Source organism: Schistocerca nitens, chromosome 2 (assembly GCF_023898315.1).
Source record: "Schistocerca nitens isolate TAMUIC-IGC-003100 chromosome 2, iqSchNite1.1, whole genome shotgun sequence".
Taxonomy (NCBI): Eukaryota; Metazoa; Arthropoda; class Insecta; order Orthoptera; family Acrididae; genus Schistocerca; species Schistocerca nitens.
Genome location: NC_064615.1, coordinates 381374487 through 381446575, shown reverse-complemented (window position 1 = coordinate 381446575; position 72089 = coordinate 381374487). Strand labels below are relative to the sequence as shown.

The following is a 72089-nucleotide window of genomic DNA, read 5'->3' as shown; positions in this document are numbered from 1 at the left end:
ACCGGAACTAAACCCTCCCCGTACTATCCTCTTCTCCATGATGATCACCCCTTCCCTAACACCCTTAGTAAGGCCAATCACTTTGCCTCTTACCTCTCCGATGTCTTTTCCATCCCCGACGATCCCCAGTTCGATTACTCCCTCTTCCCGAATGTCCGTGATTGAACTGACACCTCTGTCCCTCCCCTCGCACCTGGTTTCCAGTACTTGGACAACATTGCACACACGGAACTCAATGCCCCTATCATTACACAGGATCTCATTGCTACACTCTGCACGAAACGCAACACTGCTCCTGGTCACGATCGTGTCACCTACCATCACCTTCGTGAAGCTCCTGTCTCTTGCCTCTCCACCCTGGCCAGGCTCTACAATGTAGTCCTGTCCACTGGTTACTACCCCGGCCTGTGGAAAACCTCCCGTATCCTGATGTTCCTTAAATCTGGCAAACCGCTGTCTGCCGTCTCCTCCTACCGTCCCATCAGCCTTACCTCGGTCTTCAGCAAGGTCCTGGAATCTATCCTCACCCGCCGCATCCACCAGCATCTCTGCCAGCACTGCCTCCTTCCCATTACCCAGTGTGGCTTTCGGCCGTCCTTCTCTTCCGACGACCTTCTCCTTCACCTCACTCATCTCCTTTCCAAACAGCTTAATTCCCGTCGCTCCGCAATCTTCCTCTCCCTGGACCTCGAACGTGCTTATGACCGAGATGGCATTCCGGTCTCCTCTTCAAGCTCCAAACCTTCGCCCTTTCCATTAACTACGTTCGTCTGATCGGCTCCTTTCTCTCCCACCGTCCTTCCTACGTCACCATCCATAACACGGATTCCTACACCTTTTTTCCCTCCGCCGGTGTGCCCCAAGCCTCCGTCCTCTCTCCCCTTCTGTACCTTTCATATACGGCGGACATGCCGCCGCCGTCACTCCCCGTCCACCTTCTCCAGTTTGCCGATGACACAGCCTTCCTCACTCTTGCCCCCACCCTGCAGCGCTCCCAACACCTTCTCCAATCCCATCTTGACCGGTTCACCGCTCGGTGGAACCAGTGGTTGCTCAAGGTCAATCCCTCCAAAACCCAGGTGATCATTGTAGGCAAAACCACCCCTTCCTTCCGCCTCCTTGATTTCTATCTCACCATCTATGGCCGTCCTATCGCCCTCACCCCCACCCTTAAGTACCTTGGCATCACCCTCGACCGTCGAATCTCCTGGACCCTCCATCTCCGGACAATCCAAACCAAGACACGCTCCCAACTCCATCTCCTCAAGCTCCTTTCCGGCCGTACATGGGGTCTGGACCCCTCCATCATACTCCACACCTATAAATCCCTCATCCGCCCTATCCTTTGTTATGCCCATCTGGCCTGGATCTCCGCCCCCCCTACCTTTTATAAATCCTTTCAAATCCTTGAACGCCATGCTCTCAGCCTCGCCTATTGCATCTGTCTCCCCTCCCCACGCGGATCCTGTATGATCTCATTCCATTCCCCCACCTCCTCCTTTTCCTTGAAAGGATACAGATCCTGTACACCTCCCGCAAACTCGATCCTCCTCACCCGCTTGTCTCGCCCATCCTCTCCCGCCCCCGCCCGCTGCCGCACCTGTATTCCCACGTCCCACCTGGCCTCCATCTCGCCACCCTCCTTACCCTCTCCCAAGGTGGCTTCCGCCAGCTCCCTCTCCCTGATGATGCCCTCCTCCCCTCCATCTACCCCTCCTACAAACTTTGATCCTCCCTCCCTCTTCCTGTGTTTACTGCTTTGAGCACCCTCCCACCCTTCTCTCCCTCTTCCCTCCCTCCTCCATTTCTTCTCACTCCTGCCCCGGGCTTCCCCTCCCCTGTCCCACTCCTCCTCCCCCCATCTCCTCAGCCATTGGCATCCTTGTTCTCCCCTCTCCCCCACCTCACCCTTCTTCCCCTCTTGGCAGGTCCCCGGACTCGCACACGCTAAGTGGACATTCGCACGCCGGACATCATCGCCATCAGTGTGTCATGTGTGCCGTCGTGTTTAGTGTTCAGTGTTCACCGTCACACTCCATCGTTCACCAGTGCCATCGACATCTTCAGTGTTTGTGCTTCGTGTCAACAGTTTGTAGTGTGGATTGTCATCGAGTGTGAACGGCTTCATGTTTTTTTATGTTCATGTGTCTACTGTTTTTCCCCGCCGTTTTGTTCCAACCCATGTGTCTTCTCTGTTTTATCATTGTACTATCTTTGGCTGAAGAGCGGCGTATTGTGCTGCTGCCAGCCTACCTGTTATACTGGTATTAAAATCACAATAAAGAAAAAAAAGAAAAAGAAAAAAACTCCGCAGTCGGTCAGTCTGTCAAACTGAGTCTAGTCAGTTGGTCAGTCGGCTCAGTGTCGGGCAGTCAGTGTCTGTATGTCTGTCGGTCTGCCGTACGTTAAGGTGGTTAGTCGGAGTCAGTCTGAGTTGGTCAGATGGTAGTCTTTCAGTCTTTGAGAGTCTAGTCAATTGGTCAGCCGAGTCAGTGTGGGGCAGTCAGTGTCTGTCTGTCGTCCAGAGTGCTACTATGTGTTAGGCCGCCAGTATGCTCGAGTTGCTCGGGCAACGGTCATTAGTGGTTGGATCAATAGGTTGGTCGGTCACGCACTGGGACACAAGATGACTTGTCGGTCTTGAGCGTCGGCGCATGTGAGGTCGCCACGTGAGTCCAATGGGCCGCGCCGTATAGCGAGGGATAATGGCTTCGCAGCCGACACGATAGCAACAGGAGTCAGCCCACGACGTCGAGCTGCGACGCCGTGAGAAGGGAGATCGGCGCGCCTTCCTGCGTCCGTTGAAGCGGCTGTCAGCGGACGGTTCGGAAGAGCGTTTTGGGGGTGCTGCGCCAGGTCTTCGCCAGAAATCGTAGTTTTTGGAAGTTAAGTGATTCGTGATATGTTGTATCATATAATTGTTAAATTCTATTTGTTTTCTTGGTCAGTCTCTCGTCCCCATTTGTTAGCCAGTTAGTGTCTGTCTGTCGGTTTGCCGTACGTTAGTAGCTACCTCTGTCATGTTTGTCGGATTTGGTGTTAACGAATCTTTCCTATCATCTTGCGAGGCGGTACATGTATAATGTAGAGCATGTTGTACATTTCATGTAAGTCTGAATTTCATGGTTTTTATTTAAATAGTCATTTTCATAAAGTTGCCACCCTTGCACCGTAAGAGCCCTTTTAAAAACAAATTGCACTTTTGGTGGCAAATAATTTTTTAGTGTGAGTGTTTGTACCATTTCCATCCCTCTTACGGGGTGCATAGTTAATGTGTTTGTGTGAGTTGTTAAAAGTTTTAGTTTAAAGTAATCTGGTGTGTTGCAGATTTGCACCGAATAAAATTCACATTTCTTAAAGGTAATTTTATTTCCATCAGTTTCTTCCTGGCAACTACTTCCACGCTCACCTAGTGTGATTAAATGTGTTAATGTTCTTGGAGAATCACTACTAAATAAAGTATATTCTTTAAGAAAAGATTTTGAAAATAAATTTACGGTTCAAATGTAATAATTTTTATTTTATTGTTATGCGATACAGATTTCGGACTTAGCCCATTTTTAAGTACAAAAACTTATTTGCGTGTCAAATGACATCAGACCTTATCCTTGTCGAAAAAGCATATCTGATCATATAGGCCATATCTGTCACTTTCCAATGAGATACACTAAGTGATCAAAAGTATCCGCACACCTGGCTGAAAATGACGCAAGTGCGTCGCGCCCTCCATCGGTAATGCTGGAATTCAATATGGTGTTGGCCCAACCTTAGCCTTGTCCGCCCCCGGTGGCTGAATGGTCGGCGTGACATATTGTCAATCCTCTGGGCACAGGTTCGATTCCCGGCTCGGTCGGGGAATTTTTGCCGCCCAGGGACTGGGTGTTGTACTGTCCTCACCATCATCCTATCATCCTCATCGACTGCAGGTCGTCGAAGTGGTGTCAAATTGAAAGACCGGCACCCGGCAAACGGTCTGCCCGACGGGGGGCCCTAGCCATACGATTAACTAAATAACCGTTAGCCTTGATGACAGCTTCCACTCTAGCAGGCATACGTTCAGTCAGGTAGTAGAAGGTTTCTTGGAGAATGGCAGCCCATTTTTCATGGAGTGCTGAACTGAGGAGAGGTATCAATGTAGGTCGGTGAGGTCTGGCAAGAAGTCGACGTTCCAAAACATCCCAAAGGTGTTCTATAGTATTCAGGTCAGGACTCTGTGCAGGCCAGTCCATTACATGCATGTTATTGTCGTGTAACCACTCCGGCACAGGCCGTGCATTATGAACAGGTGCTCGATCGTGTTGAAAGGTGCAATCGCCATCCCCGAACTGCTCTTCAAAAGGGGGAAGCAAGAATGTGCTTAAAACATCAATGTAGGCCTGTGCTGTGATAGTGCCACGCAAAACAAGAGGTGCAAGCTCCTACCATAATAAACCCGACCACACCCTACCATCACCTCCTAATTTTACTGTTGGTACTACACATGTTGGTAGATGACGTCCGCCGGGCGCTCGCCATACCCACACCCTACTATCTGATCGCCACGTGTGAACCGTGATTCGTCACACCACACAACGTTTTTCCACTATTCAATCGTCTAATGTTTACGCTCCTTAAACAAAGCGAAGCGTCGTTTGGCACTTACCGGCGTGATGTGTGGCTTACGAGCAGCCGCTCTACCATGAAATCCAAGTTTGCTCACCTGCCGCCAAACCGTCATAGTACTTGCAGTGGATCCTGATGCAGTCTGGAATTCTTGTGTGATGGTCTGGATAGATGTCTGCCTATTACACATTACGACCCTCTTCAACTGTCGGCAGTCTCTGTCAGTCAATAGACGAGGTCGGCCTGTACACTTTTGTGCTGTACGTGTCCCTTCACGTTTCCACTTCACTATCGCATCTGAAACAGTGGACCTAGAGATGTTTAGGAGTGCGGAAGTCTCGCGTACCTACGTATGACACAAGTGACACTCAATCACCTGACCACTTTCGAAGTCCTTGAGATCCGCGGAGCGCCCCATTCTGCTCTCTCACGATGTCTGATGACTACTGAGGTCGCTGATATGGATTACCTGGCATTAGGTGGCAGCACACTACCTAATATGAAAAAAGTATGTTTTTGGGAGCGTCCGGATAGTTTTGATCACATAGTGTATCTGGCCTATATGACTATATATGCCCTTTCGACAAAGACTCGTATTTCATAGTAGTCTGATGTCTTTTTACATATAAATAAGTTCTTGTACTTGAAAATAGCCAAGTCCGAAATCAGGACCGTATAACAATAAAATAAAAATTATTACCGTCAAATGGTGGTAGCTTCATTAAATTTTAAAAACAGTTATATCAAAATACTTTCTGAAGATCTTAAAAGACTAGATGACTGCTTCGATTCCTCTCCAATCTCTTTTCCACGATCTGTCGTAGGGTAGAGATATTATTTACACAAGGCCTGCCCCTTCGAAAGCCCTTTTGGTCTTCCATTTCAGTTATAAGCTTCACTATTCTTCAGTTTAAAACCATCCCGTACAGCCCGCTAACTAACCTTGTGACACTTGCGCCATGACAGTTGATACATACTTTCTTGCTTCCTGTTTTATGTATAAAGCGTAAACACACTAAGTTACGCTCAAGTGGACTTTCCTCCCCAAAATACATACGTTTATTAAATAACGTGCTTAGATATTTATACAGATTACTTGGTCCATGCCTCAATAACCCTCTTAGTACATTTATAGACCCTGGTGATTTCCATATTTTTATTTGTGTACCCTTTGTGTAGCGTTTTGTGCTTTTTCGTGGTCATTTCCTCCATCTCTTCACCACCATGGTTCTCTTTTATCTCCCATTTTATTTTCTTGTACTATATCTTCCCTCTGATATGAGGCCTTTTAATCGCTTCTCCCACTCTTTCAGACTGATAATCGGCAGGATTTCTCTTTCTTCTGCTCTTTCCTCGGCCTTGCAACCATTTTCAATGCCGTCTCCATTTTCGTGCCCCCATAGATCCATCGGCCTCCTCCCACTTATCGTTCCAGGTTTCATTTTTCCTTGTATAGATGTACTCTTTTACTTAGCTGTTCATTCTAACATACAAGGCACTGTCCTGTTTCTCCTTTGTTCTCAATCAGTTTATAAATACCATCTTTTTTAGGTTTACCTTTTCTTCGGTGCATTGAGTCAACCGTTGTGGGCACTCTTTCCTGCTTCTTTTTTCTGCCCCACTGTTTCAAATGCTGTTACATGTACGAACCGTTTAATTCCTTGGTACATATGCTCTGCCGTTCCTTCTTCTAGGCGTCTTTGTTTGTTGGCTAACCGTGAGTTATAAAGAAATTGTACAGATTCTTGTTTCAGTCTGTGTGTTAATGTAGATTTTCCTGGCTAGACTATAGATGCAAAGCTCTCAGGTCTTGAACCAGGTGGCAGTTTTAAAATATCGCGACGTATAGAAGAGTTTTATACCCAACATCTTCTGGCGAAGAGACTTCACTTCGCTAGAAGATGATGAGCATGACATCCTTCGGAATGTCGCCCTGCTGGAAGCCCGAGATCTTTTCATCAACATTATCTATTACTGACCTAAGTTCTGTGGAAGCACTCTTCCACGTATACATGTGGATCTGCCGACCGGGGTGGCCGAGCAGTTCTAGGTGCTACAATCTGGAACCGCGCGACCACTACGGTCGCAGGTTCGAATCCTGCCTCGGGCATGGATGTGTGTGATGTCCTTAGGTTAGTTAGGTTTAAGTAGTTCTACGTTCTAGGGGACTGATGAGCTCAGAAGTTAAGTCCCATAGTGCTCAGAGCCATTTGAACCATTTTTTGAACCATGTGGATATGCTTGTGGGGAAAGAAACCATTTAGAATCTTCAAGGACCATGTCTCACATATAACAGCTAACCTTTCTCCATTGTCCTTTACTGCTTTATCTCCATATTTTTCCACTACTCCACTATCGATGGGCACCCCTACCTTTCCATTAAAGTCTCCCATTAACATTTTTTCTTTACGGACTCTTATGCTCTCTAGCCTCCTTCCTAATTTATCACAAAACTCATCTTTGACTTTAATGTCAGCGTCATTTGTAGGTGCATAAGATCCGACAATGATAATTTCGTGACCATATTTTGAGATTTCTACAGTCACAATCCTCTCATCAATTTCCTCCAAGCATTTACATGCTCCTTATGCACGACTATTGAAATCCTTCTCTTGACCCTTTCCTTCCTTGTAACGCCACAGTGAAAATGACTGTAATGTGATATATTTTCATTTCCCTTCCCTCTGACCTTCGTTCCGCTGAGAACACATTATCTTCAACTTCTCTAGTTCCTGAACACTTACCTTTTCTTTGTGTCCAAAGCCTCCACATTCCACTTTCTATGAAATAATTTCATAAATACTCATAGTAAATAAAACACTCATTTTCATTTGTTTTCAATTTTCACTGATTTGTGTTAATTTATTGTGTTTTCCATTAACAGTTTTTAATGATTTCGTGATTTATTGTATTAACTTTTAATATTTTGCAATATAACTACACAGATCAATAGTTACTGATGTGAGATTTTTCATGTGGAAAACAGCTGCTTCATATGCATCTAATATGTATCAAATGTGGACGGGCGCTGATAACCTCGCTGTTGTGCGCCCTAAAACACTAATAATCATCATCAAATGTGGACTTTTGGCGAAAACAAATATTTTTGTAATTTCATGAATTTACTATTTGCTATTTTTTCTTACAAACTGGCTGTGTATTGTAATATCGAATTATTTACAAGTTTCAAAAAACGTGAGTATGAAAAATCGGCGAAATTTAGGAGTTTTACGAACAGTAAATGAAATGATCGCAATGCATCACTGACCGGGAGACCACGTCTCAGGTTGCCCAACCACCTTGTACAAGTCTTTATATTTGATGCCACTTTGGCGTCAATGAAGCTGAGATGAAATGATTAGGACAACACTAACAAACATCCAGTTCCCGAGCGAAGAAAATCTTTGATATAGCCAAGAATCGGACCTGGGAACTTGCGATCTAGAGATATCAAAGCTAACCACTAGAGCATCACTAGCTGCAGATTTATTCTCTTACTGAGGTATAATCATCATCATCAGTGTTTTGCCAAAAGGCAGGTTTTCACATGGTAGTTCTCCAGGCTGTCCGGCCTTCTGCCACCCTCTTCAGGTCTGCATAATTTTCTCTTCCCTTTATGTCGTCTGTCATCTTGTATCTCGTTCTTCCTCTCAGTGTTCTCCCACAAACCAATCCTTCCAAAGCATCTACTAGCAAGCAGTCCCTTCTCAATGAATGTCCCAACCAGTTCTTTTTCCTTTCTCTTACAACCTTCAGCAGACATCTTCTCTCACCAACCCTTTCCAACACTCTTTCGTTACTCACTCTTTCCATCCAGCTTATTCTCTCTATTCTCCTCCACATCCACACCTCAAATGCCTCTAACCTTCTTTCATCCTCTCGTCTCAGCGTCCATGTTTCTTCCCCATATAGTGCCACACTCCAGACAAAACATTTTCCAAGCGTTTTTCCTTAGTCCTTTATCTAATTTGCCACGTAAGAGTCTCCTTTCTGTTGAATGCCTCCTTCGCTATGGCAATTAGAGTTTTCACCTGCTGGTGACATCTCAGGTCTTCAGTTATTGTGCTTCCAAGATATTTAAATTCACTTACTTGGCAAATGGTAGATTGTCCTATTTTAATATTGGACAGTCTGCGTCTTGTACTGATGACCATACTCTTTTTTTTGCTGTGTTTATTTGCATCCCATAGTCCACACAAGCTTCACTCAGATCTTTCGGCATGTTATTACTGTCCGCTCACTTTCGGCCACTAATACTATGTCATCAGCAAATCTTATACATTCTATTCTCTTTCCACCAATATATATTTCTCTTTTCCCATCTAAGCTTTTCGCAATAATCTCTTTAAGGTATACGTTAAACAACAGTGGGGAGAGGCAACAACCTTGGCTAACACCTCGTCCACTGCTGCTTCATTCTGACATTTCATTTCCAATCTTTATCCTTACTTTCTGGTGTAAATATAGATTCTGTATGTCGTCTCTCTTTCCAATCTACTCCTTTCCTCTTCAAAACATCCATCAGTAAAAGCTGATGGACTGAGGTATAAATAAGTAAAAAATGAAAAAGAACATAGATGAATAGAAAATGGTTTATTTACATGTAAGAATGGACATATGATCAATGGAAACTTTCATGAATTATTCGGCGCAAATTTGGTGAGGTGCAGTTTAGCCAAATATGGCTTTAGTGTATCCCAGACTGCCATAGCCGTATCCACCGTAGGCGAGAGCTGGCGCAGCAATAGCTGCCCTGGCTATGGGGGCTGCAGCAATGGCGGGTGCAGCAATGGCCGCCGCAGCGATGGGAGCGGCCGCGGCGTAGCCGTAGCCAAGCCCGGCGCCATAGGCCAGGGCAGGGGCGGCGGCAATAGCGGGGGCGGCGGCGATAGCGGGGGCGGCGAGCGCCACGGGGGCGGGAGCGGCGGCCACGGCAGGGTGGGCGCCGGCTTCCTTGTGCACGACGGCGTTGAAGCCGTTGACGGGGTCAGCCGTGTAGTCGACGGTGCGGATGGAACCGTCGGGTTCGGCCAGGCTGTAGCTGCCCTGGACGACGTCACCGCTGCGGGTCTCGTGCTGGGCCTTGGAGTCTCCAGTGATGGCGTCGTTTACACTGTAGCTGAAGCTGTACTCGGGGTGTGGGTCGTACTCCGCGGCGACCGCGGCTGGAGCGGCGGCAATAGCTGGCGCATAGGCCCTGGCGATGGGAGCAGCAACAATGGGGGCGGCAGCGATGGCGGGGGCGTACGCCCTGGCGATGGGGACAGCAGCAATGGGGGCGGCAGCTATGGCGGGGGCGTACGCCCTGGCGATGGGGGCTGCTGGAGCGAGTACTGCCGGAGCTCCCAGGTATCCAGCGTTGGCCAGCGACAGTGTCACCACGAAAATGATAACCTGACAACAGAACAAGTCCGAAAACTAAATGTCAACGAAACGAAGTGAGGAAGTATCGAAAAAACGTTTGTAAGAAGGACATCACTATATTTAAAGCTGGAGCAGTAGCTCACATGGGAAAGGATCTGGCAGTGGTTTTGTTCAAACAATCATCAGGTTGAAACTTCCTGGCAGATTAAAACTGTGTGCCAGACCGAGACTCTAACTCGGGACCTTTGCCTTCTGCGGGCAAGTGCTCTGTCAACTGAGCTACCCAAGCACGACTCATGCCCCATCCTCACAGCCTTACTTCTGCCAGTACCTCGTCTCCTACCGTCCAAACTTTACAGAAGCTCTCCTACGAGTAGCGTAATTTACTGTACCCGAAAGGAAAAACGGTTGAGAAACGCGGGTCTAGAATACGGCTTAATGACCACAAAACCAAAGTAGCCAAAGACGTACCTGATAGGAGCTTTGCCCCCCCCCCCCCCCCGCCCCCCAGGGCAAAAGCCTGACTTCGGGTTCCACCAATGTGACCCATAATTTTAGTCTGATAGGATTTTCACAACAAAATACTCTCTGCTGAAGAGATTCATTCTACTAAATTCTGATACATATGGAATCACATGAGGAACGAATTACGGTAGCTACGAATAGGCCTATTTGAACTCTAACTTAAGTGGTCAAGGCTAACAGCCTTGTCGCAGAGGTAACACTGGTTCTCATCAGATCACAGAAGCCGTCCGCTGTCGACGAGCGGTTCTAGGTCTGGAACCGCGCTGCTGCTACGATGACAGGTTCGAATCCTTCCTCGGCCATAGATGTGTGTGATGTCCTTGGGTTAGTTAGGATTAAGTAGTTCTAAGTATAGGGGACTGATGACCTCAGATGTTGGGTCCCATGGTGCTTCGAGCCATTTTTGAAGATCACAGAAGTTAAGCTCTGTCGGTCTTGGCTCGCAGGTAGATGGGTGACCTCCTGGACCTGTCGAGCTCTGTTGGCAAGCTGGTTGCTCTCAGGCCTTGAGAGGCCAGTTGAGGGGCTACGTCGGTCACGAAAACTGTCAACTGCCGGGAGAGTGGTGTGCTGACCATATGCCCCTCCGTATCCGCATCCAGTGATGCTTATTGGTCGAGGATGACGCGGCTGTCGGTCGGTCTGTTGGACCTTCCGGGACCTGTTCGGAGTTACACTACTGGCCATTAAAATTGCTACGCCACGAAGATGACGTGCTACAGACGCGAAATTTAATCGACAGGAAGAAGATGCTGTGATATGCAAATGATTAACTTTTCAGAGCATTCACACAAGGTTGGCGTCGGTGGCGACACCTACAATGTGCTGACATGAGGAAAGTTTCCAACCGATTTCTCACACACAAACAGCAGTGGACCGGCGTTGCCAGGTGATACCTTGTTGTGATGCCTCGTGTAAGGAGGAGAAATGCGTACCATCACGTTTCCGACTTTGAAAGAGTTCGGATTGTAACCTATCGCGATTGCGGTTTATCGTATCGCGACATTGCTGCTCGCGTTGGTCGAGATCCAATGACTGTTAGCAGAATATGGAATCGGTGGGTTCAGGAGGATAATACGGAACGCCGTGCTGGATCCCAACGGCCTCGTATCACTAGCAGTCGAGATGACGGGCATCTTGTCCGCATGGCTGTAACGGATCGTGCAACCACGTCTCGATCCCTGAGTCAACAGATGGGGACGTTTCCAAGACAACAACCATTTGCACGAACAGTTCGACGACGTTTGCAGCAGCATGGACTATCAGCTCGGAGACCATGGCTGCGGTTACCCTTGACGCTGCATCACAGACAGGAGCGCCTGCGACAGTGTACTCAACGACGAACCTGGGTGCGCGAATGGCAAAACGTCATTTTTTCGGATGAATCCACGTTCTGTTTACAGCATCATGATGGTCGCATCCGTGTTTGACGAAATTGCAGAGAACGCACATTGGAAGCATGTATTCGTCATTGCCATACTGGCGCAACACCCGGCGTGATGGTATGGGGTGGCATTGGTTACACGCCTCGGTCATCTCTTGTTCACATTGACGGTACTTTGAACAGTGGACGTTACATTTCAGATGTGTTACGACCCGTGGCTCTACCCTTCATTCAATCCCTGCGAAACCCTACATTTCAGCAGGATAATGCACGACCGCATGTTGCAGGCCTGTACGGGACTTTCTGGATACAGAAAATGTTCGACTGCTGCCCTGGCCAGCACATTCTCGAGATCGCTCACCAATTTCAAACGTCTGGTCAATTGTGGCCGAGCAACTGGCTCGTCACAATACGCCCGTCACTACTCTTGATGAACTGTGGTATCGTGTTGAAGCTGCATGGGCAGGTGTACCTGTACACGCCATCCAAGCTCTGTTTGACTCAATGTCCAGGCGTATCAAGGCCGTTATTACAGCCAGAGATGTTTGTTCCGGGTACTGACTTCTCAGGATCTATGCACCCAAATTGCGTGAAAATGTAATCACATGTCAGTTCTAGTACAATATATTTGTTCAGTGAATACCCGCTTATCATCTGCATTTCTTCTTGGTGTTGCAATTTTAATGGCCAGTAGTGTAGTTACTTGGTCACTTCAGAATTGGATAAAGTGATTCTATCGTCAAGAGTTGGGGAGCAGTTGGCTAAGTACTAGCGGGACCCTACGGAAAAATGTAATAGTCGAGACAACAGAGTTTTCGTAAAGAATATATTTTAATATGAGCGTCGTGTTAGGCAATTATTCTATACATCTTTCTTTCTTTTTTCTGCATTTTTTTGTATCTCTTGTCATCCCCTGTTGCTGTAATTCGTCAATCACAAACACTTTTCATTGCATTATACTTCAGCCAAATTATAGGCATTTGAAAGTGTAACAAGAACGTTTTGTTATAAAAGTTTTTCAATTGTTCTTCCAAATCATTGATGCCAGAAAACTTTAAACGCCGAGAAATAAAAACAGTACTTACTATTTATTTGGAGGGGATGCGACCTGTAATTATAATCGGTTGGGCCAGTTTTAAAATAGGGTTTATTCTATATAGCAACAACAGTCTACACTAAAGTCGTTCCTGGAGTCATACGAGAATAATGATCTGGAAACTCTATTCACAATATCCCAACTTCAAAACGTACAGTTGTAAGAGCTAAATTCTCCAGTAGGCAAATACATACGCAAGTTCTCACCTTTGAAGCCATGTCGTCAGTGGGTGGTTGGTTGCCGTATGCTCCGGACGGCCGGGCTCCCAGCTTATATAGCGACGTCTGGCCGGCATGCCGACAATCCCGTTAGACGGGAAGTGCTCGAGAAGCTCCACGAGTCGTACGCAAACCTGACCACTGGCTTTACGCGTATGCTAATCAGCATTCCGCCCGCCGAATGTTTATGTCACGCACTCACTGCTGCCTGTTGTAACAGGGGCCTGACCTGCTAGTGGGCGCAAGGGAATCCTTGCGTAATCGCAACTGATAGAATAACTTACGTTAGTCAAGCCGTCTGGAATACGGCAATGTCGAGGTCGATAAACAAGCTGTAATTCATGTCGACTTTCACTGCAGCCATTCCTTCTAGTGAATTTTTATATACATACAATCGCCATATATGAATTACGCCAACGTGCAGCATGGGGTTAATCATAAATGATGTGGTAATTATCTCCGGAACACTGTTGTCAAAGCATATATATATATATATATATATATATATATATATATATATATATATATATATATATATATAAAGCTGTATGTGAAACACCATCTCATCTGAAATTAAGAGACTTTGCCCTGCCGAGATCTAATCGTGTCATTTAAGGTTACAATGCGAGTTTCGGTAGGAGATTGTGATTATAAATGTTGCAATAATGGAAACGGAAAACAAAATTGAAGCTGTAATAAACAAATTAGAACCTTAGTATTAATCATCTTCTGAATGTTGCAGTTATTTATTTCTGTCTCGCCAGTAGAACCAGAAACAGCAATGTTGACACCAGGAAATGTTAGCGGAGGAGCTGCATAGCATTTGCTTATACGTCATAGTTTTGCGATCCTTTTGAAGGCTTGATCAGCTACTCGTTTTCTGTAGACGTGAGTCAAGTGCAAGAATACCTTCCCTATAACTGAGGAAAAGGGATGAATTTTCTACGGATTGAGCGGTAAGAGCATCTCGTGGTCGTGCGGTAGCGTTCTCGCTTCCCACGCACGGGTTCCCGGGTTCGATTCCCGGCGGGGTCAGGGATTTTCTCTGCCTTGTGATGACTGGGTGTTGTGTGCTGTCCTTAGGTTAGTTAGGTTTAAGTAGTTCTAAGTTCTAGGGGACTGATGACCATAGATGTTAAGTCCCATAGTGCTCAGAGCCATTTGAACCATTTGAGGTGTAAGACGAATGCAATAATGGTGCAAATTTTTGGGGCACTCTACTTCATACTACACTTTAGTGCAGAAAGCTTTAAAACTAATGACCCCAACTTTCACTATCAACGTGAACTAAAACCAGCAAAGCTAGTATACACGGTGTTACAAAAAGGTGCGGCCAAACTTTCAGGAAACATTCCTCACACACAAATAAAGAAAAGAAGTTATGTGGACATGTGTCCGGAAACGTTTAATTTCCATGTTAGAGTTCATTTTAGTTTCGTCAGTATGTACTGTACTTCCTCGATTCACCGCAATGATTTCATACGGGATACTCTACCTGTGCTGTTAGAACATGTGCCTTTACAAGTACGACACAACATGTGGTTCATGCACGATGGAGCTCCTGCACATTTCAGTCGAAGTGTTCGTACACTTCTCAACAACAGATTCGGTGACCGATGGGTTGGTAGAGGCGGACCAATTCCATGGCCTCCACGCTCTCCTGACCTCAACACTCTTGACTTTCATTTATGGGGGCATTTGAAAGCTCTTGTCTACGCAACCCCGGTACCAAATGTAGAGACTCTTCGTGCTCGTATTGTGGACGGCTGTGATACAATATGCCATTCTCCAGGGCTGCATCAGCACACCAGGGATTCCATGCGACGGAGGGTGGATGCGTGTATGCTCTCTAACGGAGGACATTTTGAACATTTCCTGTAACAAAGTGTTTGTAGTCATGCTGGTACGTTCTGTTGCTGTGTGTTTCCATTCCATGATTAATGTGATTTGAAGAGAAGTAATAAAATGAGCTCTAACGTGGAAAGTAAGCGTTTCCGGACACATGTCCACATAACATATTTTATTTCTTTGTGTGTGAGGAATGTTTCCTGAAAGTTTGGCCGTACCTCTTTGTAACACCCTGTATATGAAAAATAAATACAGAGACTGAAAAAAATGACGTCCATGATGGAGTAGGCTACTAAAACTGCCAAGAATTCAACTCAGCATTAATGAGTTTATTAGTGATGCAAAGTGAAGGGTCATTTCAAGGTAATTTCTTGTTTTTAATATTGTGAGCCATCCCCCATCACAGATCTCTGTGACATTATTTGCCTGTTATAACTTACTGTAACTGAAGGTTGATTCGCATCATCGTTATGGATTTTATTCGTTAATGACAGTCTAATATGAAATACAATCTTACTGTAAAATCTCAGCCTCCCGTTCCCTGTATCCTTATAACAAGCAATATTATGATTTATAGTTTAAGAACTTACTATATATGCTCACCAGATAATATATATCCCGAAAATTATCAAAAATTAAATTTTGAAATTGAACTACATCTACATACATACTCCGCAATCCACTATACGGTGCGTGGCGGAGGGTACCTCGTACCACAACTAGCATCTTCTCTCCCTGTTCCACTCCCAAACAGAACGAGGGAAAAATGACTGCCTATATGCCTCTGTACGAGCCCTAATCTCTCTTATCTTATCTTTGTGGTCTTTCCGCGAAATGTAAGTTGGCGGCAGTAAAATTGTACTGCAGTCAGCCTCAAATGCTGGTTCTCTAAATTTCCTCAGTAGCGATTCACGAAAAGAACGCCTCCTTTCCCCTAGAGATTCCCACCCGAGTTCCTGAAGCATTTCCGTAACACTCGCGTGATGATCAAACCTACCAGTAAAAAATCTAGCAGCCCGCCTCTGAATTGCTTCTATGTCCTCCCTCAATCCGACCTGATAGGGATCCCAAATGCTCGAGCAGTACGCACGAATAGGTCGTGTTAGTGTTTTATAAGCGGTCTCCTTTACAGATGAACCACATCTTCCCAAAATTCTACCAATGAACCGAAGATGACTATCCGCCTTCCTCACAACTGCCATTACATGCTTGTCCCACTTCATATCGCTCTGCAATGTTACGCCCAAATATTTAATCGACGTGACTGTGTCAAGCGATGCACTACTAATGGAGTATTCAGACATTACAGGATTCTTTTTCCTATTCATCTGCATTAATTTACATTTATCTATATTTAGAGTTAGCTGCCATTCCTTACACCAATCACAAATCCTGTCCAATGTGAATGTCTTGTATTCTAGGTACTCTCCAGCTTGCAAATACTTCTTATAAGACACCTTGCTGTACACAATGAGCTTCTTCCTGAGACCATTCTGGCGCAATTAGGGAGCGATGGGGTGATGCATTTTCTTGCTGAAGGTACAGGTCACACAAACGGATGCACATAAGCCAGTAGGTTACTGTCAGACATATCAGTAATCGTCAGGGTTTAACGTGGTGTAGAGATTATTAGAGGCGCATCACTAACTAAGCCTTACAAAGCTAAGTTTGACAACTAACAAACTGACTACTTAGGATTTTTGAAAGATAAATTTGTCTTTAGTGGTTTCATATTCAAAAAAATACAAAAAAAAAAACGGAGAATGGTTCATTGGATAAACAATGAACTTGAACGGGTATCAGGGGATGGCTGTCCCGAACAAAAAAAAAGTTGTTATCGCACCTGCCTAGTAAACAGGAGATACTGGTTTCGAATCCCGGTCCGGTACACATTTTCACTCGTCGCCGCCAATTGCGCGTAATGTCAAAAAACATCTGACAGCTGTGATCCCTCCCCTTTCCTTTCCTTTCTTCCCCTCTCCACCTTCAATTTGCATACAATAATTCATACTCGATAGGCGTTTTTGGTGCTGGTAACACAATTTCAGTATATTAACAACTGGAACCAAGGCACCACACTCGAGACTATATTTCTGTGGTGTTTAATAAAAAGAATGAATTATGAACTGGTTTTGTTTGTACTGGTATGATTTTCCTTTGAACAACAAGAGATTTAGTTTTTCTGCAGCAAACAAAAGTTTACTTCTTCATCACCAGTTGCAGAGATGTGAAGCGAAGCTATCTAAGAATGTTTCGAAGAAAGATTGGTTTGCTATTCGAATAGGTTGTAATATGTTGCAGAAATATATTTCCACCTGAATTGAAATAAAGACAGGGAGTCTACAACTTGAGTTGGGAAATTATCTCTTTTGCATGCACGTTTCTAAAGATGTGCCCTGCTTTGAAGAAAACTGCAATCGTAGAAATAGTGATATTCATCTTAAATATTACTAACTATTACAAAATGGGTCGAGCAGGGTACTGAGTCACTTTTGTCGATCTACACCAACAGGTCTTGACAGATTTCTGGCTCTTGTAAGCCGCAGTGTCAAACCAAGAAACTTTGCTTACGTTCTTGGAGTGCGGTCTGATTCTCTGTTCCTACACTAATAACCAGACTTCAGATAATGTTTCTCAATCACATTCAGATGACAAGTGGAACTAGAAGACAGGTGGAGGAAGTACGGTTCAGCACCTGGACATTCCAGGTTATAAAATGACTGGTTTTGTTTTTTGTTTTTTGGAATGTTGTGAAAGAATAACGTAAGTGCGCTATCCGCTACTTCTCCGAGGGTCTGAAATTATCAATACCCGACACCTTGGAAAATACAAAAGGGGCACCACATTGTAAGACTTATTATTTGTGCAATAAGGCAGCTTAAAACACATTCTGAAGTTGTACTCCCGGCTAACTAATATGTGGATATTTCTGCAAGCTATTTTAAAACATTACATCTAAGAATATGCGTCTGTTTCATCAAAGGGCCAAATCAACGAAAGGCGTCATCAGTGGGGAATCGTTATGCGGTACGCATTTTATAGCATCGTAATAGATGAGAAACTGATATATATATATATATATATATATATATATATATATATATATATATATATATATATATATGTGTGTGTGTGTGTGTGTGTGTGTGTGTGTGTGTGTGTGTGTGTGTGTGTGTGGGTTTGTGTGTGTGTGAGGGGGGGGGGGGGCGAGTTTGAGGAAAAGTAAAAGTGGAGGGGACGTTTTTAATATAGAATGTTTCACAAAGATTCACTTTGGGCTCTGAACATAATTTATTGGTTGGGAACTATAGATTAAAAGTGAAAAAGTTTCAAAAAGACATATAACTAAGGAAACGCTTCGTAGGTAACTTAAAACAACCAGAGTTTTTTTTAAAGTTTCAGAGGCAGCTCTGCCAACGATCGTCTGAAACAGGGGAATGGAATACAGCAGAAGACGAATGGGTAGCTTAGAGGGAGGAAATAGTGAAGGCAGCAGGTAAAAAAAGCCTAGAAGAAAGTCTTGGCTATCACATAAGATACTGAATTTAATTGATGAAAGGAGAAAATATAAAGATGTAGCAAATAAAGCAGGCAAAATGATGCAAACGTCTAAAACATTAGACTGACAGTAAGTGCAAAACAGCTAAGCACGAAAGGCTAGAGTACAAATGCAAGGCTATAGAAGCGTGTACAATTAGGGTAAAGATACTCGTAGATAGCTCCTATAGGAAAATTAAATAGGCTTTTTGGGGAAAGAGAAGAAGCCGTGTCAATGTCAAGAGCTCAGATGGAATACCAGTCTTAAGCAGAAAAGAGAAAGCTGATAGTTGGAAGAAGTACAGGGTTATTACAAATGATTGAAGCGATTTCACAGCTCTACAATAACTTTATTATTTGAGATATTTTCACAATGCTTTGCACACACATACAAACACTCAAAAAGTTTTTTTAGGCATTCACAAATGTTCGATATGTGCCCCTTTAGTGATTCGGCAGACATCGAGCCGATAATCAAGTTCCTCCCACACTCGGCGCAGCATGTCCCCATCAATGAGTTCGAAAGCATCGTTGATGCGAGCTCGCAGTTCTGGCGCGTTTCTTGGTAGAGGAGGTTTAAATACTGAATCTTTCACATAACCCCACAGAAAGAAATCGCATGGGGTTAAGTCGGGTGAGCGTGGAGGCCATGACATGAATTGCTGATCATGATCTCCACCACGACCGATCCATCGGTTTTCCAATCTCCTGTTTAAGAAATGCCGTACATCATGATGGAAGTGTGGTGGAGCACCATCCTATTGAAAGATGAAGTCGGCGCTGTCGGCCTCCAGTTGTGGCATGAGCCAATTTTCCAGCATGTCCAGATACACGTGTCCTGTAACGTTTTTTTCGCAGAAGAAAAAGGGGCCGTATACTTTAAACCGTGAGATGGCACAAAACACGTTAACTTTTGGTGAATTGCGAATTTGCTGCACGAATGCGTGAGGATTCTCTACCGTCCAGATTCGGACATTGTGTCTGTTCACTTCACCATTAAGAAAAAATGTTGCTTCATCACTGAAAACAAGTTTCGCCCTGAAAGAATCCTCTTCCATGAGCTGTTGCAACCGCGCCGAAAATTCAAAGCGTTTGACTTTGTCATCGGGTGTCAGGGCTTGTAGCAATTGTAAACGGTAAGGCTTCTGCTTTAGCCTGTTCCGTAAGATTTTCCAAACCGTCGGCTGTGGTACGTTTAGCTCCCTGCTTGCTTTATTCATCGACTTCCGCGGGCTACGCGTGAAACTTGCCGGCACGCGTTCAACCGTTTCTTCGCTCACTGCAGGCCGACCCGTTGATTTCCCCTTACAGAGGCATCCAGAAGCTTTAAACTGCGCATACCATCGCCGAATGGAGTTAGCAGTTGGTGGATCTTTGTTGAACTTCGTCCTGAAGTGTCGTTGTACTGTTATGACTGACTGATGTGAGTGCATTTCAAGCACGACATACGCTTTCTTGGCTGCTGTCGCCTTTTCGTCTCACTGCGCTCTCGAGCGCTTTGGCGGCAGAAACCTGAAGTGCGGCTTCAGCCGAACAAAACTTTATGAGTTTTTCTACGTATCTGTAGTGTGTCGTGACCATATGTCAATGAATGGAGCTACAGTGAATTTATGAAATCGCTTCAATCATTTGTAATAGCCCTGTACATAGAGACGGGAATGGACAGTATGTTGAAAGGTGAACAGAAGACGAACATTAACAAAAGCAAACAACGCTAACGTACTGTAGTCGAATTCTATCAGGCATTGCTGAGGGAATTAGATTAGAAAATGAGACACTGAAGATAGTAGATGAGTCATGCTATTCAGACAGTGAAATGACTTACGATGGTCGCGGCAGAGAGGATGTAAAATGTAGAGTAGCAAAGGGAAGAAAAATGTTTCTGAAGAAGAGAAACTTGTTAACATCGACTATATATTCAAGCATTAGGAATTCGTTTCTGAATGCATTTGTCCCGAGTGTAGCCTTTCACGGAAGTGAAGTGTGAACAATAAGCACTTTAGACAAGAAGAGAAAGCAAGCTTTTAAACTACGGTGCTACGGAAGAATGCTGAAGATGAGATAGTAGGTAGATCACATAACTAATGAGGAGGTGCTGAATAGAAATGGGGGGGGGGGGGGGGGGGGGAAGAAATGTGTGGCGTAACTTGACTGAAAGATGGATTGGTTGATAGGGCACATTCTGAGACATCAAGGAATCGTATTATTCGGAGATGAAGAGGCTGGCGCAGGATAAAGAAGCGTGAGGAGATCACACCAACACCATCAGCAGAAACAACAACAGCATCAACAATAACAACAACGATCCAAACCAGAGGTGAATTTTAAATTACGAATCGAAGCCATACCTTGGAGCCAGCCGTAAGTCGTCGGTTCACGTCGCTGCCGGCAGGAGCCTTCCTAGTGCAGCTAATGTGCTCGCTCGTTCATTACCTTGTGTGCGTCGAGCCGAGCAACCAAAGGCTTTTTGCGTTCACCGTTTGAACAGGTCCATTTCAATTAGAACCACGAGACGTGATTTCCATAGAGAATACGGTATTGTAACTCCTCCGGCTCAAAGTATTCTACTATGGTACCAGCAGATTCGAGGCATTCTTTCTTTATGTAAGGGGAAACCCGCAGATCGTGTCCGTGTTCTTGTTCAGTGCGTACAACGCATTCAACAGAGTTTACTCGTCGTGGCGACCGAAAGTTAGCCATTCCTAGGTGTCTGACTGGCATTTTTTGCGACATTTGTGTTTCAAACAGAAAAACTGAATGACATACACCTCACTGATGAGATCATCCCGTGTTGAGCGCCAAAATGCAGTGAATTGAACGAAGATGTAAATTAAACACTCTAATTCATGGGTTAAAACATGAAACTTTTATGTTTATTACCATACGAATATAAGCCTCACAGTCGTTGTGACTGGACCTAGACACGAGTCAGTAATCTGCAAGTAAAAGGGGAGAATCGACCATCTCACCACTCGACAGCCAAAAATTTGCTTGAGGGCGTGTGTGGCAGACACGAAGTCGACGCGACGAATTGAACATCTCATTTCGGTGTTGGGACAAGTTGATAGCCGGCAGCTTTCATCATCTGTATTTTAGATTTATAATGAAGTGGGGCTTTACACAAGTCAAAATAATTGTGAAACTTCATTGTAGATGACCATCAGCTGTTTATTTTTATGCTCCGTGCTACCGGTTTAGATCGGTAGACGATTATTAAGCCGAAGCAAAACGTAACCAGCTTATCACTACAACATTTGAAGTGAACAACTTCGATGTACGTAGAAAATTAAAGCTTATGTTACAATAAATAATCGCCAAAAGACACAGATATGTAGAAGATGCACACAAGACGATCATACATTTCATTTGAGTTTGAAATGTATGAGCGTCTTGTGTGCGTCTCCTACATATCTGTGTCTTTTGGTGATTAATTATTGTAACGGAAGATATGTTTTTCTACCTACATCGAAGTTGTTCACTGCCAATGTTGTAGTGACAAGCTGGTTTCGTTTTGCTTCGGCTTGATAACGGTCTACTGATCAAAACTGGTAATACTGAGCATAAAAACAAACAACTGATGGCTATCTACAACGAAGTTTCACAATCCGTCATCTGTGTTCAGCGGCCTCGAGATGGCGCCCCGGGCCCCGGGCGGCTTCCACACTGACTTCCGTTCTTAAGCGCTGCCGGCGGCCGGTGTGGCATTTCTGTGTCTCTGTTGCTGGAGCCTATTGTACACGGTAATTATGTTCCAAAAGCGGTATTGTTGCAATGTTTGGAGGCAAATCTCAGACAAGGGAAATGCAGAGTGTACTCGAATACTCAAGACCCAATCAATGGCCGGCCGCGGTGGTCTAGCGGTTCTAGGCGCGCAGTCCGGAACCGCGCGACTGCTACGGTCGCAGGTTCTAATCCTGCCTCGGGCATGGATGGGTGTGATGTCCCTGGGTTAGTTAGGTTTAAGTAGTTCTAAGTTCTAGGGGACTGATGACCACAGATGTTAAGTCCCGTAGTGCTCAGAGACATTTTTGAACCCTATCAATGGACCACAAAGATTCGCTAATTTAACATGGAGTGGAAATGAGTACAATACAAAGTGCCGATAAATGATGGAATGGAAGAAGGGATCTTACTCAAAGTTCAGAGACTGTAGGCTAGATGTTGACATACCTCTCTGTCTCTTCACTGTCTCTGACTGTCCCGATGTCCTTTTGCTCTCGCGGTGTTACAATAGCTCAGTCTCACACTGCATCTCTCTTGGTTGCTCACATATCATGCAGACTGGCCGAATGTCCCGTCGTATGTGTGTTGTCATTGGCCAGTTGTATTCGCAATTCCATCGAATGATTGACCAAGGCTTTGTGACCACGTTTCGTGCAGGATGGAAACTTGCGGCGGTCGATGTGGGGGTCAGAAACTCCCGTCATGTCCTCACGTGTACTATCCTATTAAAGTTCCCAAGTGCTGGCTACGATCTGCCCAGCGGATTAATTCTAATGTTTGGCTGTATTTCTCAGATGTCGCAAAAACAGTCATACAAAAGGAAACCCTCTCGTTTGCAATGTTCAAGTGTCTGCAGGTGTCTGTGAGTATCAGCATCTCCCTTGGTGTTAGTCGGAACTTAACGCAAGCAATTCCTGTTCAAGTGGGGCAAATTCTTCAGTAGCTGTGACTGTGTGGCCTGTACTTCGTGCAAATGCCTCCATCCTTCTTGCTGTCTCTCAGATTTTACGCAGAGTAGTCCTCCCCAAACGAGCCATACACTTCAACGGCCGTCCCTGTCTTGTTGTCTGGGAAAGGCTCAGGACTTTAACTGTTAACAATCTTTTATAATGATGATGAAGAACACCGTGTAGAATTTTGTGAATTCATTTTGGGCGTGGCGATAAGTGTTCAGATTAGTGTTCAGTGATGAGGCTGCTTTCCATTTAAGTAGAAAAGAGGCTCCTCACAACTTAACAGCCGTATACTATAGTCGAGAAACAATATGGTTTTTCGAAACATCGTGTGTTTTATGCCGTTCCTGAGATTTACGATTCGTTTTATTTTACAGGAATCACGTACTTGGAAGTGTTGAAGAGCTGACTTTTTTCGCAGCTGCGATAACGTGCTGAAAATTTCATTCCTCAACGGAATGGAGCATCTCCACACGGATATCTGCACGCAAGAGTATTTCTTAAGAAGGAGCTGCCTCAACGATGGGTCGGCCATAACCTACATATGGATCGCACAATGAACCATTTGCTCAGACAGGAGTGTATGCAGTAGAGCCGCACTCACATTGTGACACTGCAATATAGATGAGCGCCCTAAATTTTCCTTTCAATTTTGTACACCATAAATACGCGGTTCACTTATATTAACGTCACCATCCCTAATTTTCAGCATCAATGTGATTTAATCACTCACATAGGGCAGGTGGCAGCACTAACAGTGGAGGATATATAAAACTTGTCGAGAAGACGCAGAAAATAATTCAGCCGTTATCGTAATCCTGAAACGGAGCTATTTATCTGACACTCAAAAGGGAGTGAACATTCGCTTTCGGGGCAAGTGTGGAACCATTTTGGAAACGACTAAGTTTGTAAACCTCCTGCCCCTGTCCTTAAAATATACCGTGCATGGAAAAATGGCGCTATCAAAACTGGCGGCGAGGCAAGTGTGGCGTACCACGGGCCGTAGAGGAAAGGGCTGAGCGACGGCTGCGGAGATGTATAAGTGGGGATAGACGTGCAACTGTTGAGCAACTGACAAGCCAGATGAACCAACGGGCTACCAATATTGTATCCTCGACGATCGATCAGCCAACGTTGCTGCCTATGGGCCTCCGAGCAGGCACCTCGAAATGGCTCTGACCACTATGGGACAACATCTGAGGTCATCAGTCCCCTAGACTTAGAACTACTTAAATCTAACTAACCTAAGGACATCACACACATCCATGCCAGAGGCAGGATTTGAACCTGCGACCGTAGCAGCAGCGCGGTTCCGGACTGAAGCGCCTAGAACCGCTCGGCCACAGCGGCCGGCGCAGGCACCTTGTTCGTGTACCCACGCTGACTGCTGTTCATCAGCGACGGAGGCTGGAGTTTGGATGCCAGTACCCCAACGGGCTGTATACTGGGTAGCGATAAATCAGATTAATCTCGTGTTACGGTCAATCGGACAGACAGCCGTTGGTGTGTACAGCTCTGTTGGTTGATTCAGAGGAAGGGACCAAACAGCGAGGTCATCAGTCCAATCGGATTAGGGAAGGATGGGGAGGGAATTCGGCCGTGCCCTTTCAAAGGAACCATCCAGGAATTTGTCTGAAGTGTTTAGGGAAACCACGGAAGACCTAGATCAGGATGGCCGGACGCGGGTTTGAACCGTCGTCCCCCTGAATGCGAGTCCACTGTGCTAACCACTGCGCCACTTCGCTCGGTGTACAGCTCTGTAAACATAGTCTGAGGGGGAAGCGTTGTGGTTTGGGGAATGTTATCATGACATGCCCCGCTGTGGTCTCGTCTTTCTGGAAGGTGCAATGATCAGCCCAAATATGCATCTATCCTTGGGGACCGTGTCTACCCGTACATGCGGTTTGTTTTTCCTCGGCATTATGCTATCTACCAGCAGAACGATCTAACGTGCACACGGGTCACAGTGTAGGTGCGTGGTTCGACGAGCTATAGGATGAATTTATTGTACTTCCCTACCCACCGCACTGCCCGGATTTAAACGCAATCGAGAATCTGTGGGACCACCTCAAGCTGTTCGCCACATGGATCCTCAACAGAGGATTGAAGAGAGATCACTGCTAGCAGTTGTAGTGAGACATTATGCTGAATCAGTGACGACGAATGAAGATGTGTACCGGATTCGGATTCGAACTCGGAATCTCCTGCTTACTAGGCAGGTGCGGTAACCACTGCGCCATCCGGCATACAGCGTTATCGCAACTGCATGGACTATCTCAGTACGCCTCACGGCCGATCCACACCCTCATCGCCGGCCGCTGTGGCCGAGCGCTTATAGGCGCTTCAGTCCGGAACCGCGCTGCTGCTACGGTCGTAGGTTAGTATCCTACCTCGGGCATGGACGTGTGCGATGTCCTTAGGTTAGTTAGGTTTAAGCAGTTCTAAGTCTAGGGGACGGATGACCTCAGAAGGTAAGTCCCATAGTGCTCAGAGCCATTTGAACCACCTGACACTCTCATCGAGCGCAGCTTATCCACAGTCCCTGTCCATTACACTCCTGTTCCCACAGGAGGTCGGACGTATTAGTGCATTAGCACTGAACAAAGTGGATCTATTGCCCAGCCGCTCTGCAAAAGGTGTTTATTCAAGCTTTTGACAGATGGTCACATTAATGTGTTTGGACCGTGTACTATGTGATTACATTTCTTGCAAACCTTAAGATGTTACCTGTAGATTGCGAATGAAATATGTTTTTGTAACCTAAGTAGATTTTTTCTGTGATATGATGGAACTTCACTGGGTTAATGACGTTAGGGAATTTTAGCAAAATGTAGTTTCGTTTGTCAGAGGGTGAAGTTAGGAAGTTAGCGTCGCCTGTGGACGCGAGGAATGTGAAGTCAGAGCGAGCGCGAGTCAAAGGGACAACGGTGTGCGACATAAGACGGAGTGGAATTTTGAGTTGCGTGTATAGGGAAAATCAGGGTCATGTAAGGTGATGTTCTTCATTGCGTGGCACAATGGTATGACAAGTGTGGGCACATACACGAGGATCCACGAACAACAATACCTTGCCCTGTAATAAGCCATTGCTAATTAAAGCGTGTTCTCTATATATGGAGTAACAGAAGCCTTGTCGACAACAATGAAGATAATGTCTTAACATCTACGACGAACTATAAGAACGTTTTATTTCTGTTCACGTTTTGAAACTTTGTGAGGTACTATCCAGTCTGTTTAACTTAACTTTCTTTCAACAATAAGCGCTGTATGCAAACTTTAGAATCCAAACCTATTTATTATCCTATGTCATTGTCACCTAGATAGACGTGAGATGGTTTCCTGTCGTTAAATATCCAAGCGCCGTTGCTTAAAAACTAAAAGAACGTTAGTAAGAAAGAACAAAATACCAATTTGCCCCTTTACCGATTTGGAAGTATAGGTGAAAGTAATTAATAAAGAAACCTCAGTAAGTTAAATGTACTGTTCTGTGATAATAATCAGAGACAGAATTCACTCTTAAGATATAAGTGGGAGTAAAAGTAAAGTGATCTAAATACCATAGTGCTGGCATAACATTCTAACCAAAACTAAGAATTTTTGCACGTTTCAGTTTTTGTTATTTGTCAAAGTGTAGTCTGTGTTGACTTGGTTCATATTCGAGAGTTGCGAATGTGGTGAAGGCCAATGGTTACTAACCCCTTTGAATGGTTTTCAATTTAGTTACAATTCATCACATGTATATTTTGCCAAATTCCAGAAACTTTGTGCATGAAGGTAAACTTTACTGCGAAATTAAATAATCTTTGTCATAACAAAAGTTGCCTTCAGTTTGTTATTTTCAATTATGACAGTTGATTACTGTTCTAATTTATTAGATTTTGATTTTATTAATGTTTCAAATGAATTGCTCTAATTTCCTTAGTATTTTTATGTAATGTGCTGTGTTGTTGAAAATTTGTGTATGAACCTTTAATTGCCATACATGCGATTAAACAGTTACATGATCACTGCTGTTTTCATTATTATTTAGGTATGAACAGATATTGCCCATTTTGGTTGGCGACAATGCTAATTATTACTAAATCATTTAACTTGAGTTTGTTGTTGAACATTCAAGTTATATGGTACCCCTTTTTGTTTCATACCTTACATATGCGTCTCCACTGGTTTAAGTTCATTAATCCAAATTCAAGTAAGTAAAGAGCAGAAATATGCATTAACTGATCGGTAATGGGAGAGGTTACTACTTCCACCAGCATTCGCCCATTTTGGGACAATAAAGTGGCCTCGTTGAGATGTGGCAGTGTGCTGTCACAACACTGCGCACACCCAAGCTGATAATTAACAATTTATACCATCAATAATGATAACTAAGAATTGTAAGTAGTGGAAAACAAGTTAAATGATTAATACAGTGGAGGTATTAAATTTTTAACGAAGCAAGCGTATCAAAATTAACTTAGAGGTGGTTGGAGCGTGGGAAGGCCAGATAACACGTTTGAGGACAGCCACGGTCGGCGGCCCCCTTATCGCCAGTTAGCATGGTGGGCGAAGCCAGTTATACCTGGAAAGTGTAAGAGCAGGTCCAGAGATACAGGGAAAGCACACGACGTAAAAGTTAACACGCAGGGAAAAATAATCCACCGTACATTTTAATTTGGTGGCCAGCAGAGAATTCGCCATATTTATTAAAGCACTGTGTCGCCGTGCACGCACATGGGAGATAATGATGTAATTGCAAGCAGAGGTAATATTTAAAGAAAATAAATAAAATCTTTATTAACCATCAATAATAATATTTATACATCATAACCCACTTCCTTATATGATTAGTGGGTCTTACTTTCTAAGTATGTTAGATACAATTAGCAGCTAATTACAGTGTAATGGGTTGTGAGCTACAGCTATACTCTAATTACAATGGTCAGCTATTCTTACACGCATTAGTTTTCAACTTCTAAGATTTTAACTAACTCTACTGCCTGCAGCGTCACAGATGTGTCAGAAATATGTATATAAACCTACTTTATTGCCTTGCCCATCGAGCTAATCCCGATGGGCGTGCCCCTGACACTGGGCAGGCCAGGATGTTATTCGCTGCAGGTTCCTAATACTAGTTTCCTAATCTAATTTCTACTAACTAGTTCTAACCTAAGTCAACTGCGGTGCATTGTCTATGTTATTCCCCACTCCCCCTAATCCCACACGTGGCGGATTCCAGACTGTGAAGGTCAGCCTGTCCACGCATAGGCGGTATGGGAGTAGGGCGCGTGTTTAGTACTAGAATTTCTCTGGTTTTATTGTAATTTATGTTAATTAATTTATTTCCCTCGTGTATTCTTTTAGCACTTTTCGTGATACCTGGTCTGCTAGTTTATTTAGTGTTTGAAAAGTGTCTCGTTGTCTTATGAGGTGGTATGTGTCATGGTCAGGTAGTTGGTCACGTAGTGTGGAAGCAACATCATTGAAGAGGGGCACTCGTAAATCACATGATCGGGAGTGCCCTCCGGTTCACCACATTCACACGCGGGTGTAGCCCTTTCAGGAACCGACATAAGTATGTCGGGTAAGGCCCATGTCCAGTGAGAAAATGGATTAGTCCTCTGGTGGGTTCAAATTATTTCGTTTTTAGTCGTTCCCTATTGTTTGGAATCAGTTCATATGTCCTACGCCCTGTTTCGTCCGTCTCCCATAGTTCTTGCCATAGTTGTTCTCCCATTTGCCGAATCTCACCCTTGTCCCTAGCCCCAGTGCCTAAAATCTCTTCTAACTTCGTTGCATTTCCCTTCTTAATCCAAAACCACGCGGCCTGCTGTCTGATTTTGATGTCCATGGGGCAGAGTCCCATTATGTGATGATGCCTAGGTATCGTGTGTCACGTCGCCGAAGGACCGGCGAGCGCTCGATTCGTACAGTCGGGTTACGGATTAATTGTCCCTTCAATAGCAAGTAGGTAGACTTGCTCGGTGATATCGTCATTTTAGTGTTTTGGCACCATAGTTGTAGCTTGTTTAGGGCACTTTCTATTTTGGGTTCTATGTCTTCGCGGCTACGGCCGCCGACCAACAGGAGGAGGTCATCTGCATAGGCTATCACCCCTAGCACTTCGTCACTTTGTTGTAGGGTGTCTAGTAAAGGCTCCATGTGGATGTCCCAAAACAAGGGCCCTAACAAGGAACCCTGGGGACAGGCCTTTGTTATAGATTTTCCAATTCTCCCGCTAGGAGATGATAGCCAGACCTCCCGCTCCTCGCAATAGCTCCTCAGACAGCCATATAGTGGCCCCGGGCACTCCTCCTCCCGCAAGCAGGAGAAGAGCGAAGGCCACCACATATGGTCGAAGGCGCCACTGATATCAACCATGATGCCCACAACGTACTTGTGCGGGGTAGAGCCACAGACTTCAGCCGCCAGGGCGATTGCATCAGATGCCGATCGCCCAGGCCTGAAGCCGAACTGCCTGTCGCTCATCCCACACAGCACTCGGTGTGCGGCCAGTCTGTCAGCTAGTATGTTAAGCAAGCAGATTGGTCTACAGGATTTTGTGATTGTTGGGTCTTTATCTGGCCCTTTTCGGATAATAACTACATTCGCTGTCTTCCACACCCTTGGAAATTTTTGTTGTCTCAGACACTCATTATATGAGTGAGTCGTGCAGTTAGCTGGGGAGCTAAAAACTGCACCACCTCGGCTACAATGGCGTCTGGCCCGGGAGCTTTACCCCTTTAAAGTGACTTCATGTGGGCAGCCACCTCTTCCTCTGAGAAAGGGTAGACTGCCGTGTTGTTGGTATATTCATTGAGGCTATCATGTCTTATTTGTTGCTGTTGTTCAGATCCCCCATCCACGCTATCATCAGGCAGCAGCGACCGGAGGAGGACCTCGGCAGTCTCCTGCCAGGATTCCGTCATCCTGTCCCCGTGCCTGACTATTGATAATTCCAGTGGAGAGCGGATCTTCTCTCGTACTAATTTATAAGGTGTACCCCAGGGGTCCAATGCCAATTGGCTCTGGACGAAGTTTTCCCAGCTTTGTATTCTGACAGCTTGGAGTTCTTTCTGGAATCGGAGTTTAGCCTCCCGATATTGCAGCAGCCATCTTTGCCGTTCTGGCCAGACGACACTGCGCTGGTAGTCTCTTCTCAACCTTCTGACAGACCGGCGCATATCCTCGAGTTCAGGCGACCATGGTGATGTAGAGGCTGCCATGGCCTTCCTCCTGGTCGGTACGGCAGCTTTCACCCCGCTAGTTATTGCACTGGTCAGTTCCTCTGCTCGTTCATTTATGTCTATGTCCAGGTCTGCGTCACCTTGTGGCAAGGCAGGAATGACGCACTCCCTCGCTAGTTGTTCCCAATCAGCCCTTTTATAGCTGAATTACGTTTCCCACCCCATGGCCCAGAGGGACACTCTATCTCCTATAATGAATGTAATTAAGTTGTGGTCGCTGGTGGTGGCGTTTTCTTCGACTTTCCACTCTTGTATTATGTTGATTGCGTTGGGGGTGGCTAGAGTTACGTCAATGTTTGTGCCTGGTCCTCCTCCCCCAGAATAGGTTGGAGGGTTGCCAGGCTTGTTAGCCACCACTAGCTGCGAGGCCATGATGAAGTCTTCGACTTTCTCTCCGTTTGTGTCCCTTGTGCCGCTGTACCACAGGGGGGATTTTGCGTTGATATCAGCAGTGATTATCATCCTTCGTTCTTGCAACGCCGTGGTTACTGTAGCTAGATGGTCAAGATGTGTTTCAATGTTGTCACCGTACTGGAAGTACATATTGTCTATTGCTTCGCCAGGAGATAGCAGCTCCGCGACATTGCAGTGACTATTGGTATATGGCGATAGTGTCGTTACTTTCAGGGCTTTATTTGTGATTATTAGCGCCGCTTTCGGATTATCTCCTTGGCTGATGACCTGCCAGGTCGCGGCTACAAATGGTATTTTTCCAGCTTGGCAGTACAGCTCTTGTAGACAGAGCACGTCCAGCCTCCTCTCCTCCACTTCCTTGCGCAGCTCCTGCATTACAAGTCGACTGTTATGTGTGTTAAGTTGGCCAATGGTAATTTTTGTCATCTAAGGAAGTAAGTATGTATGCAGTCTTCTGGCCATGTCTTACTCCAGTCAAACGTAATGCGTCCATTAGCCAAGACAGACTGTTCGTAAATGTCATCTAGGTCAAATTTTTCTCCTCGTCTCTCGAATACTTTCTTTAGTAAGTATCGCAGGGCGCCGAAGTCGGTTGGGAGATTCACTGACTTTAGTTGTATCCTGTCTACAGCCTCCATTACCGAGAGAGTGACTCTTCTTCCGTTTTCGTGTCCCACGCGAACCACATGTCGTAAGGCAGTGGTCAGGGTAGCCGGCTGCTCCAACCTTGCCAGTTGCATCGTAAATTCTAGATTTGGGTATATCCGAACCGGGTCTGCTGGCGGTAGCCTTACCACTGGGGTGTCTTGTGAGCTTGTTATTGTGCTTTCTTGCACAGGCCTCTGTTCTTTCTGCTTGCTTTCATCTTTTAGGACCTCAGGCACAGGATGCCCTTGCCGTTGCTGGTGTTTAATCGGCTTCGCTCCCCTGCTGAGGGAGGAGGGAGTTGTGGCCATAGGGATAGATTCCGTCTGGATACTTTTATCGATCTTCGGCGGATCTGTTTGGACACTTTTGTCAGCTGTCTCAATTATCGGGTCTCTCGGAAGAGACTTTATGTATTCTTTGAACCTATTTGCCCTGATGGCATCCCTCATCCTTTTTCTTGGGGATTTTCGCTTTGGCATACTGTTTTGTTTGACGTACTCAGCCATAGTCCGTTCTGGAATCAGTCTCTGCTCCAGCATATGGTACGTAGGGCAATTTCGTCCTGAGGCTCCGCAACTTTTCTTCCCGCGTCTCTTGCAGGGAATGCAGACACTTGCAGCTTTGCAATCTTTCCGGGTGTGACCATCTTCGCCGCGCTTGGAGCACGCCGAGCCCCTGGTGCAATGCCTTAGAATGTGGTCCAAGTCTCCACAGTTGTGGCAGCGAGGTACCACGAGATAGTCTCTAATATTTATGGCATGGAAGCCAACATATAGTCTGCCCATTGTTATTATCTGCTTCCACATTTGTGCTGTGACCTCGGCAACGTGGTGTACAACATCACGATCCCGAGGCCCCGTTTTAAATCTCAGCTTAAAAGAGTCTTTGAAATCATTGTCATTCATCTGGTCAAAGTTCTGGTCCTTAATGGTTTGGTACAGTTCTTAGTTTGTCATTGTTGTTGATACATCGTATAAAATGACCAAAGGGTTCCTTTTTCTCGGCGGTTCACACTTGACCACTGAGTTCAACTTAGGGTTCTTTAACAGTTTTTCTTTGTCTTCCTCTGTGGCCACCTCCACGATCACCGAGTTCCTACTAGGTTTGACTTTGTTTATTTTAATTTTATCTTTTGCTGGATCGATAGTTTTGGTCAGCAACTCTTGTATTTTTTTCACACTCTTGTCTTAGCCAGGTACAGATCTGAGGAAGACCGCCGTGTCTGACCGCTTGGTCATCTTGGCGATCGTTTCTTTTGTAGTTTGTGGCTTGGGTGGCACTTGCGCAACCACTCCAGCCCAGGTCTTCGTAGGTTGCCTTCTTAATCTTTCATTCTCCTTTTCTATTTCCTCCACGCGGCCTTCGAGCTTGGCGTGGGCGATGGCCCATGCAGCCAGCTCGTTCTTGATAATGGACAGTGCCGCCTGACTTATCTTTCCATTTTTAATGTTCTGCTCCAGGAGTAGCGTAACTCGTGCGTGTCTTTGAGTTACGGTTTCGTCTTCTGCCAGTCCCATCTCGTCCTGAGGAGAGGGATCAAGCATCGTAGATGCTCGCTTGAGCGCACTCGATTCACTCGTCTCTGTTGTAGCCATGTTTAGTTCAGCGCGCCGTTGCCATCGCACTGGTCCCCTTCGGTGGCTCCGTCATCGTCGATTTCACCCGACGCTCCTCGGAAAGTGCACCCCGCACTCCGGAGAGGCGGATGCACCTCTCGCCCTTCGCCGCTTACTAGCCCGAGCTTCCACCTCTCGGCCAAGGACCCACTCCTACTCAGGTTGTTGGTCGGTCACCCAGTCGTTCGGCGGTCTGGACCCATCTAACCTAGCCCAGGCGATGTCACCACCTCCTGGGTTTGGGAGAACACGCCCCGGTTACCCAGAGGTGCGGCGAAGCACCCTTGCCGATTGGCGCCGCTTGCCGATTGGCGCCGCGATTCCACGCCGACAAACGATGACGCCGGCATGCTGAGCACCCGCTGGTCTGTGCCCTGCGAACAGAAAGGGACTGATGTTCGGTCCCTCGACACAGCTCCCCCTGTGCCACGCACCCTTCGCTTTCGCATCGGGTTGGGTCGCAGCTCTTCCTTTTGTCACAAGGCAAAATGCCGAGCTTAACGTCTGGCACCACGGGAAAGCGGAAAGAGCCACTTGGGAAGGAGAGGCTGTGAGAAACCCATCACTTCCCCTGTGGGGACGGCCGCGGCGCTCCCGATTAGAAGCGATACGCCCCAGTGCGAGCGTCCGTGCCTTACGGCGCGCCGGCAACGGGCAGGGCCGCGCCGAACGCGCCGTCAAGCGACCGACCTCAAGCTAGATAGAGGTAATATTTGGTAAACTGTGGTATCTGACGTCACTCTCATCAACAATTGTGAGCAGCAGGGCGACTCGCCATTGTTGGAGGAGACGCGGCTCGGCGGTCGAATTGGACCAGTTATCTCTATACATCTTGAGTAAACAACAGCAGCGTGTCTGCAGAATAAAATGCTTTGCATTGTCCACATGTTGTAATTTGGCAAACAAATTTCCATCGGTCTGTACGTGACAAAGAATTGAAGACTGATTTCTTGTTTTGAACTTTACGTCAGGCTGATATGAGAGCAACCTCTGTGAATTCTGGTTGGCGCCATCTTTGAATCTATAACGATGTGACGACGAATGTGCCCCATTTAATGTGAGAACTCTGGGATTCGACAATATACTTCGCTTCTACCAGGTTTAGTTTCTCTTTATTAGTAGTGTGCTGTAATTCCCATAGTGTAGTTGGGCTAAAATATTACTTAGGCGGAATTCACATGTTGGAGCGCGGCTTACAGATAGCTGCACGTCAGGTGAATTTCACGGCTTGGAGCAGTGATGCTGGGCTTAGATGTCGCAGTACTGGGAGGTAGATCGGTACCAACATAGCTCTGTAAACTGTCTACTGTAACAGTGTGTTATGTCCAACAGCACATTGTCCAGCAGGGTTTGTCATTCCATACTTTACTTATAGCCGGCCGATGTAATGTTTCTTGTGTTAGAACCAACACAACTGTTAGATTCACAGAGAAAATTAATCCGACCGCGAGAGGATATCGGCAGTGTTATACAGTGTAAACTGTTCTGCCCCAGAAATGAATTACGGCAAACATTATCGAGCAACAGTGCCGTTAATGTGGTCCAGATGGTTGCAATTCGTTTGGTCCTAAATTTACTGGTCAACACTGTCGTGGTATATTGTACGCAATATGCAATTTTTATTGCCCTCGTAAACATACCTTAAGGTTGCTTTATCTCATGGTATGTGATTTTTTTGGGCGGGGAAATGTGGAAGTCTCCATCTACGTGCCTTCTTACAACCTTGTGTAACGCAGCATAGCAAAAGCAGCGAGTGGAGTAACTGCAGGTATCGAAAATTTTTGAAATATAAGTAAAAACTTTGATTCTAAACAGCATTGTATGAATTACTTCAATGTTTTCTGTTCTTGCGTTATACATTTATAAAATCGGATCGTATTTTTTAAATTAAAAGATTTGCTGTCCAGTGTATGAGCTAAAATCCATTCCAAGCTTCTAACTTCTGTAATAAAAACACAGTCTTGTGAATCCGCAGAAATGTGTGTAACACCCTGGGTTACTCTCAATCTTAAGCAGTACTAACATTCGTACCAACTTCGATATTTAAAAAGCTCTAGGCAAGTAATTTTATTTTGCCTACATCACACTTGAGGCTCTATATTCCATGATGCTCCAGTATTCAGGATCGAATCCCTGGACCGCGTCAATGTTCAGTTAGTACACCAACGACACACTCCGCACATCTCTGGTTCAGTCACAGAACATGTAAACGTTGACAATTCAGCTTGTGCTAACACCTATAAGACAAGTTTCGCACCATTCGTGTGCCTCTTGGTCTGCATCAGTTACTATTTTTGCACTGTGACACATGGGAAAAAAGTCAATGTTCTGACGATTTCCCAAGATGGTACCTTCTGTTAGCAATTCATTGCCTTATCCCAACCATCATCCAGTCATTCTCATCCTGCAATTGCAACTGCAACATTCAAGTGCAGTTGCAACTGTAACACTCAAGTGCTTGTATATAATATTGGTAATATTGGTGTCCGTTAACTGCATAACGTTTAACGTGATTAACCTATTGCACATTCATTGATCTACACTCTTTTTTATCCATTGCATTGCGAGGATGTATTTGTTCTTCATTTCAATGAAGGAGGAAGTATACTATCAAGTATAAAAAATGGTTCAAATGGCTCTGAGCACTATGGGACTTAACGTCTGAGGTCATCAGCCACCTAGAACTTAGAACTACTTAAACCTAACTAACCTAAGGACATGACACACATCCATGCCCGAGGCAGGATTCGAACCTGCGACCGTAGCGGTCGCGCGGTTCCAGACTGAAGCGCCTAGAACCACTCGGCCACACCGGCCGGCAAGTATAAACATTCTAGTATTTGTTACACTTGTGTTGAGTAGCTGAGTCCCGTCTCACGTGGAAGCAAACAGAACAGCGCTGCCGTCACTGGGAGTACATACTTCGAGAGACTCTGGGCTCTCCGCTAGACTCAGGTCATACAGGCAGGTTCATGTTGTTAGAATTACGGTGATTCATGGCATTGTGGTGAAAGAGAGAGAGAGAGAGAGAGAGAGAGAGAGAGAGAGTTCACAGCAACTACGTACTGCAAATGCTGTCATCTCCAAGTATTGTCTCGGAGTTGCACAAATATCCGTTGCGGTCTTATGGTGTCTGAACCGCAAACATCCTCAATTTTCTGCTTGCGGTAACAGCGAACGGGCGATTATTGCTACCGTTCCCACGACGGAGGTGAGGCCATCCATTACACCTTACTTGTGTCATACTCTCTCAGGGACATGTTCTGCAGCCCGTCCTCACTGTTGACAATCATTCCGTACTGCAGTTTGGGAGGAAATAATTCACAGAGCGCTTACGCGTGTAGCCACTATTGCAGAAGATGACAGCGAATTGTACAACAGCTGGCCCTCCATCTGCACCAGTTTGGTCTTATTCGAGCACACGTAGTATTTCAAAGGAGAGAATTCGACCTCCAACGCAATCAGCTACTGTTACGTGCAAAGTGATATATATTGCTGATGTTCAGACTTCAATCCGGCGTTTATAGAAGCCCATTCGATACATAAACCGCTTATGTGGTGGATCAGTGAGTTGCCAATTATATACGTTTCTAATGTTGATTAGGGATATTCTGCGGGCTCACTGTTGTCAGTAGACATTTACACTATTCCTGGATACTAACTTCAGGAGATATACATGAACTTTGGACTGTTGGCTTTTTATTCTATTTCAAGAAGTGTTTTAATTGCTGGACGATGTTAGAATGAAACTATGGAGCTTTAGTCACCACCTGCGTGCAGTCTAAATACATGTATTAAGTAACACGAACACATGTTCAAATGTGTATGAATTCCTAAGGGAGCAAACTGCTGAGGTCATCAGTCCCTAGACGTACACACTACTTAAGCTAAATTATACTAAATTATGCTAAGAACAACACACACACCTATGCCCGAAGGAGGGCTTGAACCTCCGGCGGGAGGGGCCGCGCAATTCGTGACATGGCGCCACAAACCGCGCCGCCACTCCCGGAATTCATCCAGTTTATGACGGAAGATCTCCTTCATTTCACGATTGTGTGGATAAACAATTTGACATCTGAAAGGATACATGATTGAAAGTTAAGTTTTAGTACAGGAACTACACTGTTCAAATAGCGAGAGCGGGATAGCATTGAAATTAGCGGGGTCTATAGTCAACCAGGAAAAGATCAAAGACCCCTACAAACAATTATTAAATGGTTTCTGACGCAACACGAAGGAGATTAATGTCATTAGAAGATTCAAATATTGTCGATCATTCCTCGCACTGTAGTAGCAAATTCATGAGCATACTCAGTAATTCTGAATCAGTCATTAACATTGTCAGTCTCTTGATATAACATGTGGTATTACTTTCGGAAGGTTCACAAAATATGGAGTAACATAAACAATAACTGTATTTGTAAAGTATTTCAGACTTACAGAAACATGAGCAATAACATATGAGCATATTCAAAATGCAAATGAGTGACTATTGATGAAGATGGTGCTTAACCAAGAATAGCTTTCGTGTATCCCAGACCGCCGTATCCGTAGCCTCCATAGGAGAGGGCGGGAGCAGCGATGGCAGCCCTGGCGATGGGGGCGGCGTAGGCTGCCCTAGCGATGGGGGCGGCGGCAATCGCGGGGGCAGCGTATGCCGCCCTCGCGTAACCGTAGCCGAGGCCGGCACCGTACGCCAGCGCTGGCGCGGCGGCGATGGCGGGGGCGGCAGCGATCGCTGGGGCGGCGGCGACGGCCACGGGGGCGTGGGCGACGGCCACGGGAGCGGGGGCGGCGGCAACAGCGGGGTGGGCACCTGCCTCCTTGTGCACGACGGCGTTGAAGCCGTTGACGGGGTCGGCGGTGTAGTCGACGGTACGGATGGAACCGTCGGGCTCGGCGAGGCTGTAGCTGCCCTGGACGACGTCACCGCTGCGGCTCTCGTGTTGGGTCTTTGAGTCACCAGTCAGGGCATCGTTGACACTGTAGGCGAAGCTGTACTCTGGGTGCGGGTCGTACTCGGCAGCCACTGCGGCGGGGGCGGCGGCGGCGACCGCCACAGGGGCGGCGCGGATGGCGGGGGCGGCAGCGATGGCTGGGGCGTAGGCCCTGGCGATGGGGGCAGCAGCGATGGCGGGGGCGTATGCTCTAGCGATGGGAGCAGCAGCAATTGCGGGGGCGTACGCCCTGGCAATGGGGGCGGCGGCGATAGCGGGGGCGTAAGCCCTAGCAATGGGTGCGGCTGGCGCGAGGACTGCAGGAGCTCCCAGGTAGCCGGCGTGGGCCAGCGACAGCACTGCCGCGAAGATGAGTGCCTGCGGACAACATTTATCGTAAGTCATTTGCCGCAATCAGTTTCTTTTGTTTATGAAACAGCGGTAATTAGCCATAAAACACCGTCTCCCTACACTAGGATATTTCATTTCTCGTGAAATGCGTTATAGGTACACCATCTACATGTGCCGAGAAAGTGGAGAACTAAAGAACTAGGTACTTTTTATTTATTTATTCGTATGGCTAGGGCTCCCCGTCGGGCAGAACATACGCCGGGTGCCGGTCTTTCAGTTTGACGCCACTTCGGTGACCTGCAGTCGATGATGGTTCAAATGGCTCTGAGCACTATGGGACTTAACAGCTATGGTCATCAGTCCCCTAGAACTTAGAACTACTTAAACCTAACTAACCTAAGGACATCACACAACATCCAGTCATCACGAGGCAGAGAAAATCCGGGAATCGAACCCGGGAACCCGGGCGCGGGAAGCGAGAACGCTACCGCACGACCACGAGCTGCGGACTGCAGTCGATGAGGATGATAGGGTGATGATTAGGACAGCACAACACCAGTCCCTGGGTGGTGAAAATTCCCCGACCCAGCCGGGAATCGAACCCGGACCCAAAGGATTGATAATCCGTCACGCTGATCATTCAGCTACCGGGGGCGCACAACCAGGTACTAAGAAAGGGCTACAATTTGCGCCGGTGACATTACAGTAGAAGTTTTGTTTGTGAGAGAGTAGGCAGTCTAGAACAGTTTTCCCGATTTTGTTCAAATCAACCGTGAAAACTATTTCTGATTTGTAATACATGCTTAACCATAATAGGAAGTTGGAGGCATAAGTGCCTACAAGCGAGAGGTGGCCGCAACAGCGGGCACTTGCCCCCTCCTGGGATCTGGATTCAAGTTTTCTATTCATTACAGAGTTCCTTCAACTTTCTAGCAATTATTGACTGCTACTCCAATAAACTCCAGATTTAACACTGCCGATCGCGAAAAAAAATACTGCACCCTCAGCAGTTGCTACGCTACGTGATTCTAATTAACGTTTGAAAACCTCCTAGGCAACGTAGATGACGCTGAAACAGATACATGGGATCGCAAATGTGGGGAAATACCTCAAGAGTGGATGACAAATTTTGAACATGTGGCGTCTGCAGATGGAGTGCTTCGCCGCACGCGCAGCGGTTGAGCCTGTCTGTCTGTAGCACCTGATCATCCCAACCCAGGTCAGACGTTCACGTCGGTGTGACTCTGGGCCCGCATGCACAACTTTAGGGCGTGGGGCTCAGGGTTCGTGTCTTACATCTGGCATGCGGTATTTTTCTCGTTGCGTTAGATAATTATGTATTTACATTGAGGAATGATTTATTGTCTTGTTTACCAATCTTGCAGTCTTCGCTGATTTATTACGAAGTACAGTACAACAAGAATATACCGCATTGCGTCACAATAAATGAGTATAAGCTTTCCAATTGCATCGTTACTAGTACATGACTACTAAACAATGTGCATCAACAAGAAAGGAAGGGGAGAAAAGGAAAGAAACACAAAATGAACACCTTTTACTTGACTACGACGAGGACAATAGTTTTGCAACTTCGACGTTTACAATAGATCACATTTACAAAAGGCGTTCGAAATTCGAGTCGTTTGGTCGAACGCAGATTTTCCATCGCTCAGTCATCGCTTCATGCCCAGGCCCAACCGCTGCGGTGAGGTACGTCATCTTATGATGTCACATTTTCAACGGTTCTCATCCATTTTTGGGGTATTTCCCGACATTTGCGACATCGTGTGTCTCATATTAAATTACTAGTCTCAGTGTCATTTACGTCGCTTCGGCTGTTTTTAAACGTCAATAACAATCATCTTGTATATCTTGGGTTTTCTTATTTAAGTTGTCACTCCATTCGCAGAAAATTATGCTGATCCCTTGGGCGCGGTGCAGTTTTGGCGCTGATCTGGAGTCAACCTCGATACGAACCCTTACAGATTAGTACCAGACTAATATGTTTTTCTTTAAACAAATGTACAAATTAATTATTGATGTGAATGTAAAATGACTCATTCCACGTCATTATGATCTACGTGCAAAATGATCCATGGAACATGTAAGTAACTAACTAAATATATTCAATTCTTTTCTGTTGCTCCCTCGTTGAGGCCTTACACACATCACTCGAAAAAAGAAATATGATTTTATGCGCTGGAAGAGAGGGAGCATAGTGTGAATTTTAAGCTAAAAATGCAGTCTCCAGGACTGGAGCCTTCTCAAATTCTGTGGATACAACACAGTGTCACATGTAGCCTCACTAATGTGACAAACTGAAGAGACGATGGTTACCTTATTGCAATCCTAGCCAAGTAAAAGTTAATTCTGCCGGCCAGTATGAATATGGTTTTGTGAGATTTTCCATATTCATCTAATGGTGTATCTGCCCTGGACTACACTTTACCTAACAAACCCAAAAAATACAGCTATTAAACACGTTTTATTCGACTTTAATTATGACAGTCGACACTAAAAACCGGTAATCGTGAAATCAATGCAGTAAATCCATTATCGTGAGGACGACGGTTCCATACCGCGTCCGGCCATCCTGTTTTAGGTTTTCCGTGATTTCCCTAAATCGCTCAAGACAAATGCCGAGATGGATCCTTTGAAAGGGCCCCGCCGACTTCCTTCCCCGTCCTTCCCTAATCCGCTGAGATCGGTGACCTCGCTGTCTGGTCTCCTTCCTCAAAACAACCCAACTCATTATCGTGATCAGATGTAAAGTTTTGTTAGCAAACAAAGATGGGTAAGCCTTTATTAAAATTTATTTCCTATTTCCCCACTTCAGGTTCTGGTTTTTCGTTTTTAGTTTCAGTCTAACATTGAAGGAGTATGAATAAAATGGTTCAAATGGCACTGAGCACTATGGGACTCAACTTCTGTGGTCATCAGTCCCCTAGAACTTAGAACTACTTAAACCTAGCTAACCTAAGAACATCACACACATCCATGCCCGAGGCAGGATTCGAACCTGCGACCGTAGCGGTCTCGCGGTTCCAGACTGTAGCGCCTAGAACCGCACGGCCACTCCGGCCGGCTGAGTATGAATAATTTTTTTGTATATGTTTTCTAGCTTTATTTCAGAACTTAATGGACAGACTAGATTTAAACACGTGTATCCATCTCATATCAACTGTGTTGCTCTTAAATGTTAAGCGTGCAGGAAAAAGGAAACAGAAAAGAGCGAGATTTAGCGAATTGAACGAAAATGTATATAAAATTTCAGGTCGGTGAATCAAACAGGCGGCGTCCATATTCATATTAATAACTGGAAAGATGTCCATCGTGTGCACTACTGAAATATTCTTAGCGTACGGGTACCAAAGCAATATACACTAAAAATACTAAGTACGTAACTATCAGTCTTTTGATATAATTTTGCATATTTGTTGTCAAATTTACTTCTTGGGGCACAACACGTTAACAAACTCATCAAATCAGTTGTATCAAACGTGGCCAGTTTTGAAACTTTCTCGCTCTTTGAAAAATTTCAGCGAATGCTCATGGTTGGAAAAGAAGGTTATTCAAGCACAACATCATGTAAATCACGCTGTTCTCAAATCTGAAGGAAGAGGAAATATGAAATAATGAGGTTTAGTGAAGAAAACGAGTACAGCAACACATTGTAATAACTGTTGTTATGGGAAACGGTGCAAGGGACTACGTTTCACGGTAGAAGAGACGTATGGGCTAATAGGAAAGACTTTTTCGTGCACTGGTCTTTTACTTTTGACGACACAGAGTTTAAAATGTAAACCGTAGGCTACTAAATGATAAGAAGCAAAGATTAGTAATAAGAAGGAGACTGAAAGTAAACGGTAAGTTGACGGTAAAATAAAAATAAATGTGTGAGGAAAGAGAAAGAAAGAGGAGCAGTTTGAAGCTGAAGAGTACTAGAGACAGGAGAAAAGGAAGATATGTAACCTGTTAGTTCAGTTGAAACAGAAAATCCCTAATAAAGAAGAAAGACGAAGTTTCATAATAATATGGGTGGAAGACCTCTAGTGGTTGTTGAGCCGCTTAATTGGAATGACTAGTCTTCCTTCATGCAAGTAGCCCCTATCCTCGTTGTGTATGAGAGTCGTGACTTACTTGTAGATTTCGACTGTATGTTACTCTGGTATATGTGTAGGTGTAGTGTGGTGTCACATTTTTGTTTGTGTGATCATAAGATAAGGTGCTGGCACATGTCCTACTCCTTTAGAACAGTAAAAAAAAGGTGGCCGATCGGATTAATATCTGACTGACGAATCTCCGTCAACAGTGACACATGCCTCACTTCATGAGGTTTCTGAATGGTATGGTAGCAATAGTTTTGTGGAAATGTAGGCTGGAGGCAACACTCTTCGAAATTTTGAGTCATCCACGAAGGAAACGTGGTTTACATAATCGCTCCAGAGACACTGTGGACAAGTTTCGAATATAACCCAGGACATAGACCCAAACTCTTGCGATCAAGAACTTTATACCACCACCTCTTCACCCTTTTTCGGCTAAATATTGGTGGTGAAAATTTCTTCTTTCACCATTAATCGAACACACTACCCCCGATTCGGGCGCCACAACAACGGCGGGTTTTAACGGCCTGCGCTACAGGGACAGGTTGAAGGATCTCAAGTAATTATGTAAACCACGTTTCCTTCGGTGATCACTCAAAATTTCGGCAAGGGCACCAGCCTATATTTTCACAGAACTGCTACTACTATGCCAGTCAGAAACCATTGCAAATTCAAGTAATGAACGACTGTTTATGAATCTATGTCAGTCATATTTCTGACGTAAAACTGTGTATCAGACGTTTAACACTTTAATACTACAGAGATGAAATGCCTATGGCCCTTCAAATCTCTTTAGCGTTACGCAACGTGGACAAAATAACACTGTCCCGGAAAGTATTTCACGCAGTTTAAGATAGTCAACCCCACGTACGCCATCCTTACCTAGGGCAGATGGTGTAAGTTGGGTTGACTGTAGTGAAATACTTTGCGCGCCAATGAGTGTTGTTTTGCCCACGCTGTAGTTACTGACCGATGAGCACTGTAGGCCACTTTCGTCCAAGTATCCAGTCACAGATCAATGTGACATGTACGAAACTCGGATATATAATGTTACATGGAGATATGAAATGACCAGGCCTAATAGTCTGTTACAGTGTGGTCTCGTAGTCTACTCTCTGTAATTATACACATATTTAAAAAATCGAATTTGCATAAGAACGCGTCGCAAAAGTCTGTGGACTGACATTTTCAGTCTCGGGAACGATGAGCTCTAAAACGTAGCTTCCTGGCAAATTAATACCACGATACGGACTCGAATACATATCTTCAGCCTATTTGGGAAATACTAAGTATTTAAATAGATATTCGATATATCCAGAACTCGAATTTCTCAGTACTTACTTCCTTCAGAAGGCAAAGATGCAAGCTCGAATTTCGGCCAACACACAACTAAAATCTGCCAAGACCAACAACAGTCTTCTTATGACTGCATGTGAAACTTTCGTGTAGTAGTATTGGTCACGATATACTAGTTATTCCAACGTAGATTACGGACTATGTAGTATCCCGGAGTGATCTTAGCAATGTTCTCCAAATTTCTGAGTTTTTCTTCTCATGGCTGACACTTCCACGGTCACATCACTCGAAGCTATTGCCGAGTCAATCCTTGGTTCTCAAATAGAGGTGTTTTATGCAGAAGCTATATTTAGAAGCATCCTAATTTGATTAGGACACCTCCAACGAGAAAACATATTGCTAAAAATATGTAAAAGTTTAGAAAATTCTAAACTGGGTTATCTGATAGAGGTAGGTAAACTGAACTCACTCATTTTCTCTGAAACGCACGAAATATTGCAGTTTCGTATGGAACAGCAAGTTTCCGTATTACCGGATTCAGTTACACCTACGTCCAGATTTACATTTACATCTACAACTACATCTATGTACATACCCACAAGCAACCGCACGGTGTGTGGCGGATGGTACCCTGTACCACTACTAGCAATTTCCTTTCCTGTTCACTCGCGAATAGAGCGAGGGGAAATGTTTGCCTATGTGCGTCTGTACGAGTCCTAATTTCTCATATCTTATCTTAGTGGTCCTTACGTGAAATGTATTTTGCCGGCAGTAAGATCGTTCTGCAGCCAGCTTCAAGGGACGGTTCTCTAAATTTTCTCAGTAGCGTTCTCAGTAGTGTTCCAGAGATTCCGACTTGAGTTCTCGAAGCTTCTCCGCAACACTTTCGTGTTGTTTAATTATACCGTTAACAAATCTAGCAGCCATCCTCTGAATTGCTTCGATATCCTCCTTGAATCCGACCTGGTGCATATTCCAAACACTCTAGCAGTACTTAAGAATAGACCGCAGGCCGAACGGTTCTAGGCGCTACAGTCTGGAACCGCGCCACCTCTGCGGTCGCAGGTTCGAATCCTGCCTCGGGCATGGATGTGTGTGATGTCCCTAGGTTAGTTAGGTTTAAGTAGTTCTAAGTCCTAGGGGACTGATGACCTCAGAAGTTGAGTCCCATAGTGCTCAGAGCCATTTGAACCAATAGATCGCACCAGCGTTCTATATGTGGTCTCCTTAACAGATGAACAATACTTTTCCAAAATTCTCCTAATAAACCGAGGGCGACTATTCGTTTACCCTACCTCGGCCTTCACGTGGTCCTTCCAATCAGCTGAACAGGTCTTTGGTTCTCCCATTTATAGTCGACTACTTATAGAACTCACACATAAAATGTACTTCTTGTGTGTTACAGCAACGTATGACCCTAACGACATCCTCGTACCTTTCCGCAATATTTGACTAACCAATCTTCTTTACGTCAATGCTTATGGTGATAAACACGAGACAGAAAACTGGGCTGTTTAGTAGTGAAAGAAGATCGTTGCTTCTTATCAAAAGTATAGCGGGTCCTCTGCTGGCGGAGAGACAACTCACCTTGCAAGCCATGGTGTCTAGTGGTCAGCAGCGGGTGAAGTGCAGCTTCGGCAGGGCGGCTCCACTTTATATAGGCCTGGGCTGGCAGTCCGCAGCCGTCGCGGCTGTAATCCCGTTTGACGAGAACGGCTCTCGGAGCAGAGCCGGCCGCTCGCACGTGCAACCCGACCGCCGACTTCACTTTCCAGCTGATCTGCATTCCAGGAGTATAAACATTTTCGTCATGTGCGTACGGACACCCCCAGGCGGGAACCCAGCGCAGAGGTCACACGTGTATGAATTTTATGGCGTGATTGCTGCCAGAAACGATCGTCTCAATCATGTTGATACACTGAAGCGCCAAAGAAACTGGTATAGGCATGCGTATTCAAATACAGAGATATGTAAACATATAAGACAAAAAGTGTCCGGCGCATTTGTTAGATCGGTTACCACTGTTGCAATGGCAGGTTATCAAGATTTAACTGAGGTTGAACGTGGTGTTGCTGGCCGGTATGGCCGAGCGGTTCTCGGCGCTTCAATCTGGAACCGCGCGACCGCTACGGTCGCAGGTTCGAATCCTACCTCGGGCATGGATGTGTGTGATGTCCTTAGGTTAGTTAGGTTTAAGTAGTTCTAAGTTCTAGGAGACTTATGACCTCAGATGTTGAGTCCCACAGTGCTCAGAGCCATTCGAACCATTTTGAACGGACGAGCGATGGGAAACAGCATCTCCGAGGTAACGATGAATTGGAGCTTTTCCCGTACGACCATTTTACGAGTGTACTGTGAATATCAGCAAAACGGTAAAACATCAAATCTCCGACAGCGCTGCGGCCGGAAAAAGATCCTGCAAGAACAGGACCAACGACGAACGAAGAGAATGGTACAACATGACAGAAGTGCAACCCTTCCGCAAATTGCTGCATACTTCAATGCTGGGCTATCAGAAAGTGTCAGCGTGCGAATCATTCAACGAGACATCATCGACATGGGCTTTCGGAGCCGAATGCCCTCTCGAGTACCCTTGATGACTGCACGACACAAAGCTTTACGCCTTGCCTGGGACCGTCAACACCAACATTGAATTATTGATGAAACATGTTACCTGGTCGAACGAGTCTCATTCAAAGGCCAATAAAAAATAAATAAATAAATAAATAAAATAAAAAAACGAGTCTCGTTTCAGATTGTATCGAGCGGATGGACGTGTACCGATATGGAGACCGCCTCATGAATCCATGGACCCTGTATGTCAGCAGGGGACTGTTCAAGCTGGACGAGGCTCTGGAATGGTGTGGAGCGTGTGCAGTTGGAGTGATATGGGACTCCTGATACGTCTAGATAAGACTCTGACAGGTGACACGTAAGCAAGCATCCTGTCTGATGAACTGCATCCATTCATATCCACTGTGCATTCCGACGGATTTGGGCAAATCCAGCAGGACTATGCCACACCCCACTCGTCCAGAATTCCTACAGAGTGGCTCCAGGAACACTCTTCTGAGAACCTTCAACATCGCAGCGCGTCAGCAATCGTTCGTTAATATATTAAAAAACTAAAAACCCGCCTCGATTGCGAAAAAAGCACCTAGTGTTAAGTGTTAACCCAGGTTTCGGCGTAGATAACTACACCTTCTTCAGAACAACAAAAAACCCACAAGTGCCTAAGAAGACCTTTGTCAATGATTAAAAGAACACCATATCTATACCTTTATAAACGAAAAAGAAAAGGAAAACACAAACAGTACATCTGTACAAAGTCAAAACCACTACTTAACTTAATGGTGTACGCTCCTCCTCACACCGGCCTAAGTTCGATGGGCCATGACCCGCCATAAACTGCAGCTACAAATGGTCGCTCACTTATAAGCCTGACCCGCTATCCATGCACATGCGCAAGACAAGGGAAGTTACTTGAATGCGCATGCGCATACGAATACGAGAAAGTTTGTACGTGGGTTGGGACTAAATAGCCCATATATTCCCAACCGTGGATCAACGTATGAAAAAAAATAGAATGGATAGAACAAGAGAGGAACTAAATAGGAGATGACACCTAAAAACAACCGCACACGGTTGCTTATGCTAGTAAAGAAACTTATAAATGAAGCTACCTATGACAACAGGAGGAACTCTTTACCTAAAGCCAGTAGTTATAGTTAGCCTGAGGGGGAGGGGGAGGCTGAGGGGACGTAATTTAAAGACGTCATGGTAATAAGGTTATCGGGATAAAACGTGGGGTGTTCAACGGGCTAAAATCACCTTCATCGTAAAAGGAAAATGAGGACAAAAAGAAAGAAGATGAACAGCTTGACCAACCGCGCTCGCCAATCAGCGCGCGCATGTGATGATCCCCAGATCATCAGATTTACAAGTATGAAGAACAAAGTAAAGACGCGAAACCTTAAAAAAAATTTCTATTTCTTAGTAGGAGTTGGTCGTTAAGGATATTGTCTTTAACATGTTGCAGATGCTTAAAGATATTCATTTCTTCCAAAACTTAACACTAGGTGCTTTTTTACGCAATCGAGGCGGGTTTTTTAATACACTCTTCTGAGTTTAAACACTTCCACTGTCTACCAAACTTCCCAGAAATGAACATTATTGAGCATATATGGGATGTCTTGCAACGTGCTGTGATGAGGAGATCTCCACCCCGTCGTAGTCTTACAGATTTATGAACATTCCTCCAGTATTCGTGGCGTCAGTTTCCTCCAGCACTACTTCAAAAATTTGTTGACTCCAAGTCACGTCTTGTTGCGGCCCTTCTGCATGCTCGCTGCGTCTCTACACGATATTAGGCAGGTGTGCCAGTTTCTTTGGCTCTTCAGTGTATATTAACAGCAGTATACACTGAACAGTCACAATAGACAACAAATAAACTGTTGCACCCTTGGAATCTTCACTTCTCGATGTACGTATAGAGGATGTGTGGCTGCGATCACTCAGCAGATTGTTCACACATGTTGAGATGATATCTCTTGTTTTTAGATAAAAGGCTGCAGATTCTCAAATCAACTGCCTTATCTTTATTTGTGCTTATTTTATTTTGTTTTGTTTTGTCGATGGTAGGAAGTCCACGACTTCATTTGTCAGAGGTTACTGAAGTGGTTTGAAAACAAGAAACAAAAAGCACTTTGCATAATGTTTTGTTTATTATAATTCAGCGCTAAGGAAACATATTGACCCACTCCAACATGACGTGATCAGTATTGTCACCATATTGTTTATCAGATTCGAATAATCCGAAACTGTTACTCTCGTCAGTCTGCTACAAACAGGCCTGTTTCATTGAAAATTCTGCGGAACTGCCTACATCTACTCACATCCAGCTAATAGGGTTTTTGTATCAAGATGGCCTAAGACGTCATTTTTATGACGTCTATCAAACTCTGTGTTAAAACTACTGTGAAGTGTCTTAGAATAAAATGACCATTTGTCCAATATCCAGCGATACTGATGGTCAATTTTCAGCATGATTCAGCCGATCGAAATGGATGCAGGAGCTCTTATAGTATACCAGCTCTGTCCGCAAGCAGATTTTACATACTTTGAGTGAATCGATTTGATATGGGGCAGGAAAGCTACAACATACAAAAACGAAAATCACTGTCAAAATGAAACAGAATGTGATTCATTGTGATACTATAATTGTTTCAGAATGCTTTTCAAAGAATGTGTCGAAAAATAAGTTAATTAGTGCTCTCATATCGGGCTTAGTTCATGGTAGTTATATCCGATAATATCTGTTATGTCGATGCGAATAAGAGGTCGTTTTGACCTTTAATAAATGCTGGGGATTATTTCTAAAAAGGAAACCAAATACGAAAACTTAACCACATGAAGGAATCTATGACGTAAATATAAGTGAAAAAATCAGTCTCAAAAGGAACGGATAATTTCAATAAAGTTTATGTGGTAGGCGAAACTGTCTGTTATGTTATATCAGAACCACCTTTTATAATGCTAAAATTAAGATAAACAAATCGATTTGAGAATTCAAGTGCTCACTGTCTGTCTGCGAGATACGAAAAGAGCAAATAATGAAAAAGAATTGTATCACAAATGAAACCTATAAGTTTACAACCACTTATGGAATAATTTCCGGGGAAACGAAATTACCTTGTTCAAGAGCAGTTGATATCCCCGTCACTCACATATCTCTATTTAATTATTGCCTTCAATGCAGAACATTTGCCATCGTTTAATGAAGCTGTTCTTCAAGCTTATAATCGCCAACATGAGCCTGTAGCAAAAGCCGTTAATCGGACGAGTAACAGAGTGTGCAATAGAAACAGCTTATCTTAACACTAGCTCCGCTGCCTGAGTTGAAATGTCTTTCTCAATGCTACCGCTTTTAGAATATCAAGTTATTCGATCTTCCGGCGTCCAGGCTCTGTTTCGTTAGACATAAGAACCGATCAGCAGTTAACTGTGTTGGAGATCGCTCTGTAAGTAACTTGTCATGATATTTTAAAAAACATTTTCCAGCTCAAAAGCTAAATCATGTTCACAGGCCCCACTTAATTTAGTGTCTTCTTCAGGATCAGAAACTACCAGATATAACTTATTGACGATGTGGTGCTAATTCCGTAAGTACTTTACGGACACTAGAGGAAACAATGCAGTTAGGTAGAGATAATCGGGATGCACATCTTAATCGCGACCGAAGTGGTATTTTGATAATACGTTCTAAGTACGCAGTTATATTCGATGAGCTAGATTATCCCATCAGAGTTGCTTCTCTAAATAGATTATGTGTAGTAAATAACATGAATGACCGGGTGTGAGACTGTGCTTCTTGTAAACTAGCCGAGGCTATTTGACTATCACTCTGTTTTACCGGATTTCGCGAAAAATGTGGACACAGGGTTTTTCTACTTGCTGGAGAATATCTCAGAAATGACTGGAAAACATAATTGTTGCACACTCAAAACAGTTACCTGACTCACCATGATTTCTTGACGAATTCCTTAACTAATTTCAGCAATTATAAAGTGGAAGACATTCTGAGACTGTTCTCCGTACGTGTCAGGCACCTGAAACGATGAAAAAGCTACCAATGAATGTGACACCACACCGTAGCTTTCAGTTTCCCTAATTGAGTTCGGTAAAGTTTCTTCATTAGTCGAATTAGAAAATTTCGCCACAGGTAAACTAAAGCTGAGAGAGCGTGAAGGAACATTTGTCTGATTTGTAAACTTCTGTGGCTAAAGACTATGCGCTTTTGAAGCGTCTATAATCCTAAAAATGTCCTTGCGGCAAAGAAACACTTACCAGTTGAGCCTGATTCAAGAGACTGAGAGTGTCCAAAGAAGAGCGGCAAGATTCGTGACTGGTACATTTAGTCATCGCGAGAACGTTACAAATCTCATAGAAAGTTTGATGTGGGACAGACTTGCAGATAGACGGCGCGCTAAACGGAAGGGGCTGCTCACTAAATTCCGAAATCCGCCCAGGACGTAGAGCATATATTATTACCACCAACTTTCAAATCGCGCAATGATCACCATTCAAAAATAAGAGAAATTAGAGTTCCTACTGAGGCGTTCAAACAGTTGTTTTTTCCTCTCGCGATCCGCGAGTGGAACAGAGGGGGGGAAACATGGCTTTGGAGCGAATTGTGCCCTCCGCCACACACCGCTTGGTGGCTAGCGGAGTATATATGTAGATGTAGATGCAGAAACGCTGGATGTGAACCATCCATTCTCCTTTCCCTTCCCCCTCCCCCCTTAGCCCTCCTTCTCCATACATAGGAATGTGTACCGCAGTATGTCATATTTTCTAGTTACGTAAGGTCACTTAAGCGCGTTTATAGCCTCTGCTGTATATGTGTCTTAAATCTGATTTTCAATATCGGGACAGCGACGAAGCCTGCGGCGTGTATTGTAGTAGCTAAATCTTCGTAGAATATTACTTTCCTCTTCGAATTCCAAAGGAGGCCGCCCGCATCTCGTGGTCGTGCGGTAGCGTTCTCGCTTCCCACGCCCGGGTTCCCGGGTTCGATTCCCGGCGGGGTCAGGTATTTTCTCTGCCTCGTGATGGCTGGGTGTTGTGTGATGTCCTTAGGTTAGTTAGGTTTAAGTAGTTCTAAGTTCTAGGGGACTGATGACCATAGATGTTAAGTCCCATAGTGCTCAGAGCCATTTGAACCATTTGAACCAAAGGAGGCCATAGAACAAATAGCCTCCTCCAATCCGGGAAAGGATAAAAGAGGGAGAAGGGACGATTCTCTCATTTCAAAACGAAAATAAATGTCTAGATTCCCAAGGCAAGTAGCGCAGTAGGTAAGAACTGGATTCTTTATTCTGAACGAGCAGACTTCAAATTTCTGTCTGGATAGGCAGAACTCAGTTATTTAGTTTTTTCGTTATTCACTACATGTGGATTCTAGACTCGTTGTTTCAAAGATGCGACGAATAATTTCTTTCGCCGTGCGTGCTCCACTAAGGTAGCGTCCGTTTCTAATGACACGTTAAACACCATCCTTTTTTCTTTTAAAGTGTCAGCGGACATGGCCACACTTTTCTTCCTTAGCGATCATAGTTTCTTTATCGGTCTTCGTTTTGTCGATACGGGTTTCCTATAACACACAGGGACAAAAACGATAATTACCCAAATGCATATCGTCTTCTGTCGATGTATAACCATAGGAAACTTCACACCATTGGAGCAGTTGACTAGGACTGTCATGATGGTACTTACCTCCCACCGTAGCTGAGGTGACTAGCGCTCGCTCGCACAGTGAGATCCGACTAGAGGGCAAGTGTTTCTGAGCTGAACAACAAACCGCTCCGTAGTGTCACGTGGAGTGATGGCAGGCGAGTCCTCAGATAGCGCTCCGTCATTTAGATGGTACAAGGTGTCAAAAATTTTGTCATTACTGTCGACCTGGCAATGAAACGCCATATTTCTCGGGTTAAACACACACGGCTAGTCCCTTTGTAGATCAATTTACTTTGTCAACATTTTCCAGTGTTTAGAGTCTACGTAAGAATGGAGATTCTTGGAGATCTGAAAGCTAGATATCTATACTTTGCTTTTAACTCCACACAAATGTTTCACTGACACAAATTTAAAATGTAGGAACCCGTAGTCAGAGGGTGACAAACCTGCCAAATAGTAAGAATTTTCCTTCAATTTGTGCTTAATATTCCACAATTTTCTCATTCGCAAATCTCTTTCGCTTCCTGGTGTGTTATATAGCTCACTTTGTCCCTTTTCCTACTTATTCTCCGTAAACGCGAAACAACCCTATTTGGCATATGAAATAGACTTCACCAGTTTTTGGTGCAATATCGACCACTTATGCCCGCTGTTGTGTTGAATGTTTCCTTTCTGGTGTGAAATGGGGATCCATGACTCACCCACAGTAATAAAACAGCACACTGTATCAGTTGGATTCTTCTTGAAATGGGCCGAATGTTACTGAGAAATTTCTTTGTGTATTTTTGTTTTGTTGGAACTCAATAAATGAGCCACCCTACTTTATTTAAATTCAACGAAACAGTTCTCCATAAGATATGCAGTACGAGTGTTGTCCAGAAAGTAAGTTCAGATCAGTCGCAAAATGGAAACCACAGTGAATTTCCAACAGTTAGGTACACCTTCCACCTACTTCTCCATATAGTCGCCGCTCCAACTTCGAGTTCTGTGGTAGTGTTGTATCAGCTTTCCAATGTCGTCGTCATAGAAAGTAGGCGCCTGAGCTTTCGGCCAGTTATCTGCACTGGTCTGCAGCTCGTTGTCTGTGGAAAAATTTTGTCTTCATAGCCAGCGGTTCTTGTGAGCAGAGATAAGACTCAGGGGGAGCCAATTACGGACTTCTCATCGGAAACGCTGCAGGAGCGTCGTCATTGCCCCTGCAGTGTGCGGCCGAGTATTGACATGAAGAAGGAACTGCTCGACAGTTGTGTTATGTGGGCTGCATGACACAGGCGAAATCTCTAACCAGGCCCTCATACTTGCCGGGAGACGCTATTCCCTTCGCATCTTTACGTGCTCATTGTTCACTCAAAACTGAAAATATCAACGTGACACGATCGACGGGTATAGTAGAGACACTGCCCAACACATCTGCGCAAAGCTTTACTGGATTTTCCTGTGGTTTTCATTTCGCGACCGATCGGAACTTACTTTTTGGAGCCGCGCGGGTTTAGCCGAGCGGTCTAACGCGCTGCAGTCATAGACTGTGCGGCTGGTCCTGGCGGAGGTTCGAGTCCTCACTCGGGCATGGGTGTGTGTGTTTGTTCTTAGGATAATTTAGATTAAGTAGTGTGTTAGCTTAGGGACTGATGACCTTAGCAGTTAAGTCCCATAAGATTTCACACACATTTGAACATTTTTGAACTTACTTTCTGGACATCCGTCGTATATTCTTTCTGTTGATACACCTAATGTGTCACATACTTTACACGCTTTAAACTCCCAATCTTCAACGCAACATTCTGCTCGCAATTACTGTTTTTAAATGGGATTGTTGTTTCGGAACGTCCTTCGCTAAAATGCATCCACGTCTGATTCCTATCACCGATTTATTTACCAGGGGAAATAGAGCTTAAAGTTGATGAAGTTTCATCAACATTAGATAAATTTTCATGCTCAGTAAACTGTAGAAACAAAGAATTTTATGACGACACAGTATCATCCAGCTGAAAAAAGCTATAACGAATTATTATTTTTTTGAGAAGGAAACGATCAGAAATATCTACATAAATGATCTTTGGATAGGGTGGATAGCAATGTGCGGCTGTTTGCTGATGATGGTGTGGTGTACGGGAAGGTGTCGTCATTGAGTGACTGTAGGAGGATACAAGATGACCTGGACAGGATTTGTGATTGGTGTAAAGAATTGCAGCTAACTCTAAATATAGATAAATATAAATTAATGCAGATGAATAGGAAAAAGAATCCTGTAATGTTTGAATACTCCATTAGTAGTGTAGCGCTTGACACAGTCACGTCGATTAAATATTTGGGCGTAACACTGGAGAGCGATATGAAGTGGGACAAGCATGTGATGGCAGTTGTGGGGAAGGCGGATGGTCGATTCATTGGTAGAATTTTGGGAAGACGTGGTTCATCTGTAAAGGAGACCGCTTATAAAACACTAATACGATCTATTCTTGAGTACTGCTCGAGCGTTTGGGATCCCTATCAGGTCGGATTGAGGGAGGACATAGAAGCAATTCAGAGGCGGGCTGCTAGACTTTTTACTGGTAGGTTTGATCATCACCCGAGTGTTACGGAAATGCTTCAGGAACTCGGGTGAGAGTCTCTATAGGAAGGGAGGCGTTCTTTTCGTGAATCGTTACTGAGTAAATTTAGAGACCCAGCATTTGAGACTGACTGCAGTACAATTTTACTGCCGTCAACTTACATTTCGCGGAAAGACCTCAAAGATAAGATAAGAGAGATTAGGGCTCGTACAGAGGCATATAGGCAGTCATTTTTCTTTCGTTCTGTTTGGGAGTGGAATAGGGAGAGACGATGCTAGTTGTGGTACGAGGCACCCTACGCCACGCACCATATGGTGGATTGCGGAGTATGTATGTAGATGTAGATGTAGACTGCTTGACAAAAAAGTGAAGCACCCACGTTGAGAGGATATGTGACGTGGTTTCACTTATTACGAACTCGATTCGAATTTACAAAGTCCTTGGCAGCATGAGCCCTTTTATCAATATGACAACGCAAGCCTCTGACATAAAACCATTGTACCCACTCCAGAAGCAAGCTCGCCCATAACTGTTGCAAATTGTCCATGATATCTTTGATACTAGCACTGGGACGAACTTGGCATCCGGGTTGTCGGGGACGGATCCGGATATCTTGCAGGCCTCGAGACTTCAACATGACACAGACGGTTCACAAAGACACGTCCCACGTCTGGACGGGCATTGTCCTGTTGACAAATGGCACCACGATACCGTCACCATAATAGTTAATACATGAGCTTCGGGATGTCAGTGACGTGCCGTTGTGCCGTCATAATTCCCTCAATCACTGTCAGTCGTGGCCTGAAGTCATATCCGATGACTCCCCACAACAGGACACGCGGAGTAACACCGCTGTGCCTCTACATAACTTTAGAAGAATGGGACCTCTCCCAACTCGCCGTCATACTTGCGACGACAATCATCCGGGATGGTACAGGACCGCGACTCATCCCTGAACAAAATTTGATGTCGTTCAGCAGCAGTCCAAGCTTTCTGATCAAGACATCAGTCCAAAACAGCCGTTTGTGGTACGCCAGCCGACGCATGGGACGCTGACTGCCTAATACGTATGATGCGGGGCGACGCGGATTGCTGCATGGAGTACATTACTTGTTCTCGGATGGTAGCCGCAGATGTGAAGGGGTTGCGATGTGCGATGTGGTTGGTATACAATAGGGCGATCCTCCCTTGTGGGAGGGTCTGTCATGATTGACAGGAGCCTTGACAACGAGTATACCTGCCCTTTTGTTCCCATTCAGCCGAGCATCGAATCATGGTCACATTCAAATGCCCCGAAAAGCAGGATACAGAGCGATGCGATCAGCAGACTCACAATGAGGACCCTTTCAAATTCTTTTAAGCGCTCATAACTCTGTCTCACACGAGTGCGCAGCATGTCCGTGTCCTTCAGCGATCACGCTGCATCTGACGCTGTTCGCGCCTCTTATATACCCTACTAGGCCTGGAAATAACACTAAGCACGAAAAACCCTGAAGCACTCTGGTGTCCGTTCTGCCTGCGCAGAGAGTTCCAAATAAGAATCTTTACATATCCATCGATGGTATGTATGTGCAGAAATTACACTGAAATACCCATTTCCGTCAGGCAGTGTACTAACCCACTAATCAGTATGACACTTGGCTCACTTTATTGGGCAATATGTGCCAACACAAAGTCCATTGTTATCAATGTTGTCTCTATGTATTACCTCGTAAATCTGTAAGCAAACCAATGTTTCTAGGCCCCTAAATAAAATATGCGATGAAGTTTATTTTTTGGAGAAGTTATGGACTATATCACTGCTGTTATGAAACTAACCCACTAATCAGTATGACACTTGGCTCACTTTATTGGGCAATATGTGCCGACACAAAGTCCATTGTTATCAATGTTGTCTCTATGTATTACCTCGTAAATCTGTAAGCAAACCAATGTTTCTAGGCCCCTAAATAAAATATGCGATGAAGTTTATTTTTTGGAGAAGTTATGGACTATATCACTGCTGTTATGAAACTATTTCAAAAGGACAATCTTGTTTGAAGTAGTTAATAATTTCGTAGGAGCTTGTTCCTAAATCGTTCCGTAATTGGGCTGGCAACCTTGTTACGCCGCGATATAATCCCGAACGGACAGCATATTAATTTTTTCGCCTCTTATTTTTACATTAACTATACAGGGTGAGTCACCTAACGTTACCGCTGGATACATTTCGTAAACCACATCAAATACTGACGAACCGATTCCACAGACCGAACGTGAGGAGAGGGGCTAGTGTAATTGTTTAATACAAACCATACAAAAATGCACGGAAGTATGTTTTTTAACACAAACCTACGTTTTCTTAAATGGAACCACGTTAGTTTTGTTAGCACATCTGAACATATAAACAAATACGTAATCAGTGCCGTTTGTTGCATTGTAAAATGTTAATTACATCCGGAGATATTGTAACCTAAAGTTGACGCTTGAGTACCACTCCTCCGCTTTTAGATCGTGTGTATCGGAGAGCACCGAATTACGTAGGGAATTAAAAGCTGTTCATGTTTTCACAGAGTCCAACATAACATAAGTCTATGAAGAAAACGGAGGACGGGCAAATACAAACATGGCTCTAAGCAACAATGGTAGATTGGCACTGACAGTGAATACGACGGTTAGGAACTAACTTCCCGTCTACGCGAGGCCACCGGAAATGTAGCCACAGTCCGGAGGGACAGGAATGGGGAAATATTGACCGTGGCTGAGTAGAATCAATTACTATTACAGCACTTGTGGCAATGAAGGCGAGAGGAAAGGTGCGGAAACACCGCATATCGATTGCTGAACGCTATATTCCGACACAACGTTTGCATTTATGGGTAAATATCTCATCTATTGCATTTTTCTATATTCAGGTCAAACAAACTCGTTTTAGCTTCTTTGAAAGTAATCATTAGGTTGTCCGTTTAAAAAGAACGAGAAAAGGGAACTACTAAGCAACTAACAAACTAAATTGCAAACACGAAAACTTCCATACACAGCTCCAGGCAGCTCAACACGTTACATAGTAGCTCATCACAATACAAATGTATAATGTATTCAGATATTCGAAAGTCTTCTTAACTTTTATGTAACATTTGTAGAGTGCTCCACAAAACTGATTAAAATATGATTCTCATACATTTTAGCAACCGCTATAAAAGTATTACACATTTAACGGGAGTAACACAGTTTCGAGTATTTATGTTTCGTACCGCATTATCACCTAGTTCCAGTTTTCTCTGGTAGGCAGATACGAGAGTTATTTGATTTTCTCATTGTAAAGAAAACGTCAAACTAAAATTTTACGTGTGTAAAACAAGTTGGAGCTATTTCTTGTATAGATACTTTCCTAACGAGTATCTAAAATAGTTGTGCGATTCCACTCTGAAATAGCAGCTACTTGGTTGGTGGTATATGTAGACACTAGAATATCCCTTACTCCAGCCAAACTCAAAGATTTTGTTTGGTAGAGCTGCAATGTAGGCACTAGAATATCCCTTACTCCAGCCAAACTCAAAAATTTTGTTTGGTAGAGCTGCAATTCTTTTTCCTTTTCTCAATTAGTCCACGATCGCTTATGAAAGTTTGCACAGCTTACGAAATAATGAGTTTTCCTTCTCGTCTAGCTGTCAAACACCTCTAACCTTAATTGCTTCGGTCACGAGAAGGCCTCAGGTTATTAATGTTATGAATCGAGCTAACACGTCGAGTAGTCGACGTGGACTAACCGGTTGGACTCGGCTAATAATTCGTAAGTATCTACGCGAGAGCAGTTACAACCAGTATGTTGTAACCTCTTTCTTCAGAGGATATGAGTGTGTCCATGTCACGAGAAGGACTACATGTCTAGGAAACTAGCCACGAAAATAATGCCCAGTGAAACAGCATTTGATGGAGCACAATACTAAAAAAAATGCAGTAACTATCTACGTATATGTATTGAGAATCTGCTTACCGTAGTCATCTCTTGGTTACCCCTATGACTTTTACCCCTCACATTCCATTCAGTACTAAACTGGTGCCGGCCGCTGTGGCCGCACGGTTCTAGGCGCTTCAGTAAGGAACTGCGCGACTGCTACCGTCGCAGGTTCGAATCCTGACTCGGGCATGGATGTGTGTGATGTCCTTAGGTTAGTTAGGTTTAAGTAGTTTTAAGTCTAGGGGACTGATGACCTCAGATGTTAAGTCCCATAGTGCTTGGAACCATTTGAATATTTGAACTAAACTGGTGATCATTCAATAAACTTTACCAACAGCCGTGTACTTTAGGTTATTTTATTTTATTTCGGGATCAACCAGTTTCGGCAGTTCATTTTGCCATCTTCAGGCCCCATACGCTTTTTTCGAATCAACGAGCTTATCGTATAGCGCCATAAAACTGGATACCGTGAATCCACTGAGACCTCAATTGGTATTTCCCTTTCGTATGAGTTATCTGCACAACGATTGGGATTCATGGTATCCAGTTTTATGGCGCTATACGATAAGCTCGTTGATTATAATAAAGCATATGCGGCCTGAAGGTGGCAAAATGAATTGCCGAAAGTGGCTGCGTTCGAAATAAAATAAAATGACCTAAAGTATACGGCTGTTGGTAAAGTTTATTGAATGGAGAAGTACGTACCAGCTGACATCCCCTGGCCATAATAGCCCGACAGAGACTAAACTGGTGATGTTTCAGAATGTTCTATCAGCCGATCCCATCTTGAAGTGAGGTTGAACTACAAATTTCTCTTCTCCCCAATTCTATTCAGTACCTCCTCATTAGTTACGTGATCTACCCATCTAATCTTCAGCATTATTCAGTTCAAAAGCTTCTATTCTCTTCTTGTCTAAATTGTTTATCGTCCATGTTTCACTTCCATACAAGGCTACACTCCATATAAACACTTTCAGAAAAATACTTCCTAACACTTAAATCTTTATTCGAAGTTAACAAATTTCTAATAATCAGAAACGCCTTTCTTGCCATTGCGAATCTACTTTTTATATCCTCCCTATTTCAGCCATAGTCAGTTATTTTGTTGCCCAAATAGCAAAACTTATGTACTGATCGGAGTATCGTATTGATGTTCTATGTCCAACCTATCAAGAGTTACACTATAAAAGGTTTCAATAATTACAGTTTCGACAGGTGAAGTTTGACACTGTAAACTGAAGCATGCGGCCTATTTACAGTATACTCTTTTGTTTATTCACAGATATCTTCTTCGTATTTGATACATAAGTTACAGCTAACTGGTTTCGATTCTACGGAGGCACTGTCAGAACCAAAAATGTATAAAAGACAAAAGGTAAAACTACCATGAAAAACGAGAAGTTACAAAAATAAAAAAAAAAACAAAAGATAAAGAGAAATGAAAATGCACCCTTTATCTTGTTAAAAAAGTAACAAAACAAACTGTAATCAGTCATTGTGATCTGCCGTGCCTGCTAGTGAGTTAACTGTAATTTACCCATCCATTGCGACCGAGGTACTTATGAATAAAAGAGTGTCGAGATAGCCTGTGTAACAGTGTTAATTGCAGGACGATGGAGTAACACAGTCTGTGGATCATCTCTCACAGAACATTTCAGGTGCGTCACAAACCTTACTTGCGAAGCTGACATCGCGTATGAAGCTAGATAAAAACATTCCTTCCTCATACACAAACGTGTAAGTGTAATTAGTAACATGCAGTTTGAATCATTTACACTTAACAATCGCACACATTGGGTGTGATGTTAATTACAAGAGTGACACCTAGCCTATGGCATAAGAAATAGATAAAAAAAAGGCTTTTATTCCTCCGTCTGATTTTGCTCTTTCCATTAGAAGGTGTTTTAATTACATGTTATTTACGCCAGGTTTGGTAATAACATTTAGTTTTATAAGGCACATCTAAGAGCATTTAATTATTAAAGAATTTTCTCCACTGAGTGACATTTACCTTCCTGTAACGAGAATAAGTACTAATAAAAACTTCGACGACTTTATTTTCTAGAAGTTGCGGCAGTACTTGCCGAAGAAAGTATAAAAAAAGAAAATAGTAAGACATAAATAAATCTAAAACTTACGAAAACTCAAATGTTTTCCTTCTGCTCAGAAAAGTGTTCTGATTCAATAGTGTTGCAAAGACGTAACATGAATTCTCAACTTCTTGTTTTGTCTCACTGTCATGACAGAAGGATGTAAACAATAATTACAACGTTACAGTGAACAGCGATTTATTTACATAGAAGAGTTTGTAACACAGGAAGTGTATGATAATAGAAACATTCACGAAAACGGAATGAATAGTTTGTACAAAGGGGTTTAACCAAGAATAGCCTTGCCGTATCCCAATCCGCCATAACCGTATCCTCCATACGCCAGTGCGGGCCCAGCAATGGCTGCCCTAGCAATGGGGGCAGCGTAGGCGACTCTGGCGACGGGGGCAGCGGCGAAGGCGGGGGCGGCGTAGGCTGCCCTAGCAATGGGGGCGGCGGCAATGGCGGGGGCAGCGTAGGCTGCTCTAGCATAGCCGTAGCCGAGGCCGGCACCGTACGCCAGCGCTGGCGCGGCGGCGATGGCGGGGGCGGCAGCGATCGCCGGGGCCGCGGCGATGGCGGGGGCGGCGACGGCCACACGGGCGGGGGCGGCGGCAACGGCGGGGTGGGCGCCGGCCTCCTTGTGCACGACGGCGTTGAAGCCGTTGACGGGGTCGGCGGTATAGTCGACGGTGCGGATGGAGCCGTCGGGCTCGGCCAGGCTGTAGCTGCCCTGGACGACGTCTCCGCTGCGGCTCTCGTGCTGGCTCTTGGAGTCGCCCGTCAGTGCGTCCTGGACGTTGTAGGCGAAGCTGTACTCTGGGTGCGGGTCGTACTCGGCAGCGACGGCGGCGGGGGCGGCGGCGGCCACGGCCACGGGTGCTGCGCGGATGGCGGGGGCAGCTGCGATCGCTGGAGCGTAAGCTCTGGCGATGGGGGCGGCAGCGATAGCTGGGGCATATGCCCTTGCGATGGGGGCGGCGGCGATAGCGGGGGCGTAGGCCCTAGCGATGGGGGCGGCGGGGGCGAGGACTGCAGGGGCGCCCAGGTAACCGGCGTGGGCCAGCGACAGGGCTGCCACGAAAATTATCACCTGCTGATAAACAGAGATCACAACATTTAGGCGGCTAAAGAAAATTACGGGTGTTGGGCACTGAGGCTATTACATTAAACGTCGCTATCAGCCAGTAGTATTTCAAAAATGTTCATATGTGTGTGAAATCTTATGGGACTTGACTGCTAAGGTCATTAGTCCCTAAGCTTACACACTACTTAACCTAAATTATCCTAAGGACAAACACACACAGCCATGCCCGAGGGAGGACTCGAACCTCCGTCGGGACCAGCCGCCCAGTCCATGACTGCTGCGCCTTAGACCGCTCGGCTAATCCCGCACGGCAAGTAGGATTTCAATTTCTCACTGTGGCCGTGGCTTGTCTGGACAAAACTTACTAAAACAAAATATGATCGTATTTAATCTGAAGATTTCAGTAAGCTTAGCTGATGAATTTTGCTGAAAAGTAAACTAGAGTGTGCCAGAATAACACAGTTGGTAAACAAGTTCGGTAATGTTGTTGCCGTCGAAATTCTGGGTTCCAGGTTCGAGCCCCAACCTGGTATTCAGTCTTAATCTTTCAGGAAATTTTAAAACAGCACACATTCTTGTGTACAGCGATGCACAGTGGAAGATTCATTCTGAACAAGACATCAAATCAGCAAATTATTACAGCAAATGGACATGTCTAACTCCTGTCTAGGTAGTGCTGCATAGCTTAGAAATCTTATACATTGGGACTAGTGCAAAGTATTAGACGCATTATGTCGCGATTTTAAAAAGGTAAAAGCTGTGTGTGTGTGTGTGTGTGTGTGCTTTGTCAGAAATCCAACACATTAAATACCTACTCTGAAACCGATACATAGTGTGTCCCTCCTAAGAGCCGCCAGGCTCATTTTCTCTAACAATTAGGGAATTTCTTTTTAACAACGTGTAGCTGGACTCATCCCAAAAAAATTTCTGCTCATTACGTCTTTCATGCGACGCACAGCGTTGGATTGTTTCCCATTACAAACAAAATGATTTTTAAGCGAAATTTTACGTGCCCATTTGACAGAGCGGTACCAAATTTGTGCAATATTCCTTTGATTGATGTGTAATACGAAGAATAACCAGTATCCAAGCAGTGACAGCAGTGCTATAGCTCGCACTGACTGCTACTGCTGTGCAGAAGCGCTACTCTCTCACTGCTGGAGTAGTGATTGTTCTTCCTGTTTTGTTGTTCTGTTAATATGTACACATCAACAAAACGAATAACGCACTAGACCATGGGCACCCAAGATTTCACCTCGCAGGCCTTGCTTGGGCCCGAGTGCAAAAGCTCTCAGTCTCACTGCACATTTCCCCCACCTCCACGCCACACTGCCTGAGTACAAGGAGGGTGGAGAGGGGAGAAGCTGGGAATGAACCGCAATTAAATGCCAATGCAGTCACACTGCATATGACTTGGTTTTATACTTCACATTTCTCAACAAAACCAAACAAATTTTCAGTATTATTTAATTATCTTTGGCGCGCTGAAGACATAAAATAATTGTTGTATGGTGCCAACTGCCGGTATACGGACAGACGCAGACAGTATCACAATTTCGTACTCAGGTTGCTACGTAATCGTGACTTATTAGTTTCATAATCGAATAAAGATCTTTCACATAAATATGCACAACGAAATATTGTAGCACTTTCGCTAACTCATTATTGGGGACTTCGAAATTCTATCCGAGGAAAGCAATGTATATGTCTTGGACAGTTTTCACATATAAAGACTTGGCATTACAATGGGAATTACTTTTTAGGTCGATCAGTTACACGTGCACAAAGGCGCTTTCAACTGAGACAGCAAACGATCATGAAAACATCTCGAATGCATGTGTAAGATTTACAGTTTGCAGAAAACTATCCTTGTAATTCTTTAATGGCCACAATAAATTCCTGAAACTCTTCGTTTTCTTTAATGGTAACGAGCTTAGGGAACTGGACTGTTTTGTCAGACTGTGTCCCTTCTACAATGCCATTTTCTTTTTAAATGCGTCCCCAACAAATCAGAAAGAAGTTACGTTGCAATGTCTCACTGTGCGCAGTGTGCAGTCAAGTCTACTTAAAATGCGAAGTCTGCACTCCATTCGCGATATTCTAATTTTAGATCCTGCACTCTTTTTTTCCTTCATTAATTCAGCAATGACAAGTTTTAAATCGAAAAATCGTTTCAGTCCTGCCCCTTGACTTAACCTACGCACTTTGCAGTAACACATGAAGTCTGCATACTCTTCGTTCAGTTGCACTGAAATGTATTGCAGCTAACAATGGAATAATATGTGCGACTTCAGAGATTTTACTATTCGTACCACCAATTTCTTCGCGTGATATAGGCCTTCAAATTTAGCACAAAGTGCTTTTTGATGTACAGAACAATGAATCCCACCTGTCTGCATCTACATCTACATCTACATACATACTCCGTAATCCACCATACGGTGCGTGGCGGAGGGTACCTCGTACCACAACTAGCATCTTCTCTCCCTGTTCAATAACTCCCAAATGTTGGCCGGAGTGGCCGAGCGGTTCTAGGCGCTACAGTCTGGAGCCGAGCGACCGCTACGGTCGCAGGTTCGAATCCTGCCTCGGGCATGGATGTGTGTGATGTCCTTAGGTTAGTTAGGTTTAATTAGTTCTACGTTCTAGGCGACTGATGACCTCAGAAGTTAAGTCGCATAGTCCTCAGAGCCATTTGAACCATTTGAACCACTCCCAAACAGAACGAGGGAAAAATGACTGCCTATATGCCTCTGTACGAGCCCTAATCTCTCTTATCTTGTCTTTGTAATCTTTCCGCGAAATGTAAGTCGGGGGCAGTAAAATTGTACTGCAGTCAGCCTCAAATGCTGGTTCTCTAAATTTCCTCAGTACCGATTCACGAAAAGAACGCCTCTCTTCCTATAGAGACTCTCACCCGAGTTCCTGAAGCATTTCCGTAACACTCGGGTGATGATCAAACCTACCAGTAAAAAGTCTAGCAGCCCGCCTCTGAATTGCTTCTATGTCCTCCCTCAATCCGACCTGATAGGGATCCCAAACGTTCGAGCAGTACTCAAGAATAGCTCGTATTAGTGTTTTATAAGCAGTCTCCTTTACAGATGAACTACATCTTCCCAAAATTCTACCAATGAACCGAAGGCGACTATCCGCCTTTCCCACAGCTGCCATTACATGCTTGTCCCACTTCATATCGCTCTGCAATGTTACTCCCAAATATTTAATCGACGTGACTGTGTCAAGCACTTCACTACTAATGGAGTATTCAAACATTACAGGATTCTTTTCCCTATTCATTTGCATTAATTTACATTTATCTAAATTTAGAGTTGGCTGCCATTCTTTACAACAATCACAAATGCTGTCCAAGTCATCTTGTATCCTCCTACAGTCACTCAACGACGACACCTTCCCGTACACCACAGCATCATCAGCAAACAGCCGCACATTGCTATCCACCCTATCCAAAAGATCATTTATGTAGATAGAAAACAACAGCGGACCTACGGCAATTCCCTGGGGCGCCCCAGATGATACCCTCACCTCCGATGAACACTCACCATCGAGGACAACGTACTGAGCTCTGTTACTTACGAAGTCTTCGAGCCACTCACATACTTGTGAACCAATCCCATATGCTCGTACCTTAGTTAGGAGTCCGCAGTGGGGCACCGAGTCAAACGCTTTCCGGATGTCAAGGAATATGGCGTCCGTCTGATACCCTTCATCTATAGTTCGCAAGATATCATGTGAAAAAAGGGCGAGTAGCGTTTCGCAGGTGCGATGCTTTCTAAAGCCGTGCTGATGCATGGACAGCAACTTCTATGTCTCAAGGAAATCCATTATATTCGAACTGAGAATATATTCGAGAATCCTGCAACAAACCGATGTTAAGGATATTGGTCTGTAATTCTGAGGATCCGTCCTTCTACCCTTCTTATATGCAGGCGTCACCTGCGCTTTTTTCCAGTCGCTCCGGACTTTACGTTGGGCAAGAGATTCGCGATATACGCATACGCAAGCTAAGTAAGAGGCCAATGCAGTCGATCGTGCATACAGCCACTGGACCTGTGAACGGCCTTCATGTGCAGTCCTAAAGCGTCGACTGCACACCAGCCACCGCAGCGCCGCGAAACGGTATCAAGAAGGCGCTGACCAGCACCAATGGAGAGAGCGGTCAGCGCCACACCTCCAGGAAGGCAGAGTTCAGCGCCCCCTGTCAACGCTGACGTAACCAGCCTCCCATCGCTGGTCGGACCCAGTTCTGTCCAGACTTCGAGAGCATCAGTACCGAGTTCTGCGACTAGTAATGGTATGTCAAAGAAATTTGCATGTAGGAGGCACAGGAAGCAAGTTAAATTACGTTTATTTTCCTTTTAGAAATAAACTGTCCTATTAATCTTCAAATGTTATGATTTTGGATTCCTGTCACCGGCCATGGCAATTTCTGTCTTTCCTTGCTTGCGTCTGTGCTGACTCCCACAGTAGCCGACACAACACTTCAACCAAGAACGCAGATTAAACAGCGCTAATAGCATCATTCTGCTGAACTGGAGAGGGCTGTGCCGACCGAAAAATGCCGCACAGCAGTGCTAAATGCAATGTTGCGCTGTTCCGGGTACTTCCGAGACGGAGCGAGCAAAGCCGAGTGACATTAAGGGCTTTGGCCCACCCGTGGCTCACAAACGCCGCATGCGTGAAGTTTGGCACCCGTAGCCGGCACTAAAACAGACTAATTTGGGGCCACTGCATGGAATGGGCACGTAAAATTTCATTTTAATAATAAATTTCTCTGTAATGAGAAACAAACTGACGCTTTCCGTTGACGTTGGGTGTCGTATGAAAGACGTGAGAGGCAGGATTTGTTGGGCTAACTCTGACTACACGTTGCAAAAACTAAATTGCAAACATTTGGCGAAACACCAAAGAATGTGTGCCTGACAGCTCTTGGGAGGGGCACCCACACACGTTTTGCAAAGGCAAATGTAACAGACCAGCGTCTTTGCTGAGTCAAGATAATTGGTGCAGAAGACTAGCTCAAAGTATAGGGATTCAACCAGTAGTGAAATTTCTAACTGAATCATCAAGATAACCGCCTAAAGTAATTTAGCACGCTGAAATAGAGCCAGAGGATGGAGAACAGAAGACTGGCGGGGGCTGGACACCTAATTAGGATGGAAGAGGAAAGACTACTGTGAGTAACATTCTCAGGATCCGTGGAGAGCAGAAGAGGCCGCGGACGCCCCCGGACAAGACGGGTTGAGGATGTTGACCGGTATACTGAGGCGATGGGCCTGACAAAAGGAGAATGGGCTGCGAAAGTTGGGAACACAAATGACTGGCGGAGCCTAACGTGAAATTCTGAAGAAGAAGAACGAGACGGACTCCTAACTCATGATGCCTTGTCGTGGATTTATGGCTTGCTCCTGCCAAGTGTAGGCGCATTGTGGTAACCAATGCACTACTTCCTTCGTATTTGTTCGCCCCCTGTAGCTGAGTGGACGCCGGCACGGTAGCTCAGCGTCTTCGGTCAGAGGGTTAGCTGCCCTCTGTAATAAAAAGAAACTGAGGTAATCGATCAACAACGAACTTAAACGGGTGTCTTACGACGTCCGCCCCAACCAGATGCAACGAACGAAAGCGAAAAAATTGAGATTAAAAAAATAAAATGTGGTCAGCGCGAGAGAATGTGAATCCTCAGGGCCCGGGTCGATTTCCGGCTGGGTCGGAGATTTTCTCCGCTCAGGGACTGGGTGTTGCGTTGTCCAAATCATCATCATTTCATCCCCATCGACACGCAAGTCGCCGAAGTGGCGTCAAATCGAAAGACTTGCACCCGGCGAACGGTCTACCCGACGAGAGACCCTGGTCACACGGCATTTATTTATTTATTTTGTATTTGTTGCAGCCATTTCCTGATGCTCATTTGCAACAATAGACCATGTATAATGTACTAACCTAACACTCTAAAAGCAGATGTTCTTAATATATGGAATGTACGGACGGCAATCGAATTGTTGATTTAATTATTCTGTCCAAAAACTGAAGTCGATCCTCCTTTAAAACCACTTTCTTTGTATAAATAAACTTACGCCACGTAGCCAGGCAAATGGATGACGTATTAACAGATACAAATCTTTGCAGATTTGCAACAGATGAAAAATACCGATACGATGCCCAAATGGGCGATGTGTAGAGGATATTAGCAAACTTGCAGGAACAGCATGGGTAGCAATGGTCGAAAACGTAATGCTGTGGAAGCATAGTTTAGGCCTATCACAACAGTGATTCCAAAATGGCTAATGACGATGACTATGATGATGAAATCATGTCATTCGCAGACGGCCAGGGATTGTCTGAATATTGAGAGCTACAGACTCGGCGTTGTAAAAAATTGGCTCTGAGCACTATGGGACTTAACATCTGAGGTCATCAGTCCCCTAGAACTTAGAACAACTTAAACCTAACTAACCCAAGGACATCACAGACATCCATGCCCGAGGCAGGATTCGAATCTGCGACCGTAGCAGTCTCGGCGTTGTAACAACATCGAGTGTAGGAGTGTACTGCCAGTGTGGAGCCTCACCTTACAAGCCATGTCGTCCGCTGGTCAGTGCTGGCGTCCGTCTACGGTGACGGCCGGCGGCCGCCGCTTATATACTGGTCCACGGCGCTCGCTGGCAATCCCGTTTGACAGGAACGACTCGAGAAGTGCCACCCGCAACCTCAGCGCCGCGCCGGTCCTCCGATCAGCATGACAGCGCTCTGGTATTCCGCATTCCACATGTCGGATACGCGCGTGCGGTGTCATCTGCTGCGCTGCACAGACCTCTTTTTCTTATTTATTTTGGCAGTTGGTGATCATACAACCATCCATAGTTTAAACACATCAGTAACACCAGCCAGTTTTAATTTTGACCTATGTACAAATCTCAGTGCAGTTGTAGAAAACGGAATATAAATTTTATAGAACTGGTATGTACAGGGTGCACCATTAATAGTGACCGGGCCAAATATCTCACGAAATAAGCATCAAACGGAAAAATTACAAAGAACGAAACTCGTCTAGCTTGAAGGGGGAAACCAGATGGCGTTATGGTTGGCTCGCTAGATGGCGCTGCCATAGGTCAAACAGATATGGGCTGCGTTTTTTTAATAGGAACCCCCATTTTATATTACATATTCGGATAGTACGTGAAGAAATATGAATGTTTCAGTTGGACTACTTTTTTCGCTTTGCGATATATGGCGCTGTAATAGTCACAAACGTATAAGTACGTGGTGTCACGTAACATTCCGCCAGTGCGGACGGTATTTGCTTCGTCATACATTACCCGTTTTAAAATGGACCGTTTATCAATTGCGGAAAATGTCGATATCGTGTTGATGTATGGCTGTAGTGATCAAAATGCCCATCGGGCGTGCGCTATGTATGCTCCACGGTATCCTGGACGACATCATCAAAGTGTCGGGACCGTCGCCGGATAGTTACGTTATTTGAGGAAACAGAAAGTGCTCAGCCACATGTGAAACGTCAACCACGACCTGCAACAAATGATGATGCCCAAGTAGGTATTTTAGCTGCTGTCGCGGCTAATCCGCACTTCAGTAGCAGACAAATTGCGCGAGAATCGGGAATCTCAAAAACGTCGGTGTTGAGAATGCTACATCAACATCGATTGCGCCCATACCATATTTCTATACACCAGGAATTGCGTGGCGACGACTTTGAACGTCGTGTACAGTTCTGCAACTGGGCACAAGAGAAATTATGGGACGATGACAGATTTTTTGCACGCGTTCTGTTTATCGACGAAGCGTCATTCACCAACAGCGGTAACGTAAACCGGCATAATATGCACTATTGGGCAACGGAAATCCACGATGGCTGCGACAAGTGGAACATCAGCGACCTTGGCGGGTTAATGTATGGTGCGGCATTATGGAAGGAAGGATAATTGGCCCCCATTTTATCGATGGCAATCTAAATGGTGCAATGTATGCTGATTTCCTACGTAATGTTCTACCGATGTTACTACAAGATGTTTCACTGCATGACAGAATGGCGATGTACTTCCAACATGATGGATGTCCGGCACGTAGCTCGAGTGCGGTTGAAGCGGCATTGAATAGCATATTTCATGACAGGTGGATTGGTCGTCGAAGCACCATACCATGGCCCACACGTTCACCGGAACTGACGTCCTCGGATTTCTTTCTGTGCGGAAGGTTGAAGGATATTTGCTCTCGTGATGCACCGACAACGCCTGACTACATGCGTCAGCGCATTGTCAGTGCATGTGCGAACATTACGGAAGGCGAACTACTCGCTGTTGAGAGGAATGTCGTTACACGTATTTCCAAATGAATTGAGGTTGACGGACATCATTTTGAGCGTTTATTACATTAATGTGGTATTTACAGGTAATCACGCTGTAACAGCATGCGTTCTTAGAAATGATAAGTTCACAAAGGTATATGTATCACATTGGAGCAACCGAAATAAAATGTTCAAACGTACCTACGTTCTCTATTTTAATTTGAAAAACCTACCTGTTACCAACTGTTCGTCTAAAATTGTGAGCCATATGTTTGGGACTATTAAAGCGCCATCTATCACAAAGCGAAAAATGTGGTCCAACTAAAACATTCATATTTCTTTACGTACTACACGAATGTGTAATAAAAAATGGGGGTTCCTATTTTAGAAAACGCAGTTGATATCCGTTTGACCTATGGCAGCGCTATCTAGCGGGCGAACCATAGCGCCATCTGGTTTTCCCCTTGAAGCTAGACAAGTTTCGTTCTTTGTAGTTCTTTCGTTTGACGTTTATTTCGTGAGATATTTGCCCCGGTCACGATCAATGGACCAACCTGTAGACACGAAGCTTATTTATGTGGAAAATGTAATTTAAAGTCTGTTACAACAAAAGGCGTATTATTTTAACAAAACAACTGTGTACAAATACACTTCACTTTATGTGTCCGACTGGTCTGCCGATGTGCTGGGTAAATGGGGCCGTCCTCCAGGCAATGCAGTTCTTTTCAGCTCTGCTCCCTAGGAGTATCCGCTGTAGCCTATGGTCTCGTGCTGCGAGTCTCCTCCTCCTCTAGTTTTCGACGTGAGTGGTTATATTGAAGGCCATAGCTCCTTGAGAGCTGTGTGTATTAATTAGTACACCCTAACGCCTGTTGTTCCCAAAAGAGTGGTAACCAGAGTGAGCCTTCGTACCCAGTAGCACTCAGTTGATTTAGCGTCCCACCTATCCCGCTTACCTTTATTATATGGTGCATCTCTACTTCTTCTCCACGAGTACAAAAAGGGCTGTCGGTCAGTCCTAGGAGGTACGAAAGTTTTTTTAAAACGACCGGGACTAATTTCATTCGTGCTACGGTTGTATAAAACCCTCTTCACACTATGTGCTTCGTGTACCAACACGTTGACGGGATCACAGGGCGTATTGCTCTATAATGTTTCCCTTTGTCGCTGGTTCAGCTTCTCCATCCCCCACCCCATCTCTTTCGCATCGTCCTTTTAAGTCGTTGAATGAAGTCCATCTGCGGTAACGATGGATGTCATGGCGTTCCTGAAGCTCCGCTTTGTTAAGTCTTTTGGTCGGCCTGTTCGTTGCCTAGCCGGCCGCGGTGGTCTAGCGGTTCTAGGCGCTCAGTCAGGAACCGCGCGACTGCTACGGTCGCAGGTTCGAATCCTGCCTCGGGCATGGATGTGTGTGATGTCCTTAGGTTAGTTAGGTTTAAGTAGTTCTAAGTTCTAGGGGACTTATGACCACAGCTGTTGAGTCCCATAGTGCTCAGAGCCATTTGAACCATTTTGTTCGTTGCCGCCGATGCCGCTGTAGTGATTGTTTCAAAAATGTTTCAAATGGCTCTGAGCACTATGGGATTTAACATCTGAGGTCATCAGTCCCCCAGAACTTAGAACTACTTTAACCTAACTAACCTAAGGACATCACATACATCCATGAGCGAGGCAGGATTCGAACCGGCGACCGAAGCAGTCGCGCGGTTACGGACTGAAGCGCCTAGAACCGCTCGGTCACAGCGGCCGGCTGTAGTGATTGACACAAATTATTTCTTTTTGCTGACTTATAGCCTATTGACTTGAGTCATAATTTCATAGACGCCTGGTTGGTGTATTGCTGTGTAAAATGGTTTTCCAAGATGATGACTGTTGCTCGGGAGTAGGTTAAGATAATAATTTTGCCGTCAGTGCAGTTTCCTGCGTACTTAACTGCTTCTAAAATGGCTACTAGCTCTCCGTCACAATAGACATTTCGTCAGGAAATTTATAACATTCACATGCTCATGTTATCT

General features: G+C 44.8%; 3 protein-coding genes across 4 annotated transcripts; all 3 read right to left on the bottom strand.

The window, feature by feature from the left end:
- Positions 1 to 9180: 9180 nt before the first annotated feature.
- On the bottom strand, positions 9181 to 13209 carry LOC126236221 (cuticle protein 18.6-like). Its single transcript, XM_049945352.1, has 2 exons — positions 13178 to 13209; positions 9181 to 9996 (listed from the first exon to the last, which is right to left on the bottom strand). The coding sequence occupies exons 1-2, from the start codon at positions 13187 to 13189 to the stop codon at positions 9274 to 9276; spliced, it is 735 nt and encodes a 244-aa protein (XP_049801309.1). The 5' UTR covers positions 13190 to 13209; the 3' UTR covers positions 9181 to 9273.
- A 24348-nt stretch (positions 13210 to 37557) lies between these two features.
- LOC126236220 (cuticle protein 18.6-like) lies at positions 37558 to 45480 on the bottom strand. The gene is made up of 2 exons (XM_049945351.1): positions 45438 to 45480; positions 37558 to 38475 (listed from the first exon to the last, which is right to left on the bottom strand). The coding sequence occupies exons 1-2, from the start codon at positions 45447 to 45449 to the stop codon at positions 37669 to 37671; spliced, it is 819 nt and encodes a 272-aa protein (XP_049801308.1). The 5' UTR covers positions 45450 to 45480; the 3' UTR covers positions 37558 to 37668.
- Positions 45481 to 60848: 15368 nt separating this feature from the next.
- Positions 60849 to 68378, bottom strand: LOC126236218 (cuticle protein 21-like). 2 transcript variants are annotated; one of them, XM_049945349.1, is made up of 2 exons: positions 68341 to 68378; positions 60849 to 61763 (listed from the first exon to the last, which is right to left on the bottom strand). In XM_049945349.1, exons 1-2 carry the CDS (start codon positions 68350 to 68352, stop codon positions 60954 to 60956), a joined length of 822 nt encoding a protein of 273 aa, XP_049801306.1. In that variant the 5' UTR covers positions 68353 to 68378; the 3' UTR covers positions 60849 to 60953. The 2 variants fall into 2 exon arrangements, with proteins under 2 accessions (XP_049801306.1, XP_049801307.1); XM_049945350.1 differs by having other exon boundaries at positions 60849 to 61760; positions 68341 to 68376.
- Positions 68379 to 72089: the final 3711 nt, after the last annotated feature.